The 68,754-nt window shown below is 55.6% G+C and overlaps 2 protein-coding genes across 2 annotated transcripts; both read left to right on the plus strand.

Moving 5' to 3' along the window:
• Positions 1 to 500: 500 nt before the first annotated feature.
• Positions 501 to 27,227, plus strand: CARD10 (caspase recruitment domain family member 10). The gene is made up of 20 exons (XM_036252060.1): positions 501 to 735; positions 1,584 to 1,721; positions 4,220 to 4,545; positions 9,511 to 9,702; positions 10,562 to 10,717; positions 11,241 to 11,366; positions 12,400 to 12,591; positions 13,883 to 14,017; positions 14,445 to 14,560; positions 15,349 to 15,377; positions 15,792 to 15,915; positions 20,581 to 20,740; positions 21,451 to 21,562; positions 21,985 to 22,228; positions 22,429 to 22,498; positions 23,442 to 23,544; positions 25,250 to 25,408; positions 25,502 to 25,617; positions 26,079 to 26,191; positions 26,405 to 27,227. The coding sequence occupies exons 1-20, from the start codon at positions 501 to 503 to the stop codon at positions 26,634 to 26,636; spliced, it is 3,078 nt and encodes a 1,025-aa protein (XP_036107953.1). The 3' UTR covers positions 26,637 to 27,227.
• Positions 27,228 to 30,260: 3,033 nt separating this feature from the next.
• Positions 30,261 to 45,566, plus strand: MFNG (MFNG O-fucosylpeptide 3-beta-N-acetylglucosaminyltransferase). Its single transcript, XM_036252411.1, has 8 exons — positions 30,261 to 30,727; positions 36,005 to 36,053; positions 36,424 to 36,526; positions 37,478 to 37,631; positions 40,841 to 40,926; positions 41,129 to 41,294; positions 42,984 to 43,069; positions 44,674 to 45,566. The coding sequence occupies exons 1-8, from the start codon at positions 30,473 to 30,475 to the stop codon at positions 44,738 to 44,740; spliced, it is 966 nt and encodes a 321-aa protein (XP_036108304.1). The 5' UTR covers positions 30,261 to 30,472; the 3' UTR covers positions 44,741 to 45,566.
• The last annotated feature ends 23,188 nt before the right edge of the window (positions 45,567 to 68,754 follow it).

The raw sequence follows: 68,754 nt of genomic DNA on the forward strand, positions 1-68,754 counted from the left end.
GGGTGTAAACCTGCGTGTCCCGCCCCGCCCCACCCGGAGGCCGGGCAGGTGTGGGCGGGCCGCGCGGACCCCGTGGAGCCGGCCGGGAGAGCCCTCGGGAAACAGGAAGCTGGGGGAGGCGCGGCCGGACGGCGGGGAGGCAGGGCGTGCGGGCGGACGTGCGGGGGGCCAGCCGCCGGACTCTGCCCCCGCCGGGGTGCGATGTGGGGAGGCCCGGGCAGCCCCGGCAGCGGCGGGGACGGGGACGGAGCCGGGGGCGCCGGGGACACCACGCCCCTACGCCGGCGGAGCCGCCGCCCGAGCGCAGAGCCCGGAGCCCGAGGCGGCTGCGGCGTGCGGGGTGAGTGGGGGCCGCGGGGGCGCGGGCAGGGGCGCCGGGGACACCGGGTGGCGGGGCCTGCAGGCGACGCCCTGAGGTGGGGTCAGCGGGCGGCGCCCCCTGCCCCGGGCACCTCGCTGATCTCCCGCACCTCTGGCCCGCAGACCCGGAGGACACGGCCATGCCGGGCGGGGCAGAGGCGGGGGAGGCCGAGGAGGAGGCTGGGGCCGGTTCGGGGTCCGAGGCGGAGGAGGACGCACTGTGGGAACGGATCGAGGGCGTCCGGCACCGGCTGACGCGCGCCCTGAACCCCGCCAAGCTCACGCCGTATCTGCGCCAGTGCCGGGTCATCGACGAGCAGGACGAGGAGGAGGTGCTGAGCACGTACCGCTTCCCATGCCGTGTCAACCGCACGGGTGAGCCGCGGGCTCGGGGTCAGGCCCGAGTGGGCCGCGCCCCTGAGCGCCGGGCACTGAGCCCTGGGGCCAGAGCCCAACAGTTCTGGTCTCCACATCCGTAGAGTGGAATGCTTGGTGTGCCCCCCATCCTGCCACCTCCCCAAACAGTTACACAACCCAGCAGGTCCGTGGTGCCCACACCGGCGTCTGGGTTTTGTCTGTCTTGGGGTTTCTTCCCACTTCCTGGGCCCACATTAGAACAGGGGGTTGGATGTGGTCGCCAGGGCAGGCTAGGCCAAGGACCTCAGGGTCACAGTTGGAGGACTTGGCATTTTTCTCTGCCCTTTGAGCTCCTCAGTTCTTTCTGTCCCTTCCCTCTGGGAGCCACACACTTCTTGGAAAGTCATTTCCCTCCAAATGCTCAAGACCCATCTCAGCTTAATGAGGGTGTCCTCTCTCAGGGTGTGTTTTTGAACCAGGGCTGGCAAAGGGATGAGGATCTAATGGACTTGCAGGAATTGGCCAAGGGGAGAAATTTTACTTTGCTTTTGGGGCTAGAGGGGGCTTCTGTGTGTCACTGAAAAGGCAGGCAGTATTTGCTGTCCCTGCATCTGTATTTGTGTTGAGGGTGGCAGGCAGGGTGTTGGGGCACTGTTGAAGCTCAGGTGCTGGGCGGGGGCAACCTGGCTCTCCTGGCTATGGTCGATGGGCTCTCCCCATGATGTGTTGAGACAGGCCCCTGTGTGTGTCAATGTCTTACAAATTTGGGGAATGTGGGCCCTGTAACACGGTGGGGGGGGGGGACTGGCTAGGCACTGGGGGAAGCCTTCACCTTGAACCCTGGGCACCCTCCCGCCACTTTCCAGGGCGCCTGATGGACATCTTGCGCTGCCGTGGCAAGAGGGGCTATGAGGCCTTCCTGGAAGCCCTGGAGTTCTACTACCCCGAGCACTTCACGCTGCTCACGGGCCAAGAGCCGGCCCAGCGCTGCTCCATGATCCTCGGTGAGTGGTCCGCAGTGGGGGCTGCACCTCCAGCACCCATGCAGAGGTTCCTTGCCTTGTTCCTGCCAGGGAGGCACTTCCATTATCCCTGTTGAACAGATAGGGAGACTGAGGCACAGAGAGACCTGAAGAGGTTTGCCCGAGGCCCCGTAGCAGGCTGAGTGTGGGGCTGGGATTCTAATTCAGTTAGTTTGAGTTCAGAGTCCACACACTGAACGAAGCCTCTAAAATTGTCTGCAGGCATGTGTGTGTCGGACAGACATGGATTTACAGTTTCTTATGTAAAAATTCAAACACTCCATGTGACTTTAGAATAAAAAGGAAGGATCTTTACGTCTTCCTTCAGCTCTGCTCTGCTGGTAACACTTTGGCCAGTCTCCATTTTCTTTGCATTTACACACACACACACACACACACACACACAGGATCATCCTATATATGTTGCTCTGTATCTTGCTTTTTCTCAGAACAGCTGATTTTCCCACATTGTTACATTTGTTTTATTTTTATATTTTTTAACTCATCTTTATTGTTGAATGTATTATAGATGTTCCCCCTTTTTCCCCCATTGACCCCTCCTCCCCATTCCCATCCCCCTCCTGCCTTACCTTTGAGATTCACCAGTCTAACAACCAATTTGTACTTCTTAATTCCTTCATCTTTTTCACCCATTCTCCCAGCCCCCTCCCATCTGGCAAGCAACAAAAAGTTCTCTGTATCTATGAGTCTCTTTCTGTTCTGCTTGCTCATTTTGTATGTAGATTCAATTGTTGATAGATATGTATTAATTGCCATTTTATTGTTCATATTTTTATTCTTCTTCCTCTTCAAGAAGACCCTTCAACATTGCATATAATTCTGGTTTGATGGTGATGAACTCCTTTAGCTTTTTCTTGTCTGGGAAACTCTTTACATGGCCATCCATTCTAAATGATAGCTTTGCAGGATAGAGTAATCTTGGTTGTAGGTCATTGCTTTTCATCACCTTGAATATCTCTTGCCACTCCTTTCTGGCCTGCAGTTTCTTTTGAGAAATCAGCTGACAGCCTTATGGGAACTCCTTTGTAGGTAATGAGCTGCTTTTCTCTTGCTGCTTTTAAAGATTCTCTCTTTGTCTTGAACCTTTTGCATTTTGATGATGATGTGTCTTGGTGTGGACCTCTTTAGGTTCATCTTGTTTGGGACTCTCTGTGCTTCCTGGACTTATATGTCTATTTCCTTCACCAAGTTAGGGAAGTTTTCTATCATTGTTTCAAATAGGTTTTCAATTTTCTGTTCTCTCTCCTCCTTCTGGCACTATATGGCACACTTGAGATTGTCCCAGAGACTCCTTACATTATCCTCATTTTTTTGGATTCTTTTTTCTTTTTGCTGTTCTGATGGGTGCTTTTTGCTTCCTTATATTCCAAATCGATGGTTTGCTTTTTGGCTTCACCTACTCTACTATTGATTCCCTGTAAATTATTCTTTATTTCAGTTAATGCATCCCTCATTTCTGACTGGTTCTTTTTTATGTTGTTGATGTTCTCACTAAGTTCCTTGGAGGTTGTTACACTTATTTTAATTGACTACATGGTGTTCATTAGTGATGCTATGCCATAAGTCATTTAATTGGTTCCCTGTTGATGGACATCTAGGTTGTTTCCAGGTTCGCAACATTACAAACGATGCTGGGAACAGCCCTCTGTGCATCTTTGTGCAAATGTATATCTCCGGAGGAGAGGTTCTGAGAAGTAAAATTTCTCAGAATGTGCATTTTAAATATTAAATCAACATACATCCCACCAGCAGTGTGTGAGTGTCCATTTTGCTGTATTCTCTATCCTAGGGATTTAAAAACATTTTTGCCAGCTTGATATGTCAAAAATAATGTTATCACTTTAAGTTTGTTCTTCATTGAGAGATGTAGTTCATAGCTTACTAATTAATAAACCTTGGGCAAATGACTTGACCTTTCTGTGCCTCAGTTTTTCTGTTTTTATGGTAGGTATAATAATAGTACCTATCTTAAGTGTTGTCATGAAGATTAAATAAATTAATATATGTATCTAGCCCAAAGAATAGTCAAATGTTACTATTATTATTGTTGTTGCTGGTGAGGTAGAGCATATTTATTAGCCATTTTTGTTTTGGGACTTACTGATACTTTTTACCCATATTTTTATTTGGTTGTTTACCTTTTCTTATTGATTTGGTAACAGCTCTTTATATGTTGTGGGTCTGAAGCCTTTGTTGTATTTTTCTTTTGCTCTGTTGCTTGTTTTCTTAACTTTGTTACATCGTTCCTTATTCAGAAAGTTTAACATTTTTACATGGATCTGTCTATCTTTTCTTTTATAGCTTCTCTGTTTAGAAAGGCCTTCCTTACCACCAAATTATAAAAATATATTCCAGAATTTTCTTCTAGTGTTTCAGTGGTTTGGGGTTTTCTGGATAGTTTGTTATCCCCGTGGATTTCATTTGCCTGACTTGGCTTTTCTCTTCCCTGTGTCCCGCAGATGAGGAGGGCCCTGAGGGACTGACCCAGTTCCTCATGACGGAGGTGCGGAGGCTGCGGGAGGCCCGCAAGACCCAGCTGCAGCGGGAGCAGCAGCTGCAGGCTCGGGGCAGGCTGCTCGAGGAGGAGCGGGCAGGGCTGGAGCAGCGGCTGCGGGAGCAGCAGCAGGCTCAGGAGCGCTGCCAGCGGCTGCGGGAGGACTGGGAGGTGGGCAGCCTGGAGCTGCTGCGGCTCAAGGATGAGAACTACATGATCGCCATGCGGCTGGCACAGCTCAGTGAAGAGAAGAACTCCGCCGTCCTGCGCAGCCGTGACTTGCAGCTGGCGGTAGGCCCTGGGAGATGGGTAGGGTAGGGCGGGGGAGGGGCGGCCTTGACAAAATATGATGTTTATATGGTAGCTAGCTTGTGTCCCAGAGCCACCATCTGCCAGCTGTTGGATGGTGGGCAAGTCCTTTCCCCACCCTGTGCCTCACTTTTCTCATCTGTAATATGGGGGCACTGATGGTACTTATTTCATTGAGTTATGACTATGATTCTCAACTGGGGGCAGTTTGTCTGCCAGAAACAATGATCATGTCTGGAAACATTTTTGATTGTTACAACTAGGCGTGTGCTATTGGCATCTAGTGGGGAGAGGCCAGGGATGCTGCTAAACATCCTACAGTGCACAGGACGGCCCCCATAACTACGAATTATTTTACCCAAAATGTTAGTAAGTGCTGAGGTGGAGAAACCTTGGGTGGCAAGGATCTGTCAGTTTAAGACACGTATAATGCCTGGCACAGAATTAATGCTTAAAACCTATATCATCACCCTGGCCGGTTTTGCTCAGTGGTTAGAGCATCGGCCTGCAGACCAGAGAGTCCTGGGTTTGGTTCCTGCTAAGGGCATGTACCTTGGTTGCAGTTTGTCCCGGGCCCTGGTTGGGGTCGTGTGGGTGGCGATCACTCGATGTGTCTCTCTCACATCGATGTTTCTCTCTCTCTCTCTCTTCCTTCCGCTCTATCTGAAGATAAATGCAAAAATGTCCTTGGGTGAGAACAAAAACAACAACAACAAAAACACCTACATCGTCATTAGCCATTGTTGTTGCTACTGTTGTTATTATTAAGTGCTGCTGTGTGCCATGCAGGTTACAGGCATCACATCATACGATCCCACAAAGGCACCATGCACTAGGTTCTTATTTTGAAACCCAGATCCTGGGGCTTACATTGTAAAGGGACTTGCTCATCACAAAGCTGGGAAATGGAACCTGAATTTGAACCAGGTCTGCCTGGCCATCGCCCCGGGATGCTGTTCTGCCCGATCTTGTCCGGGTGAAATCTCACCCAGTCCTCTCCAGCAGTGAGTGAGGCCTCGCCTTTTACAGGTAGAGAAACCGAGTTCTTGTTATTGGCACTTAGCATGGGAATGAAACTGGGATTTTACTGCCCCAGGGAATAGTTTCAAGGATTTAAGAGCTAATGGTTGGCAAGGATTTAACAGTGCCAGGGGCACACAGTAGGCTCTCTCCAGCAATACTGTGCCGCTCCCTGGGGAGATTTTGACCACGGGATTGGAAGTCCCCTGCCTCCCTGGCCTCGGCAGTGTGGCAAGCAGTGACAGGTACCTGTCGGAGGCTGTTGTGTGGGTGCACCGGTGTGCCGGGGCTTGTGGCTGTGCCGGCCAGCATGTTGATGTTTGGGGAAGTGAGCCGGGATGCTGAGGCCACAGGTCGAAGGGCCTAGGCTGGCAGGCCCATGGGGGGTGGAGGAGGCGGATGCAAGGTTGTGAGGTGACCAGGAGGCTGCTCTCTAAAGGCCTGCTTGGTGTTTCGCGTGAGCTGGGGCTGTCTGAGGCCCAAAGACTGGCTGCAGGTTGAGCGAAGGGTGGCCTGGGCAAGGCTTCCCTCTCTGTGCCTCAGTTTCTTCATCATCCTGGAGGTGGGAGGTGACAGAGAAGGATGATACAATGAAACAGCACCTCCTATGTGCCAGGCACAGTCCTCACTGCTTGCCGTGCACCAACTCCTCGAATTTCCCAACAACGCGTTGGGACAAGGGTGGGGGCACTATTATTGTCCCCATTTATGGATGGGGAAACTGAGGCACAGAAAGTTTGGGTAGAGCACTTTCCCAGGGTCTCAGGATTGAGAATTTCTGACTTTGCTCTTAGCACTGCTAGCTAGGGGTGGGTGGCGGGCAGGCGGGGGGAGCTGGGGTCCCCTGCCTTCATCTCTGTGCGCTTTTTCTGAAACCGACATGAGACCTGCTGTGAAGTTTTCTTGGAAGGAAGGTTCTGCTGCTCAGAGAGGACAGTGTGATGACCACTGGTCCAGAGAGGGCTGTGGCTGGAATGGCTTGTCTCACCTTTGGGCTGAATGTAGTCATGGGTGGGTCCCCTGGAGTGGTGGGTGTGTGTGCATGTGACTGGGGGCGTGCCCTGTGTGTGTCCACGGTCATCTGGGGTCTCCATGGGTGGGCTGGGGGATGAAGAAGAGGCACTGGAGTCCTGGCCGGGTGGCTGAGTTGGTTGGAGTGCCGGCCCATACACCAAAAGGTATTGGGTCTGATTCCCCGTCAGGGCACATACCTAGGTTGCGGGTTTGATCTCTGGTTGGGGCACATACAGGAGGCAACAGATCGATGTTTCTCTCTCTCTCTCCCCCTCCCTCCCTCCCTTTCTCTCTCTGTCAAAATCAGTAAACATGACCTCTGGCGAGGATTACAAAAAACAGAGGAGGCATCGGAGGTGCCTCTGTGTCTCCAGATTAGCTATTGGTGCGCATAGTATGACCACCTAGGGGTAAGATAATCTGCCACTCGGTAGGGATGGCTGTTTGTTCCCAGTTTAGCAGGGTAGAGGGTAAGGGGTAAAAGTCAACTAAATAAGTTTTTCTTTAAATGTAGCTACTGTAAATTTGACTAAATTTGGGGGGCTTTTTTTGCCACAAAAATGAACAGAGGCATGGCAGATGGAAATGAGTAGAACAGCTGACGGTGCCTGTCTTGGCAGCTTGGGTCCCCTCTCCCCATGGACAGGTGTGTGGTGGCTGTGATTTAATACTGTGTTTTATAAGGTGCAAATTTAATGAGCTGTTATTTCTAAGCAACATAAACTTCAGGAACCAACACTGTAATTTTGTGCTAAGTGAGTTGTACACGAGGATTAAATGCATCCGTATTTCCTGGCGTTCGGCAGGGCCTCCCAGGTGCCCTGTCCTCTGAGCTCATCGGGAGCTGGCTGGCCAAGGGTCAAGCACGGGGCGGTGGTGTGAGGCTGCGGTTTGCTGGGCAGGGTGTGACCACGCTTGCCCTCGTAGCGAGCTGTCTTTCTCCGGCCGTTTACAAAGCGTGTTTTGTGAGGGGAAAGGAATGCGAGAATCATGAATTTCTGTCTGAGTCTTTGTGGAGGAGGAGGAACTCCTGACCCAGCCTTCAGACCCGCGTGTGTGTGTGTGTGTGTGTGTGTGTGTGTGTCCATGCTGGGCGCAGAGGTTCGGGGGTGCGAGTCATTTTCCAAGAGAGGCCAGGGCATTCCTAGGGTGCCGGACATCGGCACGCCTGAGCGGAGCACCAGAAGTCTTTGTGCCTGTTTTCAACAATGACTTCATTTTGTGGCCTGCCACCTGCTGCCACTTTTGTCACTGTCTAGCCACCTCAGACCCCACATGAATTTGGAAAAGAAGTCTGGCTGAGTGCACTCATAGTCCAGCAAACTGAGCATGCGTATCTACGCTCAGCCACGGCCACCTCACAGCCGCCCACCTACCGCCCTGCAGGCTCTGCCGCACGCACTGAGGGGTGGCAGCTCGGGGGTTAGTTCAAGCAGTGAGGACAGCCACTGCCACAGCCCTGGCAGCCCTGCAGCCAGCTTCTGGCAGTTTGAAGGCCTCTACCTGCCTTCTGTCTTGTTTGATTCTGACAGTGACTTTGGGAGGCAAGTGTTGGAACAAGTGGAACAGGGGTATTGAACGGGCCCATTTTACTTATAAGGAAACTGAGGCCCAGAGGAAGTAAATGACTTGTTCAGGATGATGGAGGGCAAAAGTGGCACAACTAAAATCCAGATCCTGGCTTTGGAGTTCTTGTTGGGGATGAACTAACAGCATCATCTTCTGGAGGGGGGGGGGGGCGCCTGGGAACCCTCTGGCTCTCGGCCTGGGTGAGACCCTCAAAACCTTCCTCTTCCTCCTCCTGAGGCACAGGAGGGGCCATGACTTGCCCAAGGCCACACTGAGTTAGAGGCAGGGCTGGGCCCAGACCCTGGTGGCCCGTTCTGGGTGCAGCCTTCCTTCGCCTCGGTCACGCTGGTACTTGCGCCGGCACCACTGCCTGTGCTCCGTGTCGGACCTGCGGGAGGGACGGCTGGACAAGCATGTTGTGGTGCAGAGCCTCCGCCGAAGGTCCTTGAAGCAGAGGCCCCTGGGAGGGGGCTTGGCTTTGCTGCCCCTTCTTCTGCATCGCATTAGCCCAGCCTGCACTTTTGTTTTTTTTTTTTTTTTACCTCACCCGAGGACATTTTTGCATTTATCTTCAGATAGAGTGGGAGGGAGAGAGGGAGGAAGAGAGAGAGAAACATCAACGTGAGAGGGACAGACGTGCCCTTAGCACAGTGGTTCTCAACCTGTGGGTCACGACCCCTTTGGGAATTGAACGACCCTTTCACAGGGGTCACCTAAGACTTAGAAGTAGCAAAATTACAGTTATGAAGTAGCAACGAAAATAATTTTACGGTTGGGGGTCACCACAACATGAGGAGCTGTATTAAAGGGTCGCGGCGTTAGGAAGGTTGAGAACCGCTGCAGTGGGAACTGAACCCGGGTCTCTCTGGTCCGCGGGCTGACGCTCCAACCACTGAGCCAAACCAGCCGGGCTCCATTGATTTTTATTTTTATTATTTATTATTATTTTTTTATCCATTGGTTTTTAAAGAGAGTGGAAGGGAGGGTTGGAAGGGTGAGGAGTGAGGGGGGGGGCATTGATGTGAGAGAGACATCTATTGGTTGCCTCCCACATGCACCCCGACTGGGTGTGGGGATTGACCCGCAACCCAGGTATGTGCCCTTGACTGGGAATCAAACCTGTGACCCTTTGGTACACGGGCTGATGTCTAACAACTGAGCCACACCATCCAGGGCAACCGGTACTTTCTTTCTAGACAAGTCCAGGAGGACTCCTGCGCAGGCTTCTCTGGGGATCGGGGAGGCGCCCGGAATGAAGAGCAGGACTTCTCCCCATTGGCCTGTGTGGGGTCCCTCCTTGGGAGGCATCCCTCCCTGGGCTGACCCCCGTGTGTTGGTACCCAGGTAGACCAGCTGAAGCTCAAGGTGAGCCAGCTGGAGGAAGAGTGCACGCTGCTACGCAGGGCCAGGGGCCCACTCCCCGGGCCCGAGGAGAAGGAGAAGGAGCCAGACAGCGTGGACCTGGTCTCCGAGCTGCGTGCAGAGAACCAGCGGTTGACAGCGTCCCTGCAGGAGCTGCAGGAGGGCCGACAGCAGGTACGAGGGGCAGCCACTGGGGGGGGGTCGGAATGAGGGGTCTACACCTGGGATCCGAGATCTGGATGGAACCCTGGCTGGCCTTTGTCTCAAGCCCCAAGCGCTCTGCTCTCCCTGGCCTTTAGTCTGTGGTCTCTGGGTGGCCCCAAGAAGTCTGAATACTTTGAAACTGCACCTGATTTTGTGTGTGAGCATATTTGGGGGGCCCCAGCTTTTTGCGGATTTGTAGAAGAGTCCGTGACCCTGGAAAGGTTGAGATCCCTGAGGTCTGGGTGTCCCCAGGGCTTGCTGGGTGTCGTGTGGCAGGTCAGAGGCAGTGTGGGCTGGCCACCTGGCCACTGCTCCATATAGGAAGTGGGGGATGGGAGCCGGACTCTGGTGTATTTCAGAAGGTCGGGGGTGCCTGGCTGAGGTGTGGATTTGGGGGTGGGTCTTGGGCCTATGGTCTACCTGCCTGGGACAGGCTCGGTCCCTGTGAACACGCCTTGTCGGAGGGGCAGGAATAGGCCTTGGAAATGGCCACCTGTCTACTGCCTTGGGCGGTGGGAGGAGGCTGGAGCGAGAGAAAGCGTGCCTAGTTCTTGTTTTGGAACAAGATCCCGGCTGAACGTGTTCAAGCATGTCCTCATTCACTTACCTCATTTGTACCCCAGATGTTCCCTGGAGGGCGGATAGGGCTGGTGAGGCCACGACCACTCTACATATAGGGAAACCAAGGTCCAGAGCGGTCAAGGCCTGTGGCCAAGGTGGCAGAGCTAGTGGGGTGGACCTGAGGGCTGAGGGCTGCATGCCCCCTTCCCCTGGCACTCAGGGTGGGCCCGGGCCTAGAGGTTGAGGCAGCCCTGATCTCTGACCCCAGGAGGCCAGCCGGCCGGGGGCCCCAGGCTCAGAGCGCATCCTCTTGGACATCCTGGAGCATGACTGGCGGGAGGCGCAGGACAGCAGGCAGGAGCTGTGCCAGAAGCTGCATGCTGTGCAGGGGGAGCTGCAGTGGGCCGAGGAGCTTCGGGACAAGGTAAGGTCCACAGCGTGCCGGCTCCACCCTGCCCCCCGCCCTTCCCTGCAGGAGTGCCAGGCACCGAGCTAGGAACTGTGTTCATGCAGTCTCAAGTTTTATTGAGATACATCAGTGAACAAATGTCTCTGTCCCTGTGCAGAGTGAGTTCTACAGGGGAGACACACCATATGCCATCCCCGCAACCGAAGTCCACCACTGCACGTAGGAGGGTGATGAGGGCTGTGGGAGGAGCAGAGCAGGGCAGGGGAGCAGAGTGCAGTTAACACGGGGAGGCCCAGGTTGGCTGGGAGGGAGTTATTGTTAGTCCCATTTTACAGATCAGGCAGCGGAGGCCCAGTGAGGTGAAGTCAGGCCCAGCCGGGAACATGGGATGGGTACTTGTTTTGGGGGCTCAGACCTCTCTCCCTGGACCTGTTGGGCACCTGCTGGTTAGCTGTCCCTGATCACCAGCCCTGTGGTCTGACCTGGGCGTGTTCCACCCTGTGCCGCTCCGCCTGCCCGCCTGCCCGCCTGCCCCCAGTACCTGCAGGAGATGGAGGACCTGCGGCTGAAGCACCGCACCCTGCAGAAGGACTGTGACCTGTACAAACACCGCATGGCCACCGTCCTGGCCCAGCTGGAGGAGATCGAGAAGGAGCGGGACCAGGTGAGCCCCGCCTGCTGGGCGGGAGGCCCTGGGCAGGCAGAGAAGCGGATGGGACCGGAATGGTCCAGTAGAGACTCTCACAGTGCCCTGGTTGCTTTAGGAGGGGCAGGTAGGTCAGGAGAAACAGACGTGGGACCTTGAGCACTGGAGGTATGCCAGCCTTGCCCCTGAACGCACCTGCCCCACCTGAGCTCCTGGGACAGTCAGGAAAGTTGGCCCTGGCATCCTTCCCTTCTGAATCCCTATCCTCTCCACGTCAAAGCCTGCACGGGGGCAGCGCCTGCAAATATTTGCTGATGAAGAAATTCTTAGAAGTTCTGGCTCCCAGGCCCTGGGCACCACAGCCCTCACTGTCTGAGGCACAGGTTGGCCCGACCCCTCCTCTAGGCCCCCAGGCCTCCTGTGAGGCGTCCACACACTGGGGGGATAGGGGTTTATCCTTGGACCAAGTTAGAATCCCACTAGCGGGGTTGAAGTTGGCATGTTAGAAGGGGTCTCGGATCCCCTGGTGGGCTTGGTGAAGAGGCAGGTTCATCCCGACATCCTGATTTTGTACTTCGCCCACCCTGGGCTTCTGTCCCGGCTCCCTCTCAGGCAGTGGGTGGCAGGTCCAGGCACAGGCCCAGTTCTCGGAGACCCTGGTTTCAGTGTGAGGAAAAGTGCTTTGGATGCAGTGGGCTGGGTTCGAATCCAGGCCTCTCCTCGAGGCAGGGATGTAGTGAATGAAGCTGGCCACGCACAGTAGGTCTCCATTTTAAGTTGTTTTTGGGAAACGTGAAGAGCCTGGATTCTGCAACTAGACTGCCTGGGTTTGAACCCCAGCCCTGACCCTGCTGCCTCAGTTTCCTCATCTATGAGATGAGAAGAGAGAAATTCTAACTTGGAGGTGAGTGTGCTGATTAAATGAGCTGATGTTAAGCTCAAGGCCTGACACACAAGAAGTGCTGTTCCTGCTGCCACCCCCTCTGTGCCGTCGGGGCCAGGACAGCTGAGTCAGTGTGACGCCTTCACCCGCCCTGCCCACTGTCCCCAGGCCATCCAGAGCCGCGACCGCATCCAGCTGCAGTACTCACAGAGCCTCATCGAGAAGGACCAGTACCGCAAACAGGTGCGGGGCCTGGAGGCTGAGCGGGACGAGCTGCTGACCATGCTCACCAGCCTGGAGGGCGCCAAGGCCCTGCTGGAGGCGCAGCTGCAGCGGGCCCAGGGCGGCCACTGCCTCAAGGTGAGGAGGGCAGGAGTCCAGGGTCCTGGCGGGCATGCTGGGGTCCCGGCAGGAGCTTTTGGCCGGTGTTGGGAACCCATGGGAGCTGGTGGGAGACCTCAGCTGAGGGTGGGAACATGGGGGGACTGCCAGGAGCCCCCAGCTGGAGTGGGACTTGCAGCACTGGAGGGGAGCCTTCAGCGGTGGTGGAATCACATGGGACCCCCAGGAACCCTCAGCTGAGCGTGAGAAGATGCAGGTTCTGGGAGGGAATATGTGGGTCGTGGCTGGAGCCCTCACCCTGGTCCAGGAACATGCTGGCTTTGGAGGGAGCTCTTGGCCAGGATGGAGGATATGCAGCCTGGCGGCAGACCCCGGTTAGGGTGGGTGTGGGCTGGTGCATCAGGGAACAGGATAGAGACCTGAGCTTCTGGGGTTGCTCCTGGGGCACTAAGACTAGTTTGAAGCCTGTCTTTGCAAACACTTGGAGAAGCCCAGTGGTCTGAGGGCCTGCAAGCATCTTGGAATGCGGAACATGGGCCCTAAAAGCCCCTCAGGGCCGGTTAGTTCAAGGGCCTCATTGCACAGGGCCCAGAGAGGGTCAGGGGCTTGCCCAAGGTCACACAGCTAGCCAGTACTGGAGCTGGGCCCCCAGACTCCTTATAAGTTAGATACTAGTTCTTGGACCTCTGCCAGGAGCTCTACCTTTTCTTATCTTGATTTTGCTTGGAGATAATCAGCTGGCCAGGTGTTTAATGCCTGGAGGAACAGAACAAAGGAAGTGTGAATCTGACTGCCCACTTTTGAAAACCCTCCAGGGTTTTTTGCCGTTAGGTAAAGACAAAGCCCTCACTATGCCCCAGAGGCCCTTCAGGTGGGCCCTCCCTCCTCCAGCCTTTGAATTTCTGGAATGTGTCACCGTCCTGTCTCAGAGCCTGTGTACTTCCTGTCCTGTACTGTTGTGCCCACATGCCTGGACCGTCCTCCCAACTTGATCCACTTGGCACCTACTTCGCCTTGAGCTGTCCGGTTAAAGCCCAGTTCCCTGTGCTCCCGCTGCGGCCAGGCTGGGTGGGCCTTTGAGTTCCTGCTCCGGGCAGTTGTGTTCCCTGCTCTCTTGGCCGTGTAGGGCTGTTTCCTCCATCTGACTGCTTGTTTACAGTGTCCTCCTCTAGGCCGAGCACCCCACTCCATGCCCCCGAGGGCAGGGACCCGCTCTCATTCCTGCTGTGCACACAGTAGGTGTTCAGTGAGGGGCTGGCCAGCCCTGGCCCAGCTCTACTGACCCCATCACTCCCCCTTCCTCTCCCAGGGCTGTGCCTCCTCCCATTCCCTGTGCTCCAACCTCAGCAGCACCTGGAGTCTGAGCGAGTTCCCCTCCCTGCTGGGAGGCCCAGAAGCAGCCGGGGAGGCCACTGTCAATGGGGGACCTGAGCCCCACACCTCGGTAAGACGCCTGCCCACCTGAATATGGGGGGTACGAATACCATTCACATAATCACTGACATGTGGAGTGCCCTCCAGTTTGCTGACAAAGCCTTTATTATTGTACCTCAAGGCCCTTCAAGTGGCTCCTCCCTCCCTCTAGCCCGGTTTTCTGAGTCTCAGCCTTTGAATTCCTGGAAGCTGTCATAGTCCTGTCTCCGGGCCTTTGCACATACTGTGGAATGAGTTTCACATAGAAAGAAATTGAGAAGCACCTTATTAAGCTCACCCAGAGCCAGCTCAGTGTTGGCCCTGGTGCCAGGAGGCAGCCTTGCAGAGCCCGCTCCTCCGCTCGGGCCAGCTCTCGTGTGCAAGGGGCACAGACTTAGGCGCACTGAGCTGTGGGAAGGTGCAGTGGCGGTGAACCAGGCCCCGTCGTCATGTTGCAGGAGGAGGCCACAGACAATGAGAAGGAGATCAACCGGCTGTCCATCCTGCCCTTCCCGCCCAGCGCCGGCTCCATCCTCCGCCGGCAGCGCGAGGAGGACCCTGCACCTGCCAAGAGGTGAACGGGCTGGGGAGAGAGCAGCCGAGGCCGTCACTTCCCAGAATCCCTACCGCCAGAGTCAACTCTAGGCAGTCACCTCTCTTTACTGCCTTTAAATGGCCATAGGTGTGACTGAGGTCAGAGGTTAAGACAAGGCCAAAGGGCAGAATGGGCTCAGCCCAGGCGAACACCCTGGCAGGAGAGGCACTAGAGGGCAAGTCTCAGAGTTCCTCAGCCCAGGGCAAGCCTGGGTGGTGTCGGACTAGGGCCTGCAAGAGTGGCCAGGGACCGGGAGGCTCAGGCGAGGAAGCTGCCCCAGGTTTGGGCATCAGCAGCCAGTGGGGCCAGAAAGAGGAAGCCATGTCCCTTGGTGGTGGGACAGGGCGGGATGGTCTGCCTGCCTCCTCGTGTAGGTCCATCACATGCTTGAGTAGACGAGTGAATCTGCCGCGAACGGGTGTGGGATGAGGAGGTCACGGTCTAGTGTGAGAGGCAGCCTGGGAGCCACGGATGACAGTGGGGTGTGAGGGTGAGATGAGGGGCGAGAGGTTAGGGGAGGCTTCCTGGAGGAGGGGCACTGAAGGCCAGGCCAGGGCATGCTCAGTGGAAGGCCATGGGGCTGAGGTCAGGGTGTTGACTTCCTGCCCTGTGAGTTCAGGGAGCTGTGTGCCTGGGACTCCCACCTGGGGTCGAGCCTGCATTTGCTCGGGGCTGCAGGGACTTGGTGCCATAGAGCAGGAGGTGGGAGTGGGGTAGATGCCCACTGAACCTCAGCCCCTGCCTCTCCCCACCCTCGCTCTACCCAGGTCCTTCAGCAGCATGTCAGACATCACAGGTAAGGGCCTCTGGGGACCCCATGGGGGAGCCTGTCTGAGGGGTCGCTTTGCAGCTCACCCGAGACCTGTGCTGCCTGCGTGGCTCCTGGCCTGTGTCTCCCCCTGAGACCCAGCCGTGCCCTGGCAGGAACGCTCTGCTCAGGAGGCCTCTAGGGGGGTTGGTTTACCCCAGGCTCACTCCTGGTCCTGGCTCTGCTATGTGGGGCTCCTCCTCAAGGCTGGTCCACCCTTCACCCTCTTGGAAACTGAAGGGTCATCCTGGCAGGCCCTGGCCCAGCTCTGAGCCCAGTGGGTTCAGTGTGTTCTTGGGGCCTCGAACCTGCCAAGGCGCCAGGCCTCTGGGCTGTGGGTCGTCCCTGGGCCCTCCCCCGTTTTATAGCCCAGCACCCCTGAACCTCACTCCTTCTCCCCAGGAAGTGTAACACTTAAGCCCTGGTCCCCTGGCCTCTCCTCCTCCTCCTCCTCCGACAGCGTGTGGCCCTTGGGAAAGCCCGACGGTCTCCCGGCCAGAGTCTGTGGCCTGGATCACCTGAACAGGTACGGGGCTGCCTGGGTAGGTGGAGGTGAGGGCGCTGGGTCTCAGATTCCTGCAGCAGGGTGGGCAGGGGCGAGGTGGGAGGGAGCAGCAGCTGAGCCTTTGCTTTATGCAACTGTCAAAACAGTAAGGTTTTTAGACACAGGCCGACCTTGGGTTCAAACCCTGTCACCAGAGTTTCTGTCTGTGTGACTGGTCACTTTACCTTTCTCAGTTTCCTCGTCAGCCAAAGAGGACGGTGGGTTCTCTCTTCTGCATGTGTGTGTTTTCAGGTTTAGGGATCATGTCAGTAAACACTTAGCTTGGCCAGGCGCACAGTGGGTGCTTAGTCAATGGTGGTTGGGCCTTGTACTGACACCCACCTTCTGCCCGTCCTTCCCAGCTCTGGGCTGAGGCAGCACCGCCAGGCCCAGCAAAGCTTGGTGCTGTGGACGGGGCGGGGCCACCTCGGGAGCCAGGAAACCGCTGACTCAGTGCTGGAGGCAGTGAGCTCTGTGTATTGGTCGATGAGGGTCTCCCTGGCCAAGCTTTGAGCAGCCCTCGGGAAGGAGGGAGAGACCGAGAGGCTGGGAATGTGGTCTCTGAACGTGGCCAGGGAGCGAGAGTAGGTAGGGAGGGCAGCTGGGTGCCTGGAAGAGGGAGAGCAGAGGCTGTCTTGGGATGAGCCTGAGGTTTGGCATTGACTGGAGCCCGCGGGGGGAGAGGGGAGGCCGAGCCACAGCAGGCCTTGTGAGTCAGGCCGCAAACGTGTGGACTTTGGCTGGTGCACTCTTTGGTGAAAACCTGCGAGGGTTTAGCTGTTCCTAAATGCAGGCCAGCTGCCGGCTGCCTTGCAGCGTTCTCTGTCCCGGAGGGAGGCGTTGTTATGACTACCCCGGTTTCATAGAGGGAGAAACTGAGGCTCAGAGAGGATGAGCAGCTCGCCGGAGATGACACAGCTGGGAAGTGCCCTGGCCAAACTCCACAGTGACCTGATCAGACTTGGGCCTTGGAAAGGGCGTAGGAAGCACTGATGTCAGAACTGGAAAGTGGGGATGCTAGATACAGAGACGAGGTCACCAGGAAATCAGGGCAGAGCCGGACCGGGGCCTCCCGCCTCCTGGAAGCAGCCTGGCCAGGCCTGTGTCCAGGGCCCTGCCCCCACGCTCACCCCTGGCAGTGGACCTCGGGTGACATTGTTTCTCCCTGTGCAGGACGTGCTTCTGGGGGAAGGGGTGGAGGCACCTCCCTTCCTGCCTGACTTGGTCCTTCCTCCCTCCAGCTCAGGCCTGCACAAGGGGTCTTGGCTGTTGTCCAGGGGGCGCCGGGATGTGGCAGAGGGAGCAGGAGCTGTGTGGTCAGGGGCCACCTCCGCTGCCCATGCTGCCCTGGGGAGGGGGGCACGTTGCGGGGGCAGGGGTGGTGGACGGGCAGGTAAAGAGGGAGGTGAGGTGCCAATGCGTGTCCTGGGCAGTGTGACAGTGCAGTGGGCAGGCTTTGTTAGCTGAAACCCCGGCTCTGTCACTTGCTCCTGTGGAATCTTGGCGTGTCACTTAATTTCCCGGTGCCTCAGTTTCCTGCTCTGAAAAATGGGGTCACAATGGTGCCTGTCCCCTTGGGACGTTGCGGGGTTCCAGTGTTCCGTCAGAGAGCTTGGAGCTGTGCTGCCCCGAGTGAAGGGTCACGAGTGAAGGGTCACGGTCGCTCTTCACTAACGTTATGGTTGCCCCTGGTGTTTCATTCTCGGGGAGCCTGCACGGCCGGCATTTTTAGCCCATTGTACAGATCAGGAAAACGAGGCTCAGAGTATCAGCAGTTTGTCCCAAGGCCACTTGGTGGTGGAGTTGGGACCTCCACGGTGCCTTCCTTCTGTCTAAGTCACTTTTAATCTCACACTCGTGTTCAGTGCTCATTCCATGCTGGGTACTTCAGCCCCAGTCTCCCTGCCCTGCCGGGCTCCTCGGGCCATGGGGCAGGGCAGAGGAGATGGCAGGGGGTGCTGGGCAGGCTGAAGGATGGGCGACAGGTCACAGGCTGGCAGAGGGAGGCGCTGGGGGGGGGCACGGGGTGCACTGGCCTGGCCAGGACCCGCCCTGCCCCCACTTGTCCACACAGACTCAGGATCTCTGGCATCTTCTGTGCACACCTTGCCTCAGTTTCCCTCTTCTCTAACAGGAGGGGAAGAGCCGATCTCCCATGGGTTGTTGGTGGGATTACATGAGGTAATCCGTGTGTCTTGCTCAAGTCTCTGCTTCATCGGTCACTGACCTGGAACAAGGCAGTCATGTACACTGCCTAGAGATCTTCCCACAGTGCCCTGGGGTGGGGTCGGGGGCGCTCATCGAGGCCTCTAGGGCCATCCCTGCTCGGAGCTGGCCCCTTCTCCCCCCGTTTCGCTGTGACCGGACCTGATACCAGGGAGGGAGCCGGGGGCCTCGCAGGCAGGGTTGGGGTCAGTTGGATTGTGCTGCTGGAGACCCAGGGGTCCCAGGAGCAGCCCTGCACAGCACGGGTTCCTCTGTCCCTGCTTCCTGCTTGTCTGCGGGGCCAGGACTGAGGGACTCGACTGGGACCCTGCCCTCAGCGAGCCCCAGGTGCTGCGAGTCGGCGGCCGTGGCTGCGGAGGCTCAGAGAAGTTACTCGGTCCCTCAGGAGGGCGGGCTGGGACTTCCGGAAGCAGCAGGAGGCGGCAGTAAGAGCCTGGAAGCCCGATTGGACAGGCCGAGTTGCCTGGCTGCTAGAATTACAGGGAGGGGAGGGCGTGCCGAGGCAGGGGGTGCAGGGCCTGGGTGCAGGCTGCCACCTGGGCCCCCCTCTGGGGAAGCAGAGATGGGAACTGACTGTGGGTTTGAAGCAGTGGGGAAGCTGTGGCCCCAGAGGGGTGACTTGTCCCGAGTCACACCTGATAGCAGTGACGTCTGCCGTTCCCTGGGCACTGAGTCCTTACCGGGCACTTCTCAGAGCGTCCCGTGCGTTGACTCGCTGAGCGGTACGGGAAACAGGCAGCTGCGGAGGGCTGGAGGTCGAGCAGCCAGGCCATCTGGCCCAGAGTCCTGCGGGTGCCCTCTGTGCCACATGCCGAAACTTCTGTCTGCAGCCCCCAGCGAGAGAGGCCCCGGGTCCATGCCTGAAACACAGGGTCGGGAGGGCAGACAGGCTTCTGTTTGCTGTCCCGTTTCATTGAAAGCCGTTGGAAGGCCCCACGCCCTCTGGTTTCCCCTGTCCCTGCACTTTCTTTACACTCGTCTGTCGCTCACGTGCATGCGGGAGGCAGGTGCCCTCCTGTCCTTGCTTCGTGGACGTGGTGACTGGGACTCACCCGGCCAGCCCGCTTGCCGGCGTCCGGGACACAGCTAATGTTGGGGTTTGGAATGGACTGCGTTGCCCCAGCCATGAGGCCATTGGGCAGCACAGCCTGGTCCGGCCTCCGGCCTGCCAGGTCTCATGGGCCTTCCCATGCCACCTCGATGCAGCCAGGACAGTCCCAGGGCTGAAGGGCCTTGTTCTCTGTTTTGACCGAGACGGGCTCCCCAGGGCCGTAGTTCCCCCCTCTTGCTTGTTGGGTTAAGGTCCTTGTAGCTTTGCTCACCCGAGGCTGGCAGCAGTGGTAGTGTGGCTGTCTACTGCAGCTGGAGGGGGTGGGGAGGTGGGTGGACACCTGGGCTCTGCCTGGGCTGTCTCTTCAGCTGGGGCACACCCACTGACCCTGGCCTCTCCCGTCCCCAGTTCCCGGGCCGGGGTTCATGGAGGAGACTTCTGGTCAGTTGTCTCTGAGCCTGGCCATAGATAGGCCTCACCAGTTCTCATCCAGGGACAGGCAGGGAGAGCCCTGCCCTGCCAGGGATCCCAGTGACCGTTCGTCGTAACCATCAGTGGCTCCCACTGCCCTGCGAGGAAGGCCAGATGCTGTGCCCTCTGCAGTCTGGCTACAGCTTGCCTGTTCTGGGAGCTGTTTCCGTGATGTCAAATTAGTTAATTAGGGCATGGAGCTTCGCATGGTGTCCCGCACTTGGGACGCACCCAGTAAGTGCTGGCCGCTATTGTTGTTGTTAAATTCTTCCGCAGCCCTGAATTCTGTCCCCCACACGTTTGCTCATGCCGGCCCAGCCGGGGACACCATCCCCTCGCAGCCTTTGCCGAAGCGCTTCTATTCTTGACCCTGGTGTAGCCCAGCTGCTGCTTCCTCCGGGAAGCCACGCCCCTCAGTGCGCCCACTGCCGGCTGTGACCATCTCTTGATCTGTGTTGTTCTAACGGTGACCTTCCTTCCTAGCCTGTGAGCAAAACAAGCTTTTATTAGTCATCTACTATGTGCCAGACACTGGGTTTGGTGCTGGGGATCCAGAGCAGAACATGGCAGCAGGCTGGTTCTGAGGGTGCTCTTTCTGGGGAAACTAAAGGCAACATGCACGGGCGCAGATGCTTCTGCGGGAAGCTCCTCCTGCCGTGTACAGGGGTCTGGGAGCGAGAGGTCGCTTTTGACCGGAGCCCTGAAGGATGAGCAGAATTTGCCAGGCAGAGAGGAGGGGGAAGTGCATTTCAGGCAGTGGTTCAGCAGGTGCAATGGACCGGGATGGGGGTGGGGGGACATCATGGCATACTTGGGGAATCGCTGTGGTTTTTCAAGAATGTTTAACTGAATCAAAATGCTGACTGAACTCTAATTCCCATCCCCTTCTCTTTTCTCAGGTCTCTGGCCATCCAGGTGTCTGCCCGGAGCCCCCCGGGGGGACCTGAGCCCCAGGACAGAGGCCCAGATGGCCTGCCGTTCCTTGTGGACAGTTGGTCTGGGGCTGTGGTGCGGAGGGTGCTCTCTGGGCCGGGGTCTGCCAGGGTGGAACCAAGAGAGGTGAGCCCCCCACCCCACTGGTCTGGGGGAGGAGTTAGTACTTTAACCAGGGCTGGCTGCCTTCTGATTGGTGGTTCCAGGTCAGTGGGTGGAGTTCCTAGGGATTGGCTAGAGAGGAGGCAGGCACATTGCCTAGTGGCTGGTTGCCCCGCCTTAGCCAGCATTAAATGAAACCTGATTGGGCAGGGACTGGGAGGGGAGCAGAATGACAGCACCTTGACTGATTTCCACTTTTATATATTATTTATTTATTCTTTTTTTTTTAATCCTCATCTGAGAATATTTTCCACTTATCTTCAGATGGAGTGGGAGGAAGGAAGAGAGAGAGAGAGAGAGAGAGAGAGAGAGAGAGAGAGAGAAACATTGATGTGAGAGAGGCACATCGATTGGTTGCCTCCCGCATGACCCGACCAGGGCCAGGGACAAACTGCAACCAAAATATGTGCCTTTGACCAGAATTGAACCTGCGACTCTTTGGTCCACTGGCTGACGCTCCAACCACTGAGCCAAACCAGCCAGGGGGACAGATTCCTGTTTCTAAATATGGGAAGGACCTGGCTGAACCTGCTGGGTGGAGAGTGCTGTTGAAGGGACCAGTCTGACTGCCTTCCGAGGTGGAGGCACCTGAACTGTGGGACAGGGTCAGCCCCGCACTCAGCCTTGCCTGTGGAAGCTGACTTTCCTCCCTCCCTGCCTGGGTTTTCTCCCAGCCAAGGACAGAGGCTGCCGGTCCGGAGGGGGCGGGCCTGGAAGGCGAGGCCCAGCGGAGAACTTTGCCCTGGAACCAGGTGTCCACACTCCCCTTCCTGATGGACTCTAAGGGTAAGTCTGCCCAGAGGGGAGGGACTGGGACTCACCAGACCTAGAGGGTCAGAGCTCAGGGCCCAGAAGAGGGTTCATCCAGCCCATAGAGATGGAACAGCTGAGGCCAGAGCGTGAGATGCTCCACCTCTTGGTCTTGGCCGTGTCCTTCCTTCCCGTGTCACTGCCCCACGCTGGCTGTCTGTCCTCGTGCCCTTCCTCTGTCCTCAGCACACAGCTAGTAGTGAAAGGAGCACTGGCCAGGAGTCCAGACACCTGGATCGAGTCCTAGTTCTGTTCCTAGTGGACTTGGTGGCCTTGCACTTGCACTTGAAGAAGAAGAAGGTGGGGTCCTGGCAGCTTGGGCTTTGAGAGGGCCACATCTGACCCGTCTTCATCCTTCTCTTTGTTCTTCCTGCTGCCCCTGCCCTGGCCCTGTGCAGCTTGCCAGTCCTTCCACGAGGCCCTGGACGCCTGGAGGAAGGGGCTGGGCGCCGAGCCCTTCTACATTCGAGCCAACCTCACGCTGCCCGAACGGGCAGATCCCCATGCCCTGTGTGTGAAAGCCCAAGAGATCCTGCGGCTGGTGGACCCGGCGTACAAGCGGCGGCAGGAGTGGTTCTGCACGAGGGTCGACCCCCTCACGCTGCGGGACCTGGACCGGGGCACAGTGCCCAATTTTCAGAGGTGACCCAGAGCCAGGAGCCTGGGGGTGGGTTCTCACTGGGAGCTGGGACCAGGATGGGGGCCTGTTCCTCCCTCTGTAGTCCTTAACTAGCCTCTGGGACAAGATGGGGGGGGGTCAGAGGAGAGGAGGTGAGGGGCTCCCTATCTCCCTACAGACATATGACATGACTCCTCCCCTGTCCCCACCCCACCTCCCCCAGAGCCCAGCAGCTCCTGGAAGTTCAGGAGAAATGCCTGCCCTCCAGCCGGCACCGAGGGTCCCGCAGTAATGTAAGCAGGGCTGTGACAGCTGGGTGAGGGTCTGGGAGAGGGGCTGCCGAGGGTGGAGTCCAAAAGGGAGAGGCCAGGCTTTCTGCTCTGGCAGCCCTCGGCGGGGAGGGGCGGGGAGGGAGGCCCCCACCTCAGTGCCTCACCAGTACTTGGCGGGCATCTGTGTGCCAGCAAATAGCACAGCAGGCCCACCTCCAGGGTAGCTGGGAGAGGAACTGAGACGGTGCCTGTGCTCAGGAGCACACCCCCCTTTCCAGTCCCTTTCCAGATCCTCCCCTAGATACCCGGACAGAAATAGGCTCAGAGAGGTCAAGTAACTCAAGAGGCTGTGGGACTAGAGGGGTTGAGAGCGCAGGCGCTGGAGCCAGACTGGCTGGGTTTGAACCCCAGCTCTGCCACTTACTCAGCCGTGCAACCTTGGACAACCACCTGACCCTCCCTGGGGGCTCTGTGTCCTCACCTGTAAATGGGGAATCACACTGCCTGCTGGGCCCGGGCCTAGTTAGTATTTGCCACATTGTCGGCATTCACTACCTGTGTGTAACGAATGCTGTTGTTGGTCTCATTCATCTTCCTCCCGAGGCCACATTGCTGATTCATTGGAAGAGACCCCAAAGTTTGTCTCTTCTATGACATTAGGTTTCTCTGCTCTGTGGGCCTCAGTTTATCCACCTGTGAAATGGGGGCCAGTAGACCTAAGTCTCCTCCAGCTCTAGTTGACAGGCTGGCTTCCCTGGGCCCATAGGGATCGTTGTCCTCATCTGCCTGGGGAGCTGCGCTGGGCCAGGTGGGGACAGGAGAAGGCCCAGTAGAAAGGGGCTCTTCCTTGGTGCCTAGACAGCAGTGGCATGGGGTCCCCTCTGCCTGGGGTTCCGTCTACTCTCCCCTCTCCCCGAGGGTGGGATCGTTCACAGATGCCCTTCTTTCCCTCCGCCCTCCCCAGCTGAAGAAGCGAGCGCTGGACCAGCTGCGGCTGGTGAAGCCCAAGCATGCCGGGACCCCTGCCGGGGATCCCCCGGAGCAGCTGCTGCTGGAGCCCTGCCCAGGTGAGGGCACAGGTGTGGAGGAGCGGCCTGGGCTGCCGTGGAGGCCCGGAGTGCACCTCCGGGTGTCGTTTGGCCTGGAGGGGCCTGTTGTGAGGGTTCCAGTGGAGGGGGGCCCATGCCAGGAGCCTGAGAGACGAGGCTCCCCTGGGTGGGAGATGGGCCTCCGAGGTTGAGGGAGCCAGTCGATGGGGGAGGTCCAGGTGTGTTCGTGGGTCGGGATGAGTGTGGGGCACACATGAGCTCAGGCCCGTTCTTGTCTGGCAGAACACGGGTAGCTGTGCCATGAGGACCCCAGAATAGGTTCCTGGAGGCAATAGGATGAGGCGTTGGACCAGATCGGGGGAAGGCACTGGGAGAGCCCGGATGAAGAAATAGCAATTCTGCAGGGCAAGGAGGAGAGGGTGGTGAGGGAAGATGTGCTGGGAGGGAATGTTTATGCTGGGCCTTCCAGGACAAAGAGGAGTTTGTTCCAGGCAGAGGGCTTAGCTTGCCCTGGCCACTGTGGCTCCGTTGGTTGAGTGTCATCCTATGTACCAGAGGGTCACATGTTTGATTCCTGGTCAGGGCACATGCCCAGATTGTGGGCCCGATCCCCAGTGGGGGGCATGCAGGAGGCGGCCAGTTGATGTTCTCTCTCATCGATGTTTCCATCTCTCTCTCTCAAATCAGTAAAAGAAAAAAAAAATTCACACATTTGTGGGGCCATGCTCTTAAAAAAAAAAAAGAAAGCACAGCCCTGGCCGGTTTGGCGCAGTGGTTAGAGGGTCGGCCTGCGGTCCAGAGAGACCCGGGTTTGGTTCCTGCTGAGGGCACGTACCTCAGTTGCAGTTTGTCTCCGGCCCTGGTTGGTCGTGCGGATGGCAGCCACTCGATGTGTCCCTTTCGCGTCGATGTTTCTCTCACTCTCTCTTTCTCTCTCTCCCTCCCACTCTATCTGAACAAAAAAACTGGGAAAATGTCCTCGGAGGAGGATAAAAAATAAATAAGTAAATAAAAAAGAAAGCACAGCTTGTGCAAAGGTACCGTGCAGGCTGTGCGTGATGTATCTGGAGGGCGTGGAGTACAGCGAGTGGGCATCGAATGCCAGCTCTGTCATGCTTTGTGCTTGGTCCAGAGGCACCGTTAGAGCTTACTGCCTCTAGGAGATGGGGAGGCGGGTGCCTGCCGGCCACATAATCCCACACGTGGACATAACTGCAAAGTGTGACACTTGGATTGGAGGAGAACTGGATTCCGGGGTGGGGCTTCGGCGTTCCCGGGGCATAGGAAGAGATTGGAGACAGCTGGAGGGAGGTCTATGTGGCAGGAGTAGTCTGTGATGGGGCACAAGGCTTGCTGCCCCCGGCTCTGGCAGGGCTGGGTCACCCACAAGGAGGATGTGGCCTTTCACCTGAGAGTCCTGGGAAGTCTGGTTGCTGAGTGGACAGTGGCCCCTAGGGGGCGAGAGTGAGCAGAGAGCAGGGAGGAGCCTGCTGCAATGTCCCAGGGAGGGGACTGGGCAGGAACTCTGTGTGTGTGTGTGTGTGTGTGTGTGGGGGGGGTGGTGTGTGTAGGGGAAATAGCTGCAGGACTTCAGGGAAGAAAAGATGGGGGAATTGAGAGGAGGTGATGGGGTTCCGAATATTGACAGGGCTGGCTGCCCTGGAAAAGAGGAGCTGGGGCCTGCCTGAACTCTGCTCTCTCCTGCACCCCTCCCCCGCCACAGAGCCAGAGTGGAGCCTCAAACCCTACAGCCTGGTGCGGCCACTGCTGGTGCCCTCCCTGCGGCCCGTGGTGCTCTTGCCCGAGTGCCTGGCGCCTCGGCTCATTCGCAATCTGCTAGACCTGCCCAACTCCCGGCTGGACTTCCAAGTGTGCCCAGCAGGTGAGCCCGTGTGCCCAGAGAGGGGAGGGGAGGGTGGCACTCGGGGGCAGCCGGCCCACTGTCCCTTCCTCGCGGCTTCTCCCTGCTCTCCAGAAAGCCTGTCGGGGGAGGAACAGTGCTCGACCTCAGCACCCGGAGCCCCCAAGGCTCGGCCTGCCACCCCTGGGCTCGGCAGCAGGATCCGCGCCATCCAGGACTCTGTCGGGAAGGTAGGTGCTGGGGCTGGGCCTACCCTCCTGAGCCCGAGAGCCAGAGTCTGCGTGCAGGCCTGTGCTCTGGGCACGTCCCTTCCCTTGCGTGGCCCTTTCCTCACCCGTGATGGGTGGGCTAGGGCAGCTGACCTCATGTGGGTCGCCCGCGAGGTGTGGGTCACCATCTCACCTATCCGTCTCCTTGTTCTCAAACTCGCCACTGCCCTGGGAGCTGGCTGGGGCTGTGGGGAGGGGGCGGGGTTAGCTCCATCCTCCAGAAGGGGAGGTTGAGGTTCAGAGGGGCAAAGTAACTCATATTCTCGGGTCTCCTGCCTCCCCTTCTGGTTCTTCCCTCTGCCAAGGACCCTCTGGATGGGGAAGCAGGCCCTGTAGCGGCTGTGCTGTGGGGCTCAGTGCGGGAGGCAGGGAGGTTAGTGTCCCTGGGCCAGGAATAAACTGTACCCTTGACCCCTGAGAAGAAGCACTGCCTGTTGGAGCTGGGCGCTCGGGGCGTGCGGGAACTGGTTCAGAACGAGATCTACCCCATCGTCATCCACGTGGAGGTGACTGAGAAGAATGTCCGGGAAGTCAGGTGAGGCAGGACCCCAGCACCTCCTCCTTTCTGTGGATGTCTGTCCGTCTGTCTGTCTGCCTCTCTCTCTCTTTGTGTGTCTCCTGTCCATCTTTCTTTGCCATCTGTCTCTTTGTCTTCCTCCATCTGTTCATCCTTTCTCACTCCCCATAACCTTGTCTGTGTGTCCTTCTCTGCCCCCCTCCGCCCACTGCCCGCGTCTTCTCTCGGCAGGGGTCTGCTGGGCCGGCCCGGCTGGCGGGACTCGGAGCTGCTTCGCCAGTGCCGCAGCTCGGAGCAGGTGCTCTGGGGGCTGCCCTGCTCCTGGGTGCAGGTGCCCGCCCACACGTGGGGCCACTCGGAGGAGCTGGCCAAGGTCGTTCGCGGCCGGATCCTGCAGGAGCAGGCCCGCCTCGTGTGGGTGGAGTGTGGCAGCAGCAGAGGCTGCGGTAGCAGCGAGGCCTGAGGGGCCCCTTGCGATGCCTGCGGCTTCCTCGTGCCCTACAGACGCCACGAGTGGGCCCCTGGTGTCTGTGGGGGCCTGGGTCCTCTCTGTCCTGAGCCTTCCCTGGCCTGGGGCTCAGCTCTGGGCTGTCACTGCGTGGTCCTGCCGGAGCCAGAGCCCTCCAGCGGAGCTTCTGCCCGCCCGCCCCGTACGTGCTGCTCTGGGCCTTCTGTGGCCCCACTAGTGGGTCTGTGCCCCTCCGTCACTGCTTCCCCCGAGCGTCTTGAGTTCTCACTCCTGTGTACTGTTGTGTACACCCAAGTTCTCATGGGCAGGCTCCTGTCTGTGCCTAGCCCCCGGCACTGAGGTCTCCCAGGTGCTCCGCCTGGTCTGCTCGCAGGAGGCCGAGCCCGCCCTTCGTGACCCCAGCGTCCAGCTCACATTTCCTGTGCAAACCTCCACACCTGGGCATCGGAGCCGCCCTGGTCCACGGCACCTGCGCCCTTGAAGTCTTACACACGTGTCCGTGGTTCTCTCTCCTGTGTAAATGTCCTGTCCCCCACCCCCATAACACTTGGGCACTTAACACACGTGTGTTCCCCGTGAGCACACCAGGACATGTTCTCACAGCGCCTCCTCCCCGCCCCTCTCAGAGGGACGGGTGGGTGGGGCCTGGCTGCTCTGTCACTGAGTATGTGGCTCGTGGAGTTCTCACGGGCCCTGTTCACTCAGAAGCTGCACATTATGGAACATTAAAGAGTTTGTCATAGAAATTGGTGGCCTTTTGCTTGCTTGCATCCCTGGTCTGCCCCCCCCCCCACTTTTCCCCACCCCCAGCCCTGGCTGATACCACCTTTCAGGTCCCCACTTGCCCTTGGGGAGGGTCAGGTTTCGCTCCCGCCTCATCCCAGAGCCGCTGGCCATCTGTGCTGGCGTCACCTTACCTGCCCCTGAGTGACCGAGGGAGGCCTCACAGAGGGGCCACCCCCACGCTTAGTCCTACTCGTGTGTGATCATCAAAGGAGTGTCCCCTTGAACGGGGACACTGAGGTCAGCAGGGTGTAGTCTTGGGTTTAAGGGGCCTGGCTGCTGAGCCCCGGAGACCAAGAGCAAACCTTCAGCAGTCAGGCCCCGGAGAGCTCCAGAGAGAGGGTGGTCACCTCCAGTGGGAGAAATCCAGGCAGGCTGACTGGAGGAGGTGCCACTTGAGCTGGGGGTTTGAGATTCCTCTCTTCAAGAAGTGTTCTTCAAGAAGGTGGACCTGTGTGCCTGTGTGCTGTCCTGGGTCCTCCTATGACTGTTCTTGGTAACAGTGATGACCTTGGGCAGGCTCCTGGGAGGTTTTGGGGGAGTGGATTACTAGGTGGAGGAAACCGCAAGAACAAAGGCTCAGAGGCAGAATAAGGGTTGAGTTTGGCCCCTGGGAAGTGGTAGGAAATGAGGCTGGGAATTTCCATGGTGGGGGCTGCCTAATTCTTAGTGTCCTTGAGGTCTGGCTCAGACACCATCTCCATGAAGCCGCTTGATTCTCTCAGCCCTTGGGACTTCTTGGCTATATGGTGCCTGTGGCAGGATGGTGGGTCTCCGTGGATGGCTGTGGGCTCCTTGGGTGAGGAGGCTGGATCATTCTCCTTTGGTTAAATGAACCTCTCCCCTCCTCTCGGTGTGCCTAGTCCTTGGTCTGTGGATCCATGAGTCTGGGTGAAGAGGTGGGAACCCAGGGGCCCGGCTGCCTTTGCCTGGTCCCATGTTAGGTGACCTTTCCATGGGTGGAGGAGTCCACGAATCCTTTGATTTTTACCAAGTCGTATTTTTGTTTCCGTTTTACAAATGATGAAAGTAAAGTTCAGAGAGGTGAAGTAACTTGCCAAGAGTCACACAGTCAGGACTTGAACCCTGGTCTGTGTGGCATGAAGCCTGGGATCATTTCTTGGTGATGCTGTTCCAGAAGAAGGGCTGCGAAGGGGCCTGGCATGGGGCTGGCCCATAGATGGTGATTCAGAAGGGTAGGTTTTCCTTCACACTCTCCACAGTCCTGATGTAGGGCTGGGCCGCGGCAAGCCCAGTTCAGTTCTCAGCCACTTGGTACTTTCTTGTGTTTAATTAACAAATAATTTTTGAACTCCTACTCTGTGCCAGGCACTGTTCTAGGCACTGTGGAGTCAGTGAATAAAAAAGAAATCTCGACCTGTTCGGTTTGGCTCAGTGGTTGGAGTGTTGGCCCGTGGACCAAAGAGTCATGGGTTTGATTCCGGTCAAGGGCATGCATCTCGGTTGCGGTTCAGTCCCTGGCCCTGGTTGGGCTCATGCGGGAGGCAACTGGTTGATGGAAGGACAGGCCGGGGGACCTGGGAACTAGCTGGAGAGAAGGGATTGCGATTTTATTAATTTATTTAAAAAATGTTTTTATAGATTTTTAGGAGGGAGAGGGAGAAATATTGATTGGCTTCCTCCTGTGTGCACCCCGACTGGGGACCGAACCCACAACCTAGGCATGTGCCCTGACAGGGAATTGAACCTTTGACCTTTCCATTTATGGGACAAATGCTCAACCAACTGAGCCAGGGGGGGATTGCAATTTAGATAAAGTGGTCTGGGAAGGCCTCAGGGCAAAGATGACATTTCTGTAAAGACCCAAAGGAGGTAAGGGAGTGAGTTGTGTGGCCTTCTAGAGAGAGGCCCAGGCAGGAACAGCATGTGCAAAGGTCCTGAGGTGGGTGAGTGCCTAGACTGGCCAGAAGCCTAGTGGTCTGGAGTGGAGGGAGTAAAGGGAAAGTAGTAGAAGGTGAGGTTGGAGGTAATGGGCCAGCTCACAGGGACTGTAGGGTGGTGTATGGTCTTTGGCTTTTGTTCAAAAAGGGAGATGGGACAGGGTTCTAGCAGAGGAGGATGAAATGTGAATGACCTTGTGCAAAACTAGATGGAGATGGTGGGAGGAGAAGGGCCTCTGTCCACTGGCCTGGCGGGGAGAGAAGCAGATGCGGCTGCCGAGTGAGATGGGGTACGAGTGAGATGGGGTACGGCAGACCACACAGGCACCTCAGAGAGCCTCCTGTTGGCGAGACCTGAGCTCCACCTGGCCCTGGCTGAGTTGCCGGATCATTTCAGATCATTCTATGCCTTGTGTTCGGCTGTAAACTGGGAATAGCTGTCCTAGTGCTGCTGTGCAGACCACAGGAACTGGGCAAAGCACTGTGGGCGCTCTGGAAATGGGGAGGGGCTTTAGGGAAGGCTTCCTGGGGGAGAACACCCTTGAGCTGAGCCTTAAAATCCAAGTAGAATGAAGCCTGTGGAGAACACGGGTGAGGATGGCAGGGGGTGGGGGAGAGCGTCCAGGAGGGGGAACAGTGGGAGCAAAAGCTGGGAGGCTGGTACCAGGACACCATAAAATGGGTGTTGAATGAGCTAAGCCGACAGTCTCTGGGGAGTGGGAAGGCGGGAGGGCCCCTAACCCCTCCCTTCCATCGGCACGGAGAGTTAGTTGTTGCCCCCACCCCCACTACAGCAGCTGGCAGGGATGGGGCTGTCCCTTCAGCTGCCTCTTCTCCGGCCACCTCTGGGGCTCCCCCGGGGTTGGCCCCGCCCCTTGGGCTACGCTGGAGGGAGGGGCGGGGCCGGGAGCCCCGGAGCCGGCTGCGTGGGAGGGTAGCCAGAGCAGGTGGAGGGCTGGGAGGCAGAGGCGGAGGGCCTGCCATGGCTCGGCCTCTGGGGCCAGAGCATCAGCTACCTGCTCTCCCCGCCTTGCCTGCCCCTGATGCCTGCCAGACTTTTGCCTTTGCCGGGGCCCCTGCCTGACCGGCCTCCCCTCCCTGTCCGGTTGGGATTTGGGGGCTGAGCTGTCTGGGGTCTCAGGGCCAATGCAGTGCCGGCTCCTCCGGGGCCTGGCAGGCGGCTTCCTCACCCTTCTGTGCATGGGGCTCCTCTCTCTGCGGTACCACCTGGGCCAGTCCGCGAAGAGCGTGCAGGAGACCCTGGGGCTGAGCCCACCGAGCCCTCGGCCCCCTGAGCTGCAGCTGCAGGACGTCTTCATCGCCGTGAAGACGACCCGCGCCTTCCACCGCTCTCGCCTGGAGCTGCTGCTGGACACGTGGGTCTCCAGGACCAGGGAACAGGTGACAGACGAGGCTGTGGGCCCAGGAGTGGCCCCTGGCCTGAGGGACTCACGAAGGCCTTCCTACTGGGTTGGGTCCCTGGCAGCCTCGAGGGAGAAGCTGCTCACCCACCTGCCCATGCCTCCTCCTCCCAGCATCCGGGGCTCCTGGGGTCCCAGTTGTGCCCTTCCCTGGAGCCCACTACCCCTCAGGCCCTCTGCTGTCTCTTAGGGGCCAGGCTGGGCCCTTGCCTCAGGCTTCTGGGTGCCTCCTGGGGATTCCTCTGTTTTCTGACTGTTTCGGTGCAGGCTTCACCCCCGCCCAGCCTGGCACTGGGGCAATGGTGGGTGTTGGACAGCTAGGGCAGAGGCCTCTAAGGGGTCCTGCCTGACATGAGCCTGGTGCAGGCCCTGGGTGAGAACAGGGTGAGCCCCTGAGGAGGGGACCATCTGAGTGGGTCCTGTGGGCAGAGGACCCGAGTGGGAGACATCCTCTCAGAACTAACAGCCCGCACCCATGGCTGTGGTGCCCAGGGTGTGCCCAGGGTGTGCTCACTTCTGAGACAGGAGGGAGGGTATGTGCTGTGACTGGTGCTGAGGCAGAGGTCGGGGTAGGGGCCTGGCCAGCATGTGGGATTGTGTGTGTGTGTGTGTGCACGCACGCGTGTGTTCGTATGTGTACATGTGTGTGCACTCACATGCGTGGAGCCTGTGTCAGTGCTAGACATGCTGACAAGAGGCGTGTGGGTGACAGGGCTCACGGCTTCTGTTTTCCCCGAGGCGCTCTGACTAGCGGGGCCCTAGGCTCTTCCCTCCCCACTCCCAGTGCCCTCCTCACGCAACGTCAGTGATTTGGGGGAGTTGGGAACTATCTCTGGGGGAAGTAGAGGGGCAGATTTACCCACACACGCGCACATGTGTACACACGCACACATATGTACACACACACGGTCCCATTTTGGCAGGTGGCTCCGGGAAGGAAGTGACTGGGCCTTCAGAGGGGCTTGGGGACTCCTGGAGACCAGGGATGGGGGGAGGGGGTGCAGAGAAGAGGCTGGAGCCCCCTGAGGAGAGGGCACCCCCCTGTCCCAATTTCCTGGCCCTGAAGCCCTAGCCCCTTGGATTAACCCTTTTCCTACTGGGCCCCCAGCACCCTGGCTCTTCCCTGGGGCACCGGCCACACACAGCTTCTCCTCCTGGGAAGACTCTGGTTCTACTCAAGGAAGTCGCTGAGCCTGGCCCTCCCCGCAGACCTTCCTGTTTATGGCGCTGTGTCTGTGTGCACCCGGGAGTATGGCCTCACGTGGTCTGAGGCCCCTTCCTGTCTTGTCTTGATCACCATGGTGGTGCCCTTGCCCCAGACGGATGAGGAAACTGAGGCCAGAGAGGAGGAAGTACTTGCCTGTGCGTTACCCTGAAGGCCCAGTGGGACCCAGCCCCCACCTCGGGGCCAGGGCCCTGCCTTCTCTGCTGAGCCCCGGGAGCCCAGAGCTGCCTGGTCACTGGGCTACAGGAAAGGGTCCTTGGGCCTCCAGCCTGGGTGGCTGGGCCTGGCAGACGAGGTCCGCAGAGGAGAAGGCGAGCAGCCAGCCCCTCTGTCCCGAATTCAATCCCCGATGCCAACCAGGCAGCCAAAGCGGGAGAGCCAGCCACTCAGCATCTAAGGGGCTGCAGTCAAGCTGCTCCATTAACCCTCACGGCCCCAGTGGCAGCTGTCAGGGGTCGGCGGCACACTCTCGTCTTCCCAGAAGGTGCCGCCCTGGCATGCAGATACTTCGAGCCGAAAACAATAAAAGCCCAACAAACTCAGGAAGAGGTTTGCCTCTGCCTTTCCTGCCTGAAGGGAGTCGGTTAGGAAAACCTGCTTCGGGCAGGGAGCCTCAGCTCGGTCACCTTAGCATGTGAAAGTGTGTGACAGGCCGGGAGGGAGGATTCAAGCACAAATCTGCTTGCTGGGCCCCGTTGGGCCCCGTCTTTTCTGGGGCCCTGCAGGAATGTGTTCACCACAGGTTTGCTCCTTCTCATCTACCTGTGGATTGTCTGCCTCCCCCTCCTTAGTCCAGAAGGCTCACCACGTTGGAGATGGTCATGCTTATGTGAATTCCTCCAGTGCAGGGATGAACATCCGATTTTCTCCTGTTAGTCTGCTCTGTCATTTGGACGATTCCACCAGCTAGGAGAGCTAAGGGGTAAGAGGAGAGTGTCCCCGGCCGGCGCCGATGCTCCCACTCCTCAGGCGAGGACACAGCAGTCAAGCGGAGGTGGAGGTGAACTCGGTGGCCCCCTCGCCCTGGCCCCCGGTGCAAGGGGCAGAGGACAGAATCTCATCTTTTAAGGCAGTTGGAAAAAGGAAGGGTGCTCAAACAGGAAGAGGAGGGGAGACAGGAGACCCGCTTTCAGCACTGCATCTGCTCCCCCCCCCCCCACCTTTTGGCTCATCTCTGTCTGTGACCTTGGCCAAGGCCCTCCCCCTTTCAGCCCTCAGTTTCCCCGTCTGCACAGACGAGGGCGTCTTGGAGCCTCAGCTCTGCCATCAGGAGCTGGCCTGAGCTGGTTAACTCGGGGCTGTGTGCCCACCCCAGCTGGTTAAGGGCGGTCTGGTGGCAGGTGGGCCTTTGTGGCAGCGGGCTGGGGCTCGCGTGCCGGCCTTTGTCCCAGGCAGAGGGGTTGGGCTGGGGGAGGCACGGGTGTTTGTGATCCAAGAGGAGCCTTTCTCTTCCCCATAGTTCTCCCCGGGCTGGGGCGGGGCTGGTTGGGTGGGGAGCAGGGCTGGCTCACACCTCCCTCCGCAGCAGCAGATGGCCCTCCAGCCATCCCCTCCCCTCCCTCCAGTGGGCTGCTGTCCTTTGTTTTCCTGGAAGGTTTTAACCATTGTCAGGGGCCCCTCTCTAAGCAAATCAAATGCAACCCTTGCTCAGAGGAAACTGCCCACTGCTCCAGGCCCTGCTGCCCGGGACCCCTCCTCCCCTCCCCCAGCAGATTCATTCTGGCTTACTTCCCATCAACAACCATCCCTGGCCCATTTGGCTCGTGCTCCAAACTCTAAGAGTTCCACTATCTGGTGGCTGTTTGGTGGCAAAAGTTCGCCAGGGAGCAGGAGGAGACAGGCCTGGCTTATTTTACTGGCCCCCTGGGGGTTGTGTTGAAAACAGACACGGGGTTCGGGGCAGGACGGAGCAGGGAGTCCAGGGAAAAGGTGACTGCGGCAAAGCGGCAGGAGGGGATGGTGGTTGGACCACAGCGTGGCCACGGTTGTGGAGGCTGGTGGGAGAGGTTGCATCCTGGGTCATTTAAAGGTCAGGTGACAGAATTTGCTGACTGGTTAGGGGGTGTACGAGAAAGAGAGGAGGCACGGTGACCCCAAGGTGCTGGGTCCCAGAAAGATGGGGAGACGGGGAGAAAGTACAGGTCTGGGGAGCTTGGAGCTCAGTCTTGAGACTCTGGGTCTCAGGTGCCTTCCCCAGGCGAAAGCTGGGGCTACAATGGGGTTTCGGAGCGAGGGAGTGGTCCCAGGCCTGTGGGTTTGAATCCCAGCCCAGCACCTGCCAACTGCACAGCCCTGGGCGCTCACTTAGCCTCACTTAGCCTCCTGCGAGGGGGCAGATTGCACCTGTCTCAGGTTTAGTGAGGCTGTCGGCCAGGAGTGTGGCAGCTCCCGGTGGGTGTCTCCCGACCTGGGAGGGCTGCACTGGCCACGGGTCCCCGAGATGCGTCGGGTCCCTGCACTGCGCAGGGATTTTGCGCGGCCGTGGAAGTTGTGACTGTCCCTGCGGCGTGCAGTATCCAGCGTGGGGTCTCCTCACAGCCTGTCTCCTGACTGCTTGGGGCTGTGTATATGTGACTGTGGAGGAGCCGAGTGGGACTGTGTGTGAGGTAGAAGAGGGTGTGACTCTGCCAAGGGTGCGGGACTGACAGGGCCCCGGGCGTGGGTGCTGGTCTGGAAGGCCGAGTGTGAGGGAGACGGATGGCGTGGTGCTCACGGTGAAGTTTGTGTCTGCAGAAGCTGGCTGTGAAGGCACCCACAGTTTTGCCACCCTGACTGCTCTTTGGGATACTGACTTTAAGCTGTTTATTAAGAAACTAGACTCAGATAGAGCCTTTGACCCTCCCCACTTCCTGCCTGGAGATTCCGAGCGAGAAAAGGAGCCTGGAGGGTCTTCACCGGAGCAGGTGGACCAAAGCCTGTTTGCTGTGTCCAAACCTGTGAAGAATTTAGTGACTTTATTTGAGCCAAACTGTTGGGAAGGAAAACCTCAATAGAGATAACGCTCCCGCTCCCGAGAGTGGCAGTTTTGCACCTTAATTTATACACGACAGTCAAAATAGCATGCGATCCATTAGGGAGGCGGGAGAGAGCAGAGCCGGGGAAACCTCTGGGATTGGATAAAAAGTAAAATTATATATACATCCTTCTTTTGCAGACGGGTACAGGATAGTTAACAGTCGATGATTAACATGATAATAATAACAATGAAGGGATTTGTGGTTTCCGCCCTGGTGCATAGGTTGTGCCCTGAGGTGTCTGGAAAAAAGGAAGTCCCCCCACATTCCAGAGATTGTTATCCTAGATGCAAAAAGACAACAGACTCCATCAAGGTGAAAATTAACCTTTGTCAGGGAAGACTTTAGCCTAGGACAGGACAACCCACCATAAACTGCCTTTCCTTAAAAAGTGTCAATCTCAGACCACCCTGCGTGGTTACTTTAGGTCTCTGAGTTTGCAAGGCTGTCACAGGCTGTCACAGGCTTGTCAGGTCAGCACGTGGCCCCTTTTCGTCCACAGCTTGTTGAGTTGCAGAATTTTCCTGCCTAGTATGTTCCGCCCTTCCTCACCTCCCTGTAAATCGCCCATTCTCACTTCTGAAGCCGAATACCCCGCCCCCCACTTTCTCCTTCGTCCAGTTCTTCCAGCCGCATGTTGCCTCACTGTCTTTGGAATATTCATGCTTGTGTGGATTTCCCACGCGCCTGTGTTAAACCTTTGATTTTCTCCTGTTATTCTGGCTCTGGATTTGGTTATCAGCCCAGCTAGAACTTCGAAGGTGGGAGGAAAAGTCTTAATATATTTTTAGTCCCCACAGTTGTGTGTGTGTGTGTGTTGTATGGGGGTGTAGCCGAGAAAGTCATGTTGTCCTAAGGGAGTGTGTGACTGTGAGAGGGGTGTGTGCCCCTCCCTGGAGGAGGACAGGCCTGCTGTGTGTGTGTCTACCTGGACGAGTGGATGATTGGCTGTGGGCACCCCTCCCCCACTCCCCCCCCCTTGGCTGAGCCCGTCCTGACTCCTCTTTCTTCTTCCCAGACATTTGTCTTCACTGACAGCCTGGATGAAGGCCTCCGGGAAAGACTGGGTAACTCTGCCTGGCCTGGGTGGGGTGGCTGTCCCCTGGTCTGGGAGTTCCCAGAAAACAGAGCTGCTGACTCTTGGCGTGTCGGGATGCCCCTTTACCCAGGAGGAGAGCAAGCTTCTTCCCTGGAAAGGGGTGTGGGTGTGGGGAGGGGCTGTGCTGGACAAAACCCAATACCTGGGTCCCAGCACAGCCTACTGCCCATCAGCTATGGGGTCCTGGGCAGGTCAGCCCGCCCTGACCTCAGTTTCCCGTGTGTAAAATGGGAGTGGGTGGGCTGCCCCAGGCCCTCTGAGGCCGTGCTCTGCCATGTGTATGCAGGGCTGTGGGAAGGAGCTGGCCAGGGGTCTCTGACTTGTCCTCCCTTCTCCAGGGCCCCACCTGGTGGTCACCAACTGCTCTGCGGAGCACAGCCACCCAGCCCTGTCCTGCAAGATGGCTGCCGAGTTCGATGCCTTCCTGGCCAGCGGGCTGAGGTGAGTGCATCTGATCTCTGAGGGCAGGTGTGACCTTTGCCTCAGGCCACTTCCCGAGTGGTGCCGTGTTGGGAAAGTGAATTCATCTGTGTCCTGTGAATGTCCTCACGTAGGGCCTCCCGTGGTCTTTGAACAGACTGTCTAGGTTCAAATGCTGCCATTCACTGGCTGTGTGACCCGGGGCAAGTGTCTTACCCTTCCTGAGTCTTAGCCCCCACCTGTTAAATGGGCACACCTTCAAGAGCTTCCACAAGACACTGCCTGGCACAGAACGTCATCTTATTATTATTATTTACTTTTATTTTTTAAATTTATTTTTGTTACAGATGTTTCTCCTTTTCCCCCCATTGACACCCTCCTCCCCCTTCCTCCCTGCCCTGTCCCCAGCTTTGTTGTCCATGTCCATTGGTTATGCATACATGCATATAAGTTCTGTGGTTTATCTCTCCCCCCACCCCCTGTTTCGGGGATTGTCAGTCTGTACCCCACTTCCACGTCTCTGGGACTACCCTGTTCTTCAGACTGTTATGTTCATTATATTCCACAAAGAAGTGACGTTATCTTTTTTTAAATCCTCACCCAAGGATACTTTTTTCCATTTATCTTCAGATAGAGTAGGAGGGGAGAGAGAGAGAGAGATACAGAGAGAGAGACAGAGAGCGAAACATCGATGTGAGAGAGACACATTGACGGGTTGCCTCCCGCACGACCCCAACCAGGGCCAGGGACCGAACTGCAACTGAGATACATGCCCTTGACTGGAATCGAACCCGCGACTCCCTGGTCTGAGAGCTGACGCTCCAACCGCTGAGCCAATCCAGCGAGGGCAGAACAGTTATCTTAAACGTGAGCCCCCCCACCCATAACTGTTCGCTGCTTGATTATCAGGGCACAGCTGCTGGCAGCCCTTGGGAGGCCCCCTCCACGCTCACTATCCCCTGCCGTCCACAGGTGGTTCTGTCACGTGGACGACGACAACTATGTAAATGCGAAGGCGCTGCTGAAGCTGCTGAGAGCCCTGCCTCAGACCCTTGACGTCTACATCGGCCGTCCCAGCCTGAACCGGCCCATCCACGCTTCCGAGCCCCAGCCCCGCAACCGCACGGTCTGTCCCTCCCTGACAGCTTGGGCACTGCCGCCGGCCGGGGGCCAGCCCGGGCCGGGGGCTCAGGCGTAGAGGAGTTGGTGGGTTCTCTGGGTTTCACTGTGGGAGCTGGCGGCTGTGCCCCCGAGTCTCAGTCTCCACCTCTGCAGGATAGGGAGACGCGATAATGCTGGTAAGGCAGAGACTGTCACATGCAGGGCCTTGGTCGCTGGGCAGCAGTGGCTCGTCCCGGTCACACAGCGGGTGCGGGGATGAACTGCGGCTCCCTGTCCCCACGGCAGGGCTCCCGGCCACCTGGTGTGTCCTGTAGCTTGTACGGGTTGATACAATGCCGAATGCTGCCGGGCCAGCTGGTTAACTGCCCAGGCCACAAGCCCCTGAACACTCCTCACCTAAGTGACCCCTCCCTCCAAATGTCACTAACTGGCAACTGAAGAGGTGATACCTGACCCCACAGGGTCCCCAGCACCAGCTTCCGCTCCAGACCTGGATGGACACTGATTAAAGTTGCCAGATTTAGCAAACAAATAAACAAAACCCAGGATACCGGTCAGTGTGCCTTTCAGATGAACAAAGACTTTTTCAGTACAAGTGTGGTGCACACTTTCCCGCCTGTCCGCAGGACGCCGCCGGCTCTTTGGTGGGGAGGCCGGCCGCTAGGGCTCCCTTGGCCCCAGGGAGAGGCAGGCCTGCAGAAGGAGCTGGGCCCGCAGCGGGCAGCCTCCCGCCCCAGGTCACCATCTGCTTCATTAGGGAAACCCAGAGAGCAGGCAGCACAAAACCTTAATTATCGGCAGCTAATCAGCCTCTGAGTCCTAATTAAATCCTTCTGGGCCCCAGGATGAGTGTATGTGAGTCGATTTCAGGTGAGCTGAGGGTCCCCCAGGCTCCTGCACCGCCTCACCCTGGACCTTAGAGCCAGACCCCCTGGGTTCACACACCAGGCCCGCCGCCTCTTGGCTTCCTGACCTTGTTGAATCTCCTTCCCCTCTGCCCGTTTTCTCATCTGTGAAATGGGTGCTAATAGTCTCTTCCTCATAGGGTGGCTGAGAGCAAAAAGAGAATTAAGTGGCATCTCTCCTAGTGCTTGGGGTGGGACCTAGTACGTAACAGACACGAGGAAGTGTTCACAACCGGCGCCCGACACGGCTCAGCCTGGTCTCTGCGCCCTGCTCTTCCTGTGCCGCTTGGGCACCCTGCTGGGCATACCCAGGCCCCGCCAGCCGCATGCCAGGCTCTGGCCCAAAGTGTCCCAGCTGTTCAGACCCTGGGGCTCCCCAGGGTGGGGCAGAAGAAAGGGCAAGAGCTCTGGCTGGGGGTGACTCCCAGCTCTGGGGTCTCGGGCAAGTGACTTCACTTCTGTGCACCTCGGTCGCCTCATCTGAGCATAGCCCGCAGCACAGTGCTCAGGGTTAGGCAGTTACGTTGTTACTGCTGCTGTTACAATAATTACCTGAGACTAGAAGCCATGCGCTCATTAATTCATTAAACAGGCATTGACTGGGCACCTCCTGTGTGTTAGGTCCTTGAGAAGCCATTCATTCCGCCTTGTTGAGTCCTGACCCCTGTCTAAGGGCCGTGTTTCCAGCAGTGAGCTCAGACACCTCCGGCCAGGGGGCCGTCAGATTTGAGATCTCGGAGCCGGTGTTGTACTCACCGCGGACAGATCAGGCCCAGGGGGGCCAGTGACGTTCTCAAGTGGAGGAAGCGGGGAACCCAGTATCAGGCTTCCCATCTTCTTGCTGAGGGTTCTTTTATTTATTTATTTATTTACTTTTATTTTTTTAATCCTCACCCCAGGATATTTTTTCTGTTTATCATCAGACAGAGTGAGAGGGAGGGAGAGAGAAAAACATCGATGTGAGAGACATCAACTGGTTGCCTCCTGCACGACCTGACCAGGGCTGGGGACGAACCGCACAGAGGTACGTGCCCTTGGCAGGAATTGAACCTGCAACTCTTTGGTCTGCAGGCTGACGCTCTAACCGCTGAGCCGAACCGGCCAGGGCCTGAGGGTTCTTGTCACTGCTGCATCCTGGGAGGTGCAGCCCAATATGACATATGTCAATGAAGCAACAGCTGTGTACTTGGGAGGAGGTAACCTTAGGGAACTTGTTTGACCGAGAGATGGTACAGCTGAAAGGGTCTAGTGTTTATCAAAAGCCTTAGAGAAATTCAAGGGTGACTTCACGGGGCCTCACAGAGGAGCCAGAAGAGGTCTTGGTGATGTTGGGCAGGGGCAGAAAGTGGTTGAAATCCCAAAAGAATGTTATTGGTTCTTTTTTTTTTTTTAAGAGTCATTTTTTAAAAAATCTTTTTTTTCTTTATTGATTTTTAGAGAGAGAGGAAGGGAAAGGTAGAGAGACATAGGCACGTCAATGAGAGAGAATATCGATCGTCTGCCTCCTGCATGCCCCCCTCTGGGGATCGGTCCCACAACCTGGGCGTGTGCCCACACTGGGAATGGAACCGGCGACCTCTTGGTGCCTGGGTCGAAGCTCAAACACTGAGCCACATCGGCTGGGCTATTGGTTCCTGAGATGGAGATGTCAAGGGGTTTGGTAGGCTCACAGGCCTGTCTGTTCTGTCTTTACTCAGTGAGAGGTCTTATTCTCTCTTTTTTGGAAAAGTTTTCTCGGTCCCATGAGTTAGGAGTGGCAAGACCAGTCAGTGTATGTGTCCTGATGTAGGTGGCATCAGGATTATAGCTTGCAAACTGCTCTGGTGAAAACATCTCTTCCTCACAGTTAGCACATAAAGCTCAGAAAAGGATTCTGATTGGTTGGCCTGTCACGTACCTGTTGCTGAGCCCATTGCTGGGTCAAGAGGTATGGTCCTGTGATCATTCCTGGGGCACCTGCCCCTCTGTGGCCTAGGGGAGCAGGTGCTGTGTTTGGTGGCCCCTCTCCAACCACATGGGAGGAGTTAGAGATAGTTTTCTGGGGAAAGGGATAAGGGGTGCAGGGCACACAACACACATGCCCTCTTTAACCCCAATCCAGCCAGATTGGGGTCTAATTGGTGTCCCCATCACCCTTAATTAGCTATGTTGACTTTGTGCCTTGGTATCCTTATCTGTAAAGTGGGCATAATAACGTCAGGCTGTAGCAAGACTAGGGGAGTATGAAATAAAAGCTCTGGGGCCTCGCTGGCTGTCGACCCCACCCAGTCTCACTGTGAACCTTGGCTCTTCCCTGCTCTGCCCCTAGAGGCTGGTACGGTTCTGGTTTGCCACCGGGGGTGCCGGCTTCTGCATCAACCGCAAACTGGCTTTGAAGATGAGCCCGTGGGCCAGGTAAGCAGAGAACCCCAGGCGGGTGGGGGAGGGTGGGACCTTCGCAGCAGGAAGAACTTGAGTGAGCTCAGGAGGTCACACTGTGCGTAGGAGGCAGATGCAGAGCCAAGCTCTGCTCTGCCAGCTGGTCCCCATGGAGGTCCTCTGGGAGGCAGGGGCTGAGGGTCCCTGCCAGTGGCCACAGCACAGCTCTGTCCCTCAGCGGCACCCGCTTCGTGCGCACATCTGCGCTCATCCGGCTTCCTGACGACTGTACTGTGGGCTACATAATTGAGTGCAAGCTGGGTGGCCACCTGCAGCCCAGCTCCCTCTTCCACTCCCACTTGGAGACCCTGCAGCTGCTGGGGGCTGCCCAGCTCCTGGAGCAGGTGAGCCGGGCAGGTGGCCGTGGGGGCGGTGTTTGTGTTCGGGCTATTCCCTATTGACGGGGAAACTGAGGCTCAGGGTGGCAAAGGATCCCCTTGAGGGTATCCAGTGACTCTCCACCTTCAAACCTCAAGGGTTGTGATGCAAACATTCTTTATCCTGGTCCCCAAGTGCCAGCTGGAAGGACCTGCTTGATGAGACGAAGCTTGTCTTCAGGTTCAGATAACCTGGCTCCCAACCTGCCACCTCCTGTCCCTCTGTCCTTTCTTGCACCCTCCATCCTCCCCACAGCCCGGCAGCGGGGCCAGGCCTGCCCTTCCCCACTTCCTGCCAAGCAGCCCCTTCAGCAGAGCTCCCCTTCCACTGCCCCAGATGTCAGGGAAGGAGCAGTCTTGCTGAGGACTCTCAAGCACTGAGTCAGGTCGGGGAGGGTGGGGCCCCATCGCCCACCTGGCCGGTAGTGACCGCTGAGGTCCCGCTGCACCGCCCTGCTGATGTTCCTCTCCAGCTCGTAGGTCTCCAGCCCTGGACGTGGTCCTGGCTGGGAGGCCCCTGGGATCTGCCGCCCAACAGTGGAGTCAGAAGCCTTTTAGCTGCAAGTGATAGAAAAGCAGCCCAGATGGAAAAACTAAAAGGACATTTATGGGCCCGTGGACCTGGGGGCTTGGCTTGACTTGCTGGGTCTGCCTGGGTCCAGGAGTTCGGACTCTGTTCCTTTTCCTCTGCCTTCCCCCACCCTGGCCTCATGCTCAGGCAGGCTCACCCCCTTTGCTGGCGAGTTGGCAGCGCCAGGATTTTCCACCCGGAGGAGGAGGGCGCCCCCTTCTGCCAGGTCCCAGAGCTGGCACTCTGGTCAGATGGCCCGTGAGGCCTGTGACCCGTCTCCTACCAGCACCTGGAGTCAGTGTAGATCGGCTAGGCCTGGAACTGCGGTGTGGGGTTGGTCCCACCAGGGTCTCAGGGCCCGAAGCCAGGAAAGGGGGGCAGGTTTTAGGCAACCAAAACCAGGGCACCCGAATGGGGTTTCCACCGTACCCACTGTGCCAGACACCACACTGGGGACTTTATCTTCATCAACTCTGGTTTCTCACAACATTCACATGAGGTTGGTACTAACATTATTTCCATTCTATAGATGGAGAAACTGAGGTGCAGAGTGGAATTAACCATGGCACACATTAGTACATGGCAGGGGGGGTTTGAGCCCTGGCTGGGTGGCCCCTAAGCCGACAGTCTATAACCACCGTCCTTGACAACCTCTCGACTGGGCTCACAGAGAAACTGAGGCTCTGAGGTGGGGGGTGGGGCACTGGCCGGGGCCCCCAGTGAGTCTCAGGAAACCTCTATCCAGGCACACAACTTACTCGAAAGACACCTTCCCTCTTGAGCCTCAGTTTCCTGATCTGTAGATGAGGGAATCATTACAGCCTCCCAGGCGAGCTGGACGGTTGGGGCCGCAAATGGGATTGAGGTCGGAAGGGGCCCTACAAACTTCAGGTACTTGGGGAGCGGGGTGGGCTCCCCAAGGAAGCACCCACTGCGAATGGACCCTCAGGCACAGAGGCAGGCTGGCTGTGCCCTCACAATGCCGTGTGCCTTCCTGCTTCCCCCCAATCCTGTCCCTTTTTGGGGTCCCCAGTGGCACACCCCTCAATCCTTCTTCCCTCTCTTCTTTGCTTCTCCCTGCCCAGGTCACCCTCAGCTATGGCGTCTTTGAGGGGAAGCTCAACGTCATTAAGCTCCAGGGCCCCTTCTCCCCCGAGGAGGACCCCTCCAGGTGGGTCTGGGGGTGAAGCAGTAGACTGGGAGGCATGGGGGCTGAGCCCAGGCTCCCAAAGCGGAGAGAGCCAGGAGGGAGGGGTGTGAGAGAGGCCCTTGGGCTGAGAGCACAGAGCTGGTAGTGACGGGCCCAGATTTCAATCCCTGCTTCCCCACTGGCTTGCTGTGTGATCTTGGGCAAGTCCCTTGTCCTCTCTGGGCCATAATCTCCCCATTTTGTTTTGTTTTTTCCTCATCAGAGGACATTTTTCCATTTTTGTTCAGATCGAGTGGGAGGGAGAGAGAAACATTGATATGAAAGTGACAAATCGAGTGGCTGCCTCCCACATGACCCGGGGCTGGGGACGAATCGCAACCAAGGTACGTGCCCTTGACCAGAATCGAACACACGACTCATTGGTCCGCGAGCCAATGCTCCAGCTGCTGAGCCAAACCGGCCAGGATATAATCTCCCCATTTTGTACCACCAGGCGGCTGGTGTCCCGGGTCTGGAGGGCTCTCCCAGCCCTGATGCTCCGGGATAATCAGGAGCCCAGGAGGCTGACGTGTGTCGCTGGGCGGAGGAGCTGGTCCAGTGAGCCCTGCAGGCACCGACGGGGAATTTTTATTTGATCTGTCGTAGGCTCTTTGTTTCCTTGATACTCTTCAATGGCTCGTTTCAGTGGGTAGAGGGTTGGAATGGGGGCTAAGATGTCACCTGGGCACCTTTCAGTTCTGCCCCCAAATGGGCCACAGGTTGATTAGGGCTGTTCAGCTCAGCCCCCGTCTGCTGGAGGGCAGCTTAGGGCACAGCCTGTGACAGGCTGGGCAGGGGGGACCCCACCTGCTCAAGGAAGTAAAGGAAGGCAGGGGATGGAATGTGGGACAAGAGAGGAGGGTGGCATCAAATTCATCTGGGGAGGTGGCCTGGGATGACTCCTCCCTCGAGGCTTTGTGTCTGCACTTTGGATTTATCTGAAGTATGTAACCCTTGGGGGAGCCAGGACTCCGGGCCCAGAAGTTCTGTAGACCTGTGTGTCGGGGCAAAAGGCTCACAACTATTCCAAGGGCTGTGGGGCCAGGAAGTTCCCTTATGGGGTGAGCTCCCCGTCAGTGGAGGTGAGTAAACGATGGCTATACTGTCGAGAGGTTTAAGAATGGATGTTGCATTCTCTGAGCCTGGAGATTCTAGTGTCCATGGGTTTCTGCCTAATGGGGCTGCCGCTGACTGGAGACTCAGATATGTAGGGTTAGACGGTCCCGTCTCCGCTGAGGTCTCCTTATGGCTTCTCTAGCCTTTGAAGTCTCTCTAAAGCAGTGGTGTTCAGCCAGGGGCCATTGGTCCCCCGAGGACATCTGGCAATGTCTGGGGACATTTTTGAATGTTATGACCTAGAGAGACGCTCCTGGTATCTAGCGGGGGGAGTCCAGGGATGCTGTTGAACATCCTCCCACGGACAGGACAGCCCCCACAGCGAAGAAGTAGCAGTCCCCAATGTTAACAGTGCTGAGGAGGAGAGACCCCACTCCAGACCGTCCTCATGACATGCGCTCCCCTAGGAGTCCCAGGGGGTGAGGGCAGGAGTGGGGTGACCGTCTTGTCCATTTCTGGTCTCTCCGTAGGTTTCGCTCCCTACACTGTCTCCTCTACCCAGACACTCCCTGGTGCCCACAGCTGGTGGCCCGATGAACCCTGAACTGCTGGGCAGCTGTTGCTGAGGCCTCCCGTTGTCTCTCGCCTCCCAAGGCAGCCCCGAGAGCCTGTGGCCACGCCCTGGTGTGGGGAGGCCCAGGATTGGCTGGTGACTGCTGGTGCAGGCCTCCCAGACTCCTGGGAGGGGGTGGGACAGCTCAGGGACCGGGCGAAGGCCAGAGAGGCCCCAGGTGCCAGGCTCCCATGGGCCCTGGTGGGGGCCATTGAGCTGAGCTGGGGCTCGAGTCCTAACCCTCCAGAGAATTACATGGGCCCCTGGCTGGGGTGTGGGGCCACCCCCAGCTCTGGTCTCTCAGTCATTGCCCTGGGTCAGTCACTGGGCCACCCACTCTTGGATCTGCAACCACTGAAGGGCCCCAGTTGGAAAGTGGCTGGACGCAGGGTCTGTGGCGGACGCTGCTGTCACTGACCAACTTCAGCTCCTCGCTCCCACCCCTTGCTAACAACCCGATTTTCTTTGGAGTATCAGCCTGCCCGCGTCAGACGATGAGTCATCGCGGGTCCCAGCCAACCTGACGACCCTCTCGCTCACTTTCTCAGGATCCTCTTGCTCACTTTCTCAGCTCCCGGCGCTGTCTGAACTCTGACGTGCCCCGCTCAGTCCAGAGTCTGAGCTGTTCGTTAGTGTGAACTGGCAAAGCCAGTGGAGAGGATTCTGGGGAAAGTTGTGCAGCCCCGCCTCCCTCTTCCTGCTGTGAATGTGGTTGTGATGTCTGGATCTGGGGCAGCCACCTTGCTGCCATGAGGAAAGGCCAAGACATCATCCACACTGGTCTTGTCTAGCATCTGGTCTATAAGAAAATTAAACCCTTATTTGTTCAAACCTGTCTTGGTCCAGTTTTTTGTTTCACACAGCTAAAGTGTTCCTGACTGGGCAGGATTTTGGATCTGTCTGTCACACTGGTGATGGTGGTGGTGATTTGGGTCCTGAGCTATATATCCTTGCTCTGCCCTTGCTGCCTGTGTAAACTAGGGGAGTCCACTTGGTCTCTCTGGCCTATTTGCCCAGATGTTTCTGTTGTTACAGATGAGAAAAGGAATACCTTCTTCGCGCGTTAGTATCTGGATGAAGCGATACAGTTTGTAGGGCGCAGCATGGAGCCTGGCATAGAGAACAGCCTGGCCCAGTGAGCGGTGACTGCTGTTAGTGTGTGAGAGCCACAGTGTACCATCTACACATGCCTGTGCGTAAGACTGCTGTGTGGTGTATGTATGTGTGTGTGCCCCTGTCACGTGTGTGGATATGTACCTGTGTGGATACGTGTGTGTCATCAGGTGCTGGTATGGGAGATGTCCCTCTTCTCTGCCCTCAGGACTAAGTTAAGGGGGGCAGAGACTCAGGAAAGGCAGAATGGAGAATCAGAGCTGAGGGGTTCAGCCTCTGGTGTTGGACAAAGGGGTGCTTTGGCAGCCAAGGTAGGAGCTGAATAAACGCAAATGCCCTTAGAATTTCAGGTCCTGAAGAGTCTGGGTGAATGAATGAAGTGACCGTGGGGACATTTCAGGCCCGGTGGTGATGGTCGGGTAGAGTTAGGGACGGGAGGTCTCCCTACCCACGTCATGCCCAGGGATGTGGGAAGTCGCGCCACCATGGGGCTCTGGGCTGGGGCAGGAGGGAGAGAGACCCTGAGGGGTGGAGGGGCTCCTTTGGAACACACCCTCCAGCCCTTGAAGGACCTTGTCCCTGCTGCTGCTCTGTCTGGAACCTGAGCCCCGGCGAGGGGCTGCTATGTGCTTGTGGTCACACAGCAGGTCAGGGCTGGGTGTGTGGGATGTGAGCCCAGGAGGGGCAGCCCGGCCCTGCAGCCGGTGGGGGTGGTGTGGTGTGCTCCAGAGCCATGGTCCCCCACTCCGCATGGAAGCCTGCCTGCCCACCCACTTTTAGAAGCAGCATCAGATCGAGGGTTGTTCCCAGATTCTGAGGGTCGAGTGGAGGGAACAGGCCATCTGCTGCCTCCATTGTCCCAGAATAGCTGCAGGAGGGAGGGGGAGCAGAGTCAGCAAGGACCAGAATTGGGATGGAGGAAGTCTGGGTTTAACCCTTTGTGTGTCTGTAGGGGAGAGCATGCAGCTGCCTGTACTCTGTGCTGAGGTAACCCTTGTGGGCCCCGTAGGCAGGGGCTGGGATTGGGGACAAGGTTGGACTACCCCATCTTGGCCTTTCTGTGCCCCTTGGGCAAATATTATTCCCATATTACAAGTTAGGAAACAGGTACAGAGAGGGAGAGGGCCCTTAGTCCAGGTCACAGGGCTTATGGGTGCCAGGGGCCATCTCCGCCCGGGGCCACTCTGGAGGGGTGGGGAGCCTTTCCAGGCTGGCTCCACCCTCCGTTCCGTCTCTGGGTCTACACCCTTGGGCAGGTAACTCCACTGTTCCCGGGTCGCACCTGTAAAACAGGCACAGTGACTTCTACACAGCGTGCTGTGTGGGCTCTGGAGACTGCACAGAAACACCACTCCCTGCCCTTTGAGCTCAGTGCTCTCGGCTGTGACGGGGATGCTGGACTGGCTGTCACCTCCACTCCGCCACCCAGGTTCTGGCCATTGTCAGTTCCGCCTGTATTATCCCAGCTGCATGCGGCCCCCTGGTTTCTCCTGGGGGTGCCCAGGCTCTCTGCCTGGAGCGTACCCCATCTCCGCATGGCTGGGTCAAGCTCCTATGTCCTCTCCTAGGGAGGCTCTCCCTGGTCGCCGGTCACAAAGTGGCCACCTGCCAGCAGTCACTGTCAGTCACCCGCCCTACCATAGCTCTCTGTAGCTCTAACCTTCGCAGACATCTTTTGTTGTTGCGTCTGCTGACTCATGTGTTTGTTGTCTGCTCCCAACTTGACTGCTGGCTCGTGTTGCCTCTGTTCCCTGCAGCTCACTGCCTGGACATAGTAGATGCTCAACAAGCACTTGTGGGATGAGCAGAAGAGTGAGTGACTAGGTTTCTCAGCTCTTCCAGCTCTGTCAGAACCTTACGATTCTGTGAAAGGTGCTAAAACCACTGGGGGGAAGGTGGCAGGGAGCTTCCCAATGGAGGGATCAGGCGAGTGACACAGATCATTTTTAGTATCATCCCAAAATAGAAAATTTGACTTTAAGTGCTCCTGAGAGATGCAGTAGGGACAGAGCACCGCCGAGGAAGTCTGCTTGCCAAAGTAATCGACTCTACACAGACCAACCCTCTGGATCTAAATACCTGTTTCCGGGAATAGGAGGTGGGGGGCAGTGGAACACGTTAAATGACACCAGGAGGGTCCAATCCGCCAAATCAACCGTGAAGACAAAGGACCTTGTTTCTTTAACAAGTAAAATGGCACAAAAAAAGGGAGAGAGAGACTGTAAGAGATTAAAAGAGGTTTGAGAGCATTGGCAACAAAATACAATATGGGCCTTGTTTATTTATTTATTTATTTAATCCTCACCCGAGGACATTTTTGCATTTTTATTTTGAGATAGAGCGGGAGGGAGAGAGGGAAGAAGAGAGAGAGAGACACATCGAGTGGTCACCACCCACACGACCCCAACAGGGGCCAGGGACATACTGCAACCTACGTACGTGCCCTTAGCGGGAACGGAACCCGGGACCCTCTGGTCCTCGGGCTGACGCTGCTGAGCCAAACTGGCCAGGGCTATATGGGCCTCGTTTAGATCCTGGTTTAAATAAATGGATCCCGAAAAGACATTTTCCGAGAAAAATGAGAAAATTTCAACGTGAACTTTATTCGACTGGTTTTAAGAATAAGTTTATTGTGTTAGGTTTGATAACAATACTGTTTTTTTTCCCCTTGAATGTTCTAATATGTGAGAGACACATTTGGAAATATTTGTGAATAAAATGATAAAACACCTGGAATTTTCTTTAAAAAGGTGCTCCAGGGCAGAATGGAATAAGGATGGCAAAATGGGGATGGCTGTTGAAGCTGGTGATGGGTTCATGGGGGTTCATTACATTATTCTTTTCACTTTGGTGTGTGCTTGAAAATTGCTGTAATAAAAAGTACAATTAAAGAAAGAGGGCCCGTGGATAGCCCACGTTGCTGGCTATGGCTCCCCCTTCCCTTTCTCTTCCCCCTGCCCGTCCTCCGTGCCCCACATTCAGGTCCAGAGAACATCTGTTTTCATCGGAAACAGCTGTGCAGACTCCACTTCCAGTTTTCCCCAAACACCCAGAGAAAGGAGAGGCAGACCTTGACCCTGCCTGGTTTGCATCTGGCTGGTTGCCTGGTTTCCTCCTGGCCCACCCTGATTTCTCTGGGTTCAGAGCACTGTCCCAGCTGCTTTGTAACCCAGCAGCACTTTCCTTGGGCACAGTCATTGGACATGTCCTCCACCCACTTACCACTTCCCCCAGCCATCCAGCCATAGTGGGGGGTTCCTGTGTCAGAGGGTACATAGGGGAATCAGGTGAAAGTCCTACCTTCACTAGGGAGCTTAAATCTCAGTTGGAACAGCATAGCATGTCACTGATAATGCAACCAGAGGGCACAAGGAGAGAGGGCGAAAACTGGGGAGGGGGTGTCTGCTTGGCAACAGGTATCGAGAAGACTTGCTGTGAGAAGTGATGTTGGATCTGGGTCTTGATCCATGAGGAGGTCAGAAGGAGCAGAATGCATCACACACTGCCTTGTAGAGAGGGCTATGGAGACGCTAAGGAAAGGTACACGTTATGGTCATGAATATGACTGTTTTCGTGTGCCTACTTATCTTGCAGGATAAGTTGAAGGATGTACCTGGCCCAGTGTCCACATAAAACAAAAAGAGGCCCTGAACGGTTTGGCTCAGCGATTAGAGCGTCGGCCTGTGGACCAAAGAGTTGTGGGTTTGATTCCAGTCAAGGGAATGTACCTCGGTTGCATTTTGTCCCCAGCCCTGGTCGGGTCATGTGGGAGGCAACCAGTCAATGTGTCTCTCTCATGTTGATATTTCTCCCTCCCTCCCTCCCACTCTATCTGATGATAAATGTAAAAATATCCTCAGGTGAGGATTAAAAAACAACAACCAAAAAACAGAAGGAGTACTCATCCTCCTTCCCTCCCTACACTCCCTGAATAATCTTTTAAGTTCCCCAGAGCAGAGATACTATCTGATGCATCTCTGTACCCCATAGTATCTGGCACAGTGCTGGGCACGTCACAAAAACTGACTGCTTAGGTGAGAGAGTCAACCTCAGGCCAGTACCAAGGATCACAGGTGCTTGAGAAAAACATATTCTAGGGCCCCAGACTATACACCTTTAGAACCTAAATCTCCAAAAGAGGGGCCAGGTAATCTATTTTTACCTGGTTCCCCAAGAGGCTCTACTGTAGTTGCCAGGTTAGAGAACGAGGTGGGGTTGAAGGGAGTTCAGCACCACGGACAGAACCTCCAGTCTTCCTACGACTACCTGGGGCAAGGGCGTTCATTCCACGTGTGTACACGGCAGGGGTTCATGGTCTAACTCTGATGGGGGCCAGGTGACACCTGTGGCTTTGGCCCCTACACGCCACAGCCCTCGCCTGCGTTTCAGGAGTGAGTTTCAGGACGGGCACTGGTCCTGTGGGAGACAGCTCTAACTCTGCACAGGGAGGGGATATCTAATAAATATTCCCTCCATTTCTTTTACAAGCTGTAAGCAACCCCCATACTGTGCATGCAGCAAAGTATGAAGCCTGGGCCAGTGTGAACAAATTAATCTCCCAAATATGGTTGGAGAACCTACCGTGTTCAAGGGCTGTGCAGGTCGCCAAGGGGCCGGTAGGGATGCGCGAGATACAGCTGCCGCCCTAAGGAGCCCACAGCTTGTCCAACGTGGTTCATTGATTGTTAGAAAGGAGAGCAGCCTTGAAGGTAATGAGACTCGAGTTAGCAAGCATGCACACTGGAGAGGCAGCCAGCGGGGTGGAGAGAACAGACTTTGGTGGCTGAAACTTCTGGGTTTGAGACCTTGCCTGGCACTGGCTAGGTATGTGGCTTTGGTTCTCAGAGCCTCAGTTTTCTACTCTAACAAGTGGGAGTGACTACATCTATCCTGGGTCCCCCTCCTGGGCATTTGTAAGGAAAGGGCCCATTTGGCCCAGTGCCCAGGACCCAGCCCGAGTACCATTCATTCGCTCGTAGACCCCACCCCTGTGCCAGGCATGGTGCCAGGCATCTTATACGGGGTAGTAGGGCAGAGGTGTCTTCCTCTTCCTGCTGGCCCCCAGCTAGACTACATTTCCAGCCTCCTTTGCAGTCAGGGTGGCCATGTGACAGTTGTGGCTGATGGATGTGTCCCAAGGCAGGCCTGGCTCATAAAACCCTCCCACTCAGCATAATCTCCCTCTGGCATCACTGGTTGGATGGAGGTGACCTGGGTTAGAGGAGGGTGGAGCCTGGAGATAGGAGGAGCCCAGGTCCCAGAATCTCCTCCCAATCTTTTCCCTTGGGGGTAGTCTGTGCAGCAAACAGCTGCAACGAACTGTTAGAAGACCCAGGACTTGTGTTGAGTTGAGCCCCTGGGTTTGGGAGTGTTTGTCACAGGTCTTAGCCTACCCTGACTCCTACAGGGAGACACAGCACACTGGGAGACACACGTGCAGGAGTTCCAGTGAGTGACGGAGTGATGGGGAACACACTCGGGGAGGAGACAGAGGAGACCTTGCGGGGAGGGCACATTGTGGGCTCGTTTGTAAAATTCTTCTAAGCTTAATTCATAACCCTTCAGCGCCAGTGGTCCTGGTCTGAAAGTCTCTTGCTTTGACCTTACAGCTTCCTCTCAAGACTCCCGAAACTCCCTCTTATGTGATATACGAACCCCTAACACCACTCCTCCACCTTCTGGGTTTTATTTCAAGGACCTGGTGATGAGGTTTGGCTCTAATTTGGTTCTGCTGGGTTGGAAACCATGCTGTGTAGCCCCAGCGACCGTTCTCTTCCCCACCCATGTCCTCACCCTCTGGGTGAAAGCCCTCGAGACAAACCTATGTTTCCGTCTCTCCAGGCCACTGACTCCCCCGCCCCCTTCACTCAGTGTTCAGGTGAGAGCATCTCTACACCTCTAATGCCTCTATAGAGGCAGGATACAGACCATGACAGTGAAAACGCCCAATTTACCAGTTGGTTTGCGAGAGACCTTTATGTAGTCCAAAGCTGTTTTCTTTGTATCTGATTATTTTCAAATTAAATTGAAATAAATTCTAAGTAATATGCTTACTGGCTTACTGTTCCATTTATCCATTGCTGCATAACAGCCTACCCAAAAAACGTAGTGGCTTAAAGCAGCAACACCACTTATTTGCTCACAAATCTGCAAACTGGGCAGGGCTCGGGCCTGCACCCCTTGGTGTCAGCTGGGGCAGCTGAGGCCGGGGCTGGGATCATCTACGGTCTCGCATGCGTCTGATGCCTGCTCTGTGAGGCTGCGGGGTAGCCGGACTTCCTACATGTTGGCTCAGGACTCCCTCCAGGAGAGCTAGGTAGGCTCTCGATGGCCTCTCAGGACCCGGCCTAGGAGTCAGGCTGCATCACTTCACTGGAAACCGATAACGAAGGCCAGCCTATATGCAAAGAAAGGGAATTTAGGCTCCCTAAAACCCCCCTTTAAAAATTTACATTATACATTTTTAAAAATTGTGTTAAAATATATTACATAAAAGTTTCTGTTTTAACCCTTGTAAGTGGTACCATTCAGTGGCATTCATTATATTTATGATGTTGTGCAAACACCCCCAGAACTTTTTCATAATGTTTAATTAAGCATGATGTTTCGAGGTCCATCCACGTTCTACCATGTGTCAGAACTTCATTGCTGCTATTCCGTTGTACGCATAGGTCGCATTTTGTTTATACATTTATCCATCCATGCACCCTTGGGTAGCTTCTGTCTTTTGGCTGATGTGAATGATGCTGCTGTGAACCCGAGTGTGCAGATATCTGGTTGCATCCCTGCTCTCAGTTTTTTTTTGCAAATATACCCAGGAGTAGAATTGCGGGATCATATGGTAATTTTATGTTTAATTTTTCCCCCAACAGCAGCTGCACCATTTTCCATCCCCACCAGCAATGCACAAGAATTTCAATTTCTCCACACCCTTGCCAACACTTGTTATTTTCTGTTTTTTAGCGGGAACCGAACCCGGGTTAATTTTTTTTTTTTTTAATCCTCACCCGAGGACATTTTTCCATTTTTTGTATAGATAGAGTGGGAGGGAGAGAGAGGAAGAGAGAGAGAGAGAGAAACATCTATGTGAAAGGGACACATCGAGTGGCTGCCACCCGCACGACCAACCAGGGCCGGGGACAAACTGCAACCGAGGTACGTGCCCTTAGGGGGAACCGAACCCGGGTCTCTCCGGACCGCAGGCCAACGCTCTAACCGCTGAGCCAAACTGGCCAGGGCTATTTTCTGTTTTTTAAAAAAATCACAGTCCTCTAAATCGGTGTGAGGGGCTCTCATTGTGGTTTTGACTCGCATTTCCCTAATGACTAGTGATACCGAGCATCTTTCCGTGTGCTTATTGGCATTTGAGTATCTTCTTTGGAGAAATGTCTGTTCAAGGCCTTTGCCCAATTTTTAATTGGGTTGTTTTTGTTGTTGTTGTTGATGAGTCGTCATTCTTTGTTACAGCCATGAGGTGTTTCAAAGAATAGTTATACAGTTACTTATTAACCAGTCCCCTACTGATGGATATTATGGTTGTTTCCAAACATGTGCTGTTCAAGCAATCCAACAATGAGTTTTCTTGCACACATTACTGTGTGCACTGTGAGTATACTGGAGGAAACATTTGTAGCAGTAGGATTGGTGAATGAAAGAGAGGGTGTATTTATCATTTCGGTAGGTACAGCCCAGTGCCCTTGAGAGTGGATGGACAGATTTACGGTCCCTGTAGCCATGTAAGAGAGCCAGGCATAGCTTTAAAACTAACACTTGTGTTTTCAGCATCGTGCCAAGGATTTCCTCCTCCTTGGGGATGCTAATCTGACATTTCCTAATACGGATTAAAACACTGGCCTAACACTGTACTCTGCTAAGGGATTTGCAACTTAATTGCATTTGTTCACAAGACAGAATTAATATTGAATAACTTGCCATCAACAGAACAAATGTTGACCCTGCCCTATGAAAAAGCCATTCATGTTTTATGTTTTAAAAATCCCTTTAAAATTGCTACTTGAATACCATTAAACTGACATGAAAAATCAGGCTCAATCTCAATTTGTATGTTAACCTTTCCAAATAGTCCAAAATTTATTTTTATCAATTCTCTCCCAGCGGTGTAGCCATAAAAATCCATGACCAAAAATTATTTTCTCTTATCAGTAGCATTTAATGAGATATCGGAACTCACATGTCAGTATGAACGCACCCGCACGTTCACGACTGTGTGTGGGTTCGGAAGCAGACAGCACCCTGCCACACCCCACACCAAACCCTCACTCCTCCAACTTCTAGTCGTAAAGTTACTGAAAATTGTTGAGTGAATTAGAATCCAATGAAAACAGATACATGGATTATAGCCACATTAACGATGTTATATTAATATATGTATTTTTTTTTTTTTTTTTATCCTCACCCGAGGACACTTTCCCATCTTTTGTTCAGATAGAGCGGGAGGGAGAGAGAGGAAGAGAGAGAGAGGGAAACATCGATGTGAAGGGACACATCAAGCGGCTGCCACCCGCACGACCAACCAGGGCCGGGGACAAACTGCAACCGAGGTACGTGCCCCTAGCAGGAACTGAACCTGGGTCTCTCCAGGCCACAGGCCAATGCTCTAACCGCTGAACCAAACCGGCCAGGGCTGAATTCATTTCTTCATTCATTAACTCATTCCTTCATTTATCCATCGTATGTTTCCTGAGCTCCTCCGATTGGCCATACTTGCTGGATGCCGGGCATCCTCCTCTGCCCTCTTACTAGGCCATGCTGGGTGTCTGTTTGCCACCCAGGAGCCTCCTATGCCCCCTGCTGCTGGAACAGAAATGGAGCCATGCCTAGCTTCTCCAGGCCCCGATGAAGCTCTTTCTCAGGGCATCGTGTCCCTTTGCCTAGCCAGGCAGTTGTGGAGGTGTGAGGCTACCTAGACCGCTGGTTGGAGTCTCAGTGGGCAGTGCAGGCCATCACCACTAGGGGGCACTCCTGCCTCACCTCTGGCTTCTTGCCCAGGCCTGTGGCAGGGCAAGGTGAGCTGGGCTGGAAGGTTAGGAGGCCTGGGGTGCTGCTGGGGAGACCAGAACAGGCTAGGAAAGGCCTTATGGGATAAGGGGGGCATAAAAATGAACCCTTTGAACTCAGATTCTGAGCAAAACCTTCCTTCCTCTCTGCCAGGGGAAAAAACACACAGTACATCTCTTTACCAGGTTCAAGGAAACATGACCAGTCGGGGACAGCAGCCATCAGTTAACCCTGAGATTTGGTGAAGGGCAAGGTCACCCCCATACAGATGCCGAGCCCACCACTAGCACCAGGCAGCATGCCTGAGGCCTGATCCCGCCCTGCCCGGGGCTTTGCTGGTTCTTCCCAGGGAGAGGAGAGGGGCAGAGAACAGGACAGAAGGGGCTGCTCCCGGGGACTGGGGCCACGCCTCAGCCAGGAAGACCAGGCCAGGTGGACCGGGCTTTCTGCAACTGTCTTTCTCCAGTCCCCTGGGCCTCAGCTTCCCTTTCTCTAAAATGGGACTGAAATATTTTCTGCCCTGCCTGCCTCTCTCGAGAGCATGCATGTGAAAAGCTACAGCAAGCACCCAGCGGTTTAAACAAAACAAGAGAATCTGAAATGGAGCCTGGCTGCCCTTCTCCCGCCCCTCCCTGCCGGAATCTGCGGTCCGTGATCTGGGAGCCGCTCTTGCTTCCCGTGGCGTCTCGCTGGAGCTGGATTAGGTGCCCTGGCGGCTCCTGCCTTGCCCTCCCGACTTTTCTCTAATTGCTCTAATCTGTGTTTTCAGGCACTTGCTGGAAAATGAGAGGAGTGGACAGCTTCATAGACAGAGGAGTGAGCCCAGGCAAGGGGAGGGGGAGGTCAGGGGCCCAGCACCTACTGTATGCAGGCCCTGTGCGGGGTGCTGGGGAGACCACAGAAAAATGGCAGTGAGGTCCTTGCTCCTGGGTGCTCACAGTTCCCAGGGCTAGGGTGGGCATTAATGGAGGAAGTGTGGGGGAGTGAAAGATTCCTAGGTGGGTGCTGAGGACTGGGAAGGGGATGGGGGATGAAAGGGAACCCTTGTGGGGTTTGGTTCCCCAGGAGAGGACTTGGGGCTTCCATGGAGGAGGGGAGCTGAGAGCCTCTGGGGGCGGAATGCCTACCTAGGTGCAGGAATGGGGGCACAGGGGCAGAGAGCCCCTTGTTTCTGGGAGTGCACAGCCTTGGCTTTGCGCACGGCAGGACGGTTCTGGGTAGACTCTCTGTGTCATGCCTTTGGGCGGACAGTTCGGTGTGTCTGTGTCTAGTGCATTGCCTCCGACTGTGTATGTAAGCCGTTGCCGCTCACGAGTGCATGTGTGTGTCACCACTGGTCGCTGGGAGCTCTGCTGCATTCAGCTTCCAGCACTGCAGGGTTTCCTTTCTGAGCCTCTGGGAACCCCCCAGCTCTGGGAGAGGGCGGGGCCAGCCTAGATAACAGCTTAAGGCCCCTCCTGCTGGGATAAAGCGATTATGGTGTGTGTGCACATGTGTAGGTGGATGAGACTGAATTCACAGCCTTTCGTGGCTGCAGAATCCTCACCTACCCCAGAAGGTCCTGAATTCGCCTGTGCTGTCGCCCTTTTTGTCCTTGCCGTGATCCACTCCCCTGGCTGACCTGGATGCGTGCATTTACTTTAAGATGCTGGGCTTCTGAATTGCTCCTGTTCCTAGGGGTTCTCTGGCTCTAAGGGTGGAATTTCAGCCAGTGTCAGAGGCGAGAGAGTTTGGGACGTGAGGAGCTTCTCGGCACTGCCTTATGACAAGGACAAATTGAGATTCTTGACCTTGTGCTTGACAAATGAATCGCTTATAATTACCACTTCTTTCTACTTGCATCAGCCTCTGCAGGAGGAAAGGCTCTGGGTCGCCCCTTGGGGTGCCAGGAGACTCCACGCGAGTTAATTATAATACGAGCAATGAGTGTGAAGTCAGCGAGTGAACCGTGCGGGAAGCAGCCAGTAAATTCAGTTTCCTCCACCAGACAGACGATGCAGAACTGACGTCACACCATGACTGTAACAGTGGCGGCTGGTCCTTATTGCCCCCCCCCCCCGAGTAGCTGGCACAGCTCCCAGCTCTGCCCAGGTCAGCTCCCATAATCCTCACAGCCCCTTTGGGTGCCCATTTCACAGGTGGAGAAAACAAAGCACCAAGACACAGCTCATGCAACAGCGATTCGAACCCAGGCTGTCTGGTGCCCTTGTTGAGTTCCCGGCTAACGGTGCCAGGTGTCGTAGGACAGCCCGGCGGGGTGGTCATGGTGTGGGCTTAACGGTGCCCTTCTTTCAGGAGAACCACAAACCTTAGTCCCACCCAGAGAGCTTCTGGCCAGCGACTCAATTTCATGTGGCAAAGGCAGATGAGGAGAACTGTAAAGGAGACTTCCCCGCTACCTGGCTGGTATTGGTTCTGCTTGTTTGTTTGCTCTTTGTAGCTACTGTCTGGCTCCTGTTTATCTCTCCACCCGGCCTGCTGTCCGGGCCTGCGTATCAACAGCTCCAGCCACAGACAGGCAGACCGGCAGCTCTGCGTGGGGCGCCATCGACACTGGGCTGACTCACAGTGGCTGGGAGCTGGGACTCGCACGCCGCTCTGTCAGGCGTCTGGATATCTGAGGGGAGGCTGCAGGTGCATCTGTAAAATGGGGATGCAAAGTTGGGGGTTGCCCAGTAGTACTATCTCACAAGGCTTTTGTTTATCAGTTAGGGATTGTTTCCCCTTGCTATAAGAGGTTGGAGATAATGGTGAATTACAGCAGATTGAGGTCTCTCTCTCTCTCTCTCTCTCTCATAAAGGATGTCAAAAGGTAGGCATCCAGGTCTGGTAGGGGGCTCAAGAGTGTCATCAGGGACCCAGGTTCCTTCTTTCTTTTTAAACTTGTCAACCTGAGCACATGACTTTCATCCTCAAGGTCACCTCATGTTCCAAGATGGCTGCTGGATCTCCATCATCAAACCTACTTTCCTGGGAATGGGTGAGAACAGATCAGCTGGATGTCCCCTTTCATCCCACCTAACAACTTCATGCTTGCCCCTCGGTGGCCTCTCCTAGCTGCAAGGGATGCTGAGAAATAAAATCTTTTGGCTGGGACACATTGTCACAGGAGTGTTTGTTATCAAGGTAAATGGGAGACAGGAGATATATATATATATATATATATATATATATATATATATATATTTCTTTTTTAATCCTCACCTGAGGACACTTTTCCATTTTTTATTCAGATAGAGTGGGAGGGAGAGAGAGAGAAACATGGACATGAAAGGGACACATCGAGTGGCTGCCACCCGCACAATCCAACCAGGGCCGGGGACAAACGGCAACCGAGGTACGTGCCCTTAGCGGGAACCGAACCCGGGTCTCTCTGGACCGCAGGCTGATGCTCTAACCGCTGAGCAAAACTGGCCAGAGCAAGTTCTTAATTTTAATGAAACCCAGTTTATCATTTTTTCTTTTACGGTTAATGTTTTTTGTTTTGTTTTTGTTTTTTAGATAGATTGGGAGGGAAGGAAGGAGAAAAAGAGAGAAACATCGATTTGAGAGAGACACATCGATTGGTTGCCTCCCGCATAACCCCAACCCAGGGCCGGGAATCGAACCTGAAACCGAGGTATGTGCCTTTGACCGAGAATCAAATCCGAGACTCTTTGGTCCAAAGGCCAGCGCTCTAACCACTGAGACAAACCGGCCAGGGCTTAATTTTGTGTGTGTGTTTAAGATAGCTTTGCCTCCCAAAGCATAGTCTTTTTAACACATGACTCCGGCGGACCTTACCCACTGGCTGCTCTCTGCCTCCATCTCCTATCAGAAGCAGCCCCAGGAGCAGGGGGAGGAAGGCTGGGGGAGCGGTGGTGGAGGGCAGGGTTAAAGCCTAGATGACTCACCTCCCCAGGACACCAGATCTGTGTCCCCCGCCCCCTTGCTTCTCCTGTGTGGATTTGGGTTTATCCTGGGCTGCAAGATTAAAGCCAAAGAGATTAAAAGATTACCTTTGGCTGGGAAGGCAAATTCTGCCTCTTTGCTCCTGGAGCCATGGGGGTGGTGAGGATGGCGCCCGCCCCTTCCTGCGAGGCCTGGGCCACCCTCCTTGTGTGTGGCCTTGGGCACATGCTCATCTCTCGAGGCCTCAGCCCCCAGGTGATAGAGCGGGTGAGGGAGCTGAGCTGGAGAGCCAGCACCCACCTGGCTCAGCGGCTCCTTAAGGTGTGGCCCCCAGGCCAGCAGTCCCAGCGTCAGCTGGTAACTCTGCTGGAAATGCAAACTTTAGGCCCCTCCCAGACCTACTGAGGCAGAAGAACAGTGGTGGTGGTTGGGGGGGAGCAGTCTGGTTGTAAAGCCCTCTAGGGGGTTCAGACGCACACTGTGGTCACCAGCACCTTTGATTATGGTAACGATTGCTAATTTTTAGAGCACTTAACTGTGTCCACCAGTGACGCTTCTAAAGGGTATGCACCCTCGCCCGGCCGGTGTGGCTCAGTGGTTGAGCGTCCACCCATGCACCAAGAGGTCGCCGGTTCGATTCCCGGTCAGGACACATGGCCAGGTTGTGGGCCAAATTTCCAGTTGGGGGACATGCTGGAGGTGACCAATCGATGTTCTCTCTCATCGATATTTCTATCTCTCTCTCCCTCTCCAGTCCTCTTTCTCTAAAAATCAATAAAGAAAAGAAAATTAAAAAAGCAAAAAGAGTGTGCACCCATTCACTTATGATTGAGGCACAATTACTCCCCTCTACACAGAAACAAATGGAGGCACAGAGAGGTGGAGAAGCTTGCTGAGGGTCACACAGCTTCTAAGTGGCTGAGCCTGGATATGGATGTGGGGAGGCTGGCTCCAGAGGCGGAGGCACTGACCACTGCTCTGTACTGCGTTGACATCCTAGCCCTGTGTGCTCTGGACGTGGGCAGAAGCCCACAGTTTTTTTCAGCTGCTCCCAGGGGTGGTGGCCCCAAAAGGCTGACAGCCCTGGGGGCCCCTGGCTCTCAAGGTCCTTCCCTGGCCTTCCCCTGGGGACCGCGGAGTCTGTTCTGACCACTTTGTAGGGTGGGGGGCTGCACCCTACAAAGTCCTCTTCCTGTTTATCAGGGGACATGGCTGCTGGGAAGCCCCCGGGCTGAGGCTGAGGGAGGGGGGTGCTGGGGCGCAGCCCAGCCGCACAGTCAGCCAGACCCCGAGACAGAGACCCACAGCGCTCCATATTGCAGGGACTCATTCATGGCTCAGTTCCTTTTCTCATTCAGTATTTAGTGATCCCAACCAGAGAGAAGTAGAGGCGGCGAAAAGCCGGAGGCAGGGAGAAGGAAGAGAGGGAGGAGGAAACCTGCCTATTAATTTTACGATTCTCCCTGCCGGCCCCCACCTGGCACCAGAGATGGTGAGAAACCCCAATCCCAGTGCTGGAAAGTGATCAGGGAAGAGCCAAGGCTGAGAGGAGGAGGCTGATTTATGTGGGGAGCGCTGGGGAGCGGGAATGAGCGCACCAGCGGTGGGGGAGAGCAATTCATCACCGCTCCTAGGAGAGCGGAGAGGGCCAGCTTCCAGCTTCACTGCCTTGGCCCGGAGGCCTGACTACCACTGGCCCACCCAGCCTGCCCAGCTCTCTGCCAGGTCACCAAGGACCCTGCTGTCAGGGTCGGGGGGCATGCCTGGGTAGCTTCAGGGCCCAGCACTCCCCTAGCACCCCACTTCTCTCCTGCGCTTTTCTTGGGCCGCAGCCTCTTTGAACCATTGGGTGGGCGGGGGTACAGAGGACGGACCCTTGGGTAAAGCCTGGGCAAGTCCTTTCTCTGAGCCTCAGTTTTCTCATCTGTGAAATGAGGGCCTGAGCCCTGAGGGCCAGCCTCACAGGGTGGAGGTGGAGGTGAAGTGGTGTGACTGAGCTGCCAAGCTCTGTGCCACCTAAGAGGTGACAAGTGTGCGACGGGAATGAGGGACTTGCCTCTTGCTGCTGTGCCCTGGGCATATGCGGGTGTCTTGCCGGGAGATGTGTGCCGGGCACAGGGCTGCTGTGGCCGAGCCTCTGCGCGTGCAGGTGTGCCCACCTGCGCATGCGTGGTGCATGTATGCGCTTGTGTGCATGCGGGCACGTGTGTGTGCATGTGTGCAAGTGCACGGGCGGCTGTGAACGGGAGCTCTCATGTAATCCCTCCACCCCTGCCGGCCCGGGAGGAAGCCTCTGGGTGGGAGAGGGGTGTGGCCGAGTGCTCATGCCTAGCCCCATCCAGCTGGCTGTTGATTAATTCTGCTGCCAGCTGATGAATGCCAAGCCCGTGCCAGGCACAGGCCCTGGGCTGATTTGCATAATTAAAAACCATCAGTAATAGAGCCAGGCCTCACCCGCCAACTGCTTCTTCCGGCGTGACAACAGGCTGAGCCTCCCTCTGCTCCCCACCCCGTCCTCTGCACCCCAAGGCTTCCTCCCCTCCGGACCCCTCACTTCCCGGCCCGCCCTGGGTTGGCCCACCCACCCGGGCTGCTCCATGACCGTGATGGAGAGATTGGAGTGTTCTGGGCTTCTCAAGTCACCGACTCCGAATTCTATTAGCGGCTGGTTCTAAGGTTCTTTGATGGAGTGTCTCAGATTATAAGATTCAGCTGTGATCCTCTGAGTGTGTGATTTTTCAACAGTCTATTACTCTGTGTGACAAAGGGGAAAAAATATTTTCTCTCAGCAGACCTGCCCGCTCTCAGGGAGGTGGGGCTGCCTGGGGACCAGGCTCCCTGCGGAGGCGCTCGGCGGCTGGTGTGGCAGCCAGGCCTTACGGAGGGACGAGGGACGAGGGATGAGGGGTTTGTCACTGCAGGTGCCTGAGGTAGGGTGGGCACGCAGGGATCTGGGCAGGAGGGAGGAGGACCCAGGGACAGCTGGGGAGGGCTGGAAGGAGAAACCCTCATGGCGTCCTAGCCCCAAGAGGGACTGCGGAAATATGGAATCCTGTGGAGTGTGCCTTCCCCGTGTCACCTTCAGCGTCCTCAGAAAAGGCTCTGGCATTTAGAGACGCAGTTTGGGGTGACGAGGGAGGGCTTCTCCACCTGCCAGCCTCTCTGAGCCGTAGTTACCTTCTCACCTGTCAAATGGGTTGTTGTGATGATGAAGTGTTAATCGGCCAGCGCCCGGTGAGCCCCTCGTGAGCGGTGGCTACTACTGTGTGGGAGTGGGATTTTGGGGGAGCTCTTCAGCAGGCTGGTTAGAGTCAGTGAAAACAGAGACACACAGGAGGGCTGGGTCTCCTTGTCTCTATAGTAGACCGATTCCCAGCCGGTCAGTGCTCACAGGATGTTAATTGAATGAATGAATGTTTTTCTCTTTTCTTAGCCCTTCTCTCTCTCTTTTTTAAATCGAGTTTTTAGAGAGAGAGGAAGGGAGGGAGAGATAGAAACATCGATGTGAGAGAGAAACATCCATCGGCTGCCTCCTGCATGCCCCCTACTTGGGATTGAGCCCGAAACCCAGCATGTGCCCTGACCAGGAATCGAACTGGGACCTCTCAGTCCATGGGACGACGCTCAATCCACTGAACCACAGAGCCACAAGACCAGGTTCTCAACCCTTCTCAGACATGGAGCCAGCCTGCAGCCAGTTTAGGTAGGGTGCCTGGGGCACATGACTTCCCTCTGGTCCCCAGGCCTTGCTCCTTCTCCTGCATCTGTCCCATCTCTGCCTCCTCATCTCCATTCCCACAGCCTGGGATGAAGTCCCTGCTCAGGAATCCCTGCCCCTCCCCGGCCGCCTCCGCTGCAGCCAGCCTTCCTCTGAAGCAGTTTGGGGAAGACAGACAGGCATTGTGGCCGGGAAGGGCACTCACAGACCCTGTCCCGCGGTGCCACACGTCTGAGTCCTAGCATTTCAGTCCCCCGATCCAAGGACCTCAGAAATGAACCTCTGAGCAACCTTGCTCCGACCTATGGCACCTCGGATTATATAATGGCACAAGGTGCTCAGGCAAACCACCAATCTTAGGTAAATTGAGAAAGGATTTGTCATGATTTAAAAATCTAAATATGGCCTTGGCCAGTTGCTCAGTGGTTAGAGCATTGGCCTGCGGACCAAAGAGTCCTGAGTTTGATTCCGGTCAAGGGCACGTACCTCAGTTGTGGTTAGTCCCTGGCCCTGGTCAGGGTTGTGCGGGTGGCAACCACTTGATGTTTCTCTCTCTCCCATGCCCCTCACTCGCACTCTATCTGAAGATAAATGGAAAAATATCCTCGGGTGAGGATTAAAAAAGAAAGATCTAAATGTGTTTAGAATTGATAATAGAATGTAAGGTGGAGCAGCTGCTGTGGAAAAGTCTGGCAATTGCTCAAAAGATTAAATGTCGAGTTACCATATGATCCAGCAATTCTACCCTAGGTGTATGCCCAGAGGAGTTTGAAAGCACAGAGTCAAACATCTTGCACCCCAATGTTCGCAGCAGCATTATTCACAATGAACAGAAGGTGGCAACAACTTAAAAGTCCATCAATAGATGAATGGATAAACAAAAGACAAAACATGTAAAACAAATACATACAATGGAATATTACACAGCCTTCAAAAAGGAACAAATTCTGGTACATGCTGCCACATGAATGAATCTCGAAGACATCATGCTAAATGAAAGAATGCTTAGTTAGTGGTTAATGAAGACAGAGTTTCAGTTTTGGAAGATGAAGAAGTTCTGGAGATGGATAGTGGTGATGTTTTCACAACAGTGTGAATGTACTTAGTGCCGCTGAACTGTACACCTAAAAATGGTACATTTTGTTATGTATATTTTACCAAAATTAAAAGGCTTTCCTTGATCAAGAGAGATAATTTTGTTTGTAGTCCTCTCTTTTTTTATTTTCATTTTTGAATGTTCACCACTGATCCCCCGGGCCCCTGAGTTCCTGGCACATAGCAGGCCCCCTACCATTGCTTGCTGAGTGGACGGGGCCAGATCCCCCCCACTGGCCGGGTGACAAGTGAGCTTGACCAACAGCTCATGGTTCCCGTCCAGGCGGCTGCTTTTCTTTACTCTTTGTTTCATCAGACCAGACAACCCATCACTCGGCCACAGGTTGTTGGAGCTGGGGACAAGTGCCTGGTTCTGGGCTTTGAGGACTGAACACGGTCCCTGAGGTGACAAAGAAGTGATTTCTCACAGAAGCCTCTTCCTAGCGCCCATAAGAGAGGGTGCCAATCACAGCACCCAGGAGAGCTGGAAAGTCGCCGGGAGGGACAACGGTCCATGCTTCGCTTTGGTTGCATTTCACATAAGAGAGGATTAGGGTTCCTTCTTGGTAGCAGCGGCTCTTGGATGTGGTTTTAATATGCTCGTTGCTGTGTCATCGATTTCTCCCCCTGAGCAGTGGAGAAAATCATCAAGGGCTGGGACAGAGTCAGGCCCTTTCTTGGGGATCAAGAAATTTGCCCCACAGTTTGGTCTTAGGAAACCCTGGTAGCTTTTCATCAACTGTGAAAATTGTAATTTAGCTCCTAGGCGACGGAATCAGATTATTCAAGGTGTTGACTGCATAGCCAAGTACTATTTCTTCAAATCAAGGGAATGGTTTTCACTGGTGTTATTGTGTCACAGAGACCTTTAATCTTGTCTCTCACGTAAAACAATTGGATGTGCGCCTTCATCCAACAGGGAGGGTTACCAGGGTTGGAAAAGCAGATATTTGTTCGGCCCATCTCTTCTGACAGCTGGTGCCAAAGATGCCCACTCAGTGGCCTTGGTTTAATTGCACAGATTTTCTCAATTTCTCTCGGTACTGAATGAAGATCAGGAGGCACATTGTTGCCCACCAGCTGCGTGCTGTGAATAGCCCCGAGTGCTGGCCTTCCTGCGTAAGTGCCTTCACCCACATAGCTGTAGCTGTGTCCTTCCTCGCCGTCCATGTGGTGACCGAGACAGTGCTGACCTCAGTGTTCCTTCCGGTCCATGTCGTGGCTCACAGTCATCATCGACTTAGCAAAAATATCCTCCCTGCAGCATCGTGCTGTGTGATAAATAGGACCCCAGTAAACCGTGGGGCACATTTCCCTCCTGTATGTGCAGATCAGGCTGAAGGTGATAGAAAAAATCCAACTACAAATGCTGTAGTGAATAAAGGTGCGTTCCTGAGTACATTGGTCTGTCTGCTACAACAAGACAAAATAGCAGCGATTTAAATAAGATAGAAGTTTACTTCTCTCTCAAGCTCTCTCTCTCCGGTTACAACTTTTTGTTTTGTTACCTGCCTTCCTTAACCCCAAATGGCTCTACCGTCTGGTTTCAGAAGGCTGCTCCAGCTCCTGCCATTGCATTCTCATTCTAGCCTATGGGAAGGGAAGAAAAACAAAGGAGGGGTACATACTTTTCCTTTTGAGGGCATGCATAGGCAATTGTGCAACTTGTCTCTGCTCTCATTTCATTGGCCAGAATGCAGTCACATGGTCACCCATCTGCGTGGTTAGCTGGGAAATGTAGTCTTTATCTGGGCATCTATGTACTCAGCAAAACTTCTATTTCTGCAGAAGGGGAGAGTGGATATTGGAGGACAACTCGCGGTCTCTTTATGAATTCAATGAATAGTGTTGACCCCCACCCAGTGGGGAAGGAGCCGGTGGATGAGAAAACGAACGTCCTGTTTCTCACAGAGCTTACAACAAGGTGGGAGGAGAGGGCTTCAGGAGAAGGAGAGGTCCCCTGTGTCTAACGTGGCTGATAGGACAAGCCAGGGGCCAGGTGAGACCCCGGGGACCTTGACAAGAAGTGGGGGGAGGAAGAAAGACCACCTAGAGCAGCTGTTCTCAACCTGTGGGTCGTGATCCCTTGGGGGTTGAACGACGTTTTCACAGGGGTCACCTAAGACATAACAGAAGCAAAATTACAGTTACGAAGTAGCAACAAAAATAATTTTATGGTTGGGGGTCACCACAACATGAGGAACTGTGCTAAAGGGTCACGGCATTAGGAAGGTTGAGAACCGCTGACCTAGAGGGACCCGCTGGAGAGGAACTGGGGTGAGCAAACAGAGCTAGGTCTTTGGGTATTTCCTTTCTACACGGGAAAGGAGAGAGGTGGGCGTGTGAAGAACCCAGACCTTTGAAGATGGGGAATAGCAGCATGTGTGTGGTTCTGTGAATGTTCCCAGAGAAGGAACTGAATATGAGGACGCAGGAGAAAGAGGGAAAGTGCAGGAGGGGCATCCTGGAGGAGGTGTGGGGGGCTAGGGCACCACGGAGTCCTGAATGTGGGCATTGGTGGAGCCTCTTCTCGTTACTTCTGTTCCTCGGAAAGGAGAGAAGTGGGGTCCTGAACTGTACTAAAGGGTCATGGCATTAGGAAGGTTGAGAGCCACTGACCACTAGTAACCTACTTCTGTTTCCTCGGTGAATCGGGAAACAAGGTGGTCGATGGCTCGGGTGAAAATGGGGAGGAGAGAGGGGTAGTTTGGGGACAGAGGAGAAGGTTTGTGCCTGCCACCCAGAGGCTGTTTTCCTCATGTGACAAGAAGCCTTGAGGAGGGAATACAGGGCTGCCACTACGGCACCGGCAATATGCCAGCATCCAGGTGGGCCGAAGGGGGAAGAAAGGGAGGCTCCACGGGTCAGGTCTGACTTCTTTTAGAAGCCATGTCTGACAAGGCTTTCTTAGAAACCCACCAGCGGCTTTCTGCTTAGATCCCATTGGTCAGAATCGGGTCACATGGCTCTCCTAGCTGCAAGGGAGGCTGGGAAATCAGGAACAGATTCTCAAGGTTGGCTGAGACCAGGACACATGACCTCATTGACTCAGCCAGGGTTCAGCGAAGAGAAAGAAGGGGGCTTGCCTGCCACACCCTGCCACATATGTGCCAGAGAACATGCCCTCCCCACCGGCAGTTTTGTGCATCTGTAAAGGAAATACCAGCCAGCACGCATGCATGGTGATTACTGATCTTCTACATTATTGGCCATTATTTCAATAGTGTTATTGGATAAAACATAATTTTGTCAAGAGCTTAATCTGTTGTTTTTTTTTTTTTTCCTGACTTGTCACTCACTCTGTGGCTGGCTTTATAAGTGTCCTGGCAATAGAGTGGTTTGTACCTGCTTTTTCTATGAGGCCAGCCACCTTGAACAACACCTCTGTGGTTTTGGTCTCTTCTCTGCCTTTGGTGATGGAAGTCATCAATTTTGTGTTGGAAAGCTTCATTTTGTGCTTGTTCCAGAAACACTCCATTGGTTTCCCAGAGCAATGCCTTGATTGTTTTGTGGGGGAGAAGATGTGGAAACGTCAAAGGCTCCGAGCCGGCACCGGATGACCTGACATGAGAGGCCCCACGCTGGTCATAGGGATGATGCAACTCCGTTTTCGGGGGCTCAGGGTTGTGCTTTCTATTTTTGCTTTCCTTCTGTGCTTCTGCAAAATCAGACCTCTCCAAACCAGCACATTCCACAGGCATAGCAAATCCTATTCACTATTTATGGTTATGCCTTATTCTAAATTGTTGTTAATATTTTCATCCCTACTTGAAGGTCTCAACAAACCATTTTGCGTTATCAACCTATTTCTTTTACTGGAGCTATACCACAACAGCAGACACGTTTGAGGGCTTACCGTGTGCCAGGCACTATGCTAAGTGCTTGATATATACTGTGGTTGTTTAAAACAGGCTCCCAGTGTTTGGACACTCCTGTTAAGAGGTGGCATCTATATCCCTTCAACTTTAATCTGGGCTGGATTAGTGTCTCGCTGGCCACCAAGAGAAGGCAGTAGAAGTGATGTTTTGGTATTCCCAAGGCCCAGGTATAGGAAGGCCATGTCATTTCTGCCTGCTTGCCCTGGGACACTAGTTCTGGGGGAAGCCGGCCACCATGTAGACAGCACGGCTCCCCCAATTCTGCCATGCTGGGAGCAGGCACTTCAGCAGAGCCACCAACGTACAGTGGGCACCAGCTGCCAGCCATGTGAATGAGCCACCTTGGATGTCCAGTGCAGCCCAGCCAAGCGTTCAGATGATGGCAGCCCCCGCGGGCGTCGGTGTCCACCTGCATGAGAACCCCAAGCCAGAACGACCCACCTGCGCCTTCCCAGAATTCCTGACCCACAAACCTGCGAGCAGAATGAAATGGTCACGTGTGCTTTCCGTTGTTCCCCGCACCACTCGAATTTTGAAGCAGCTCGTCATCGGAAGGCACGGAACTCATTCAGGCTCGCTTTTGCAGTTGGAGAAATGGAGCCCCAGAGAGAGTAAGCAATTTGCCCACATTTTCACGACGGAGATAAGAGATGAGTGCTGGCAGGCTGATGCTAACGTTCTGCCTCTCGACAATAGGTGGGGGAGAAAGCAAAGTTAACCAACAAGCAGAAATGCACAAAATGGGAGAAGCGCGGTTTGGCTGGCGGCACCCTGCTGAGGGAGGGCTCGTGCCTTTGCAGATGGGTTGGTTCACTGGCGATGGATCGGTGGTCTCTAGCGCACACAGCACCTTTAAGAATGGAGCCGTTACTGCAAAAATCACAATTAATTTCACATTTCACATCGGCCAATTGTAAGAGGATGAAATGTCCCCAGTCCTTCTTATTCCAGCTAAGACCTCCAGACTGCCCGGGGATGTCAGGGTTTCGAGGCCACACGAGGGAAGCCCTGACCCCTCGACTCTTAGCATCCGAGGCATGAGAGCCCAGAAGCTTCTTGGCAAAAAAAGTATTAGAGTCATAAAATTAAAGGACATCAAATGTAACTGTTGGAAGCACCTTGGAGTTCATTTCGTCCAACCTTTCACCCAGGACAAGACGAGGGAAAACCACGTGAGAACAAAGCCACCCCTTGATCCAGTGCCCCGAGCAGCGTCCGAAGGCAGCTTGTGATTAATGGCCAAGGGATTGTCAAGAAAATGTGGCAGCCAGATCACAGGGTGAGG

The sequence above is a fragment of the Molossus molossus genome, unplaced genomic scaffold (genome assembly GCF_014108415.1).
Source record: "Molossus molossus isolate mMolMol1 unplaced genomic scaffold, mMolMol1.p scaffold_m16_p_10, whole genome shotgun sequence".
Classification (NCBI taxonomy): domain Eukaryota; kingdom Metazoa; phylum Chordata; class Mammalia; order Chiroptera; family Molossidae; genus Molossus; species Molossus molossus.

What these genes read in the sequence shown, in the direction of transcription:
- CARD10 (XM_036252060.1), top strand. Translation starts at nt 501, where the DNA reads ATGCCGGGCGGGGCAGAGGCGGGGGAGGCCGAGGAGGAGGCTGGGGCC. An exon ending in ATGCCGTGTCAACCGCACGG is followed by an intron (nt 736 to 1,583) that starts GTGAGCCGCGGG and finishes GCCACTTTCCAG; the next exon opens with GGCGCCTGATGGACATCTTG. An exon ending in TCGAGAAGGAGCGGGACCAG is followed by an intron (nt 11,367 to 12,399) that starts GTGAGCCCCGCC and finishes CACTGTCCCCAG; the next exon opens with GCCATCCAGAGCCGCGACCG.
- MFNG (XM_036252411.1), top strand. Translation starts at nt 30,473, where the DNA reads ATGCAGTGCCGGCTCCTCCGGGGCCTGGCAGGCGGCTTCCTCACCCTT. An exon ending in TCTCCAGGACCAGGGAACAG is followed by an intron (nt 30,728 to 36,004) that starts GTGACAGACGAG and finishes TCTTCTTCCCAG; the next exon opens with ACATTTGTCTTCACTGACAG. An exon ending in TTCCTGGCCAGCGGGCTGAG is followed by an intron (nt 36,527 to 37,477) that starts GTGAGTGCATCT and finishes TGCCGTCCACAG; the next exon opens with GTGGTTCTGTCACGTGGACG.